Raw genomic sequence first — 72,089 nt, 5'->3', positions numbered from 1 at the left:
TAATAGGTTAATAATAGTCCTCTGAAGTTAGTGGGACTTGGTAGTTCTTCCGAAAGATCATGATAGAATTCATATCTGCCATCATAGCTTCTTCCTGAAACACAAATGGTAACTGTGTGTTTGCAGGGGTGTTGAGTGTGGTGAATTCTGATAAAACAATATCTTTTACATCACAGATGCAGAGTTTAGCCAGTGGCCTCGCTAGTGCAGCTGAATGAAGCTGTTGTGGTTTGCCGTTTTAAATTCTTAAGTATTTCTAAGAGCAAATGGCACTCTAACTTTGGCTGCAATGAAGAAAGAAACCAAGACATTTAAAAAATGGGGTTTAATTTGAATCAGGGATGAGCTCTAGAACCAATTTTTATCATGGGAATTTGAAATATAAATAATAAGAGAGAACCTTTAGTAAGTACATCAATGATTTCTCTCATTGTTAAGAAAGTATAGTACTTAACACAGCCAAGTGGTAAGGTTGAAGATTGAGCAAGGAAAAAAAGATGTTTCCTCAGATGTTATATCTTCTCCAGTTCCAGGAAACTGAACACTTCCAAGTCCATTTAGCGTTGGAAAGATTCATGTGACATTTGTGAGGAAGTCAGCTCCCCAGAGAAGGAAATATTAAAAGGGCAGAAAAATATATTTCCTAAAAAGAAATTGAAGAACCAGGAAAGCATGTTGAGTTTTCTTAATAGTTTCAGGTCCCTTTCCCCCCAAGCAGAAAACCAGTTCTATAGACATGCAAATGCGAGCCATCCAGAAGGTTGGAGCCAGGAGCTTAGGTAGACAAAGACAAAGACATAACCCAGCCCCAGGGAGGCAGGGGCTGGGACATACCCACAACCAGCAAGATTCCTAGCAAGATTCCTAGAAGGGCACATCTGGACCCAGGACAGTATATGTGACACAGGAAGCAGCCTCACAGGAACAGGAAATAACTCCAAACAATAGAGTCTAGGGGGTATAAAAACCCACTACCCACATGTGGTCAGTCCTTTTTCTGTTGGATCCATCTTTCTGTCTGGCTTTCCTCTGCAATAAAGTACAACCTTCTTCCCAAAGCAATTGCCATGTTTATTCCCCACTTGGATGAACGATGATGAAGACTTTTCTTCCAACATTTGTATGTAATAAACATGTAGTACGTTTACCTCCCCATCCCCTATGAAGATGAAAGAGGGCCCAGGAGTTCTGCTAAGGAAGCTAAACTCATAATAAAGACTACACTTATGGTCAAGACATCTTGGACTGTTATCTGGTTGAACCTGGTCCCTTGAAAGACTACCAGAAAACTGTAATTGCTACAAAATGTAGCCTTTTTCATGCTGATTGGAGCAGGAATCACAATATAGTCCAACACTTGTATTGTGAGAACTGCATTGGCTACCAGTAGGCTCGAGGGTACAATTCAAAGTGCTGCTTTATACAGCCCTGTAGGACTCGGTATCAATGTACAATGTACAATGTACAAGTTGAATCTTCCTGTCTTCTTCAGGCCACCCAGGTGGACATGCTGCAGATTCCTTCACTTTGGAAGGCTGAAGGGAGGAGCTCTGGATCAGATCTTCTGGAATAACTTCTCTCTGGAGTTTCAGTCAACCTTATGCCCATTATAGTCAAGAAGCCAGTCAAGTCATGGCTCTTCCGCCAAGCTTTCTATGACATTGTACATTTCAGTTTGCATTTCAATACTTCTGGATTTTTATGGATTTTATTCTAATTATGCTTAATTATGCTGAGAAAACAGCAGTTTCAGTGGTTTAAGATTTTATGATTTACTGTGAATGAACTATACTAGAGGGCAAAACCGGATACAAATGAAAAAAACAAACGAAAAGACAGGATTCAAACAGTAGGGAGTGAGCTTTTAGGCTGTAGTAGGAATTGAGGTTAAATGAGGGCATCTTTCTATTTGAGACATAAAAGATTGTGCAAATTGCATTGAAACTCAAAATATCTATAATCATATAAACATTTTCCCAGTCATACCTGGGATTTTTTGCATGAATTTACCAAAGGCAGGTAGATAATGAAATCTGAAAGAGAAATGACAGCAAAAGCACGTAAGAGTTCACCACTAAAATCAGTAGAACTTACTGAGAAGGCTGGATGCAGTTATGTGATTATATTTTGTTAATTTCACTGGGTGCTGCTCTTGCAATCAAGCAACATTAATTGACTGGTTATGGAATCGTTCACTAGTTACATACAGGGTACAGGTGTTGTCTTTTGTTTTGTTTCCCACACCCAACAATGGCAGAGTGTGCCGATTCCATGACATTTTGCCCATTTCTTTGTTTTCATTCCTATGTAGCTTTCTGTTAGTAAATAAATGATGAATAAAAATAACAAATCTTCTCAAAACAGTGAGAAAGTGAGAAAAAAAACCCTGACCAAAATAATTTTAAAGGCCAGTTGGATTTAAAATATTAATAGATGGTACAAGTTGAAGAATGTGCTGTTCTCTCTTTTAACAATTTACACTGGCTGATGTCACACCTCAAGCTGAACAGTAATTTATTTATTTATTTTATTTTAATTCCATTTATATCCCGCCCTTCTCCGAAGACTCAGGGCGGCTTACAAGCTTAGCAGTAGCCTTCATTCTATGTATATGCCTGCTTATTAGGGCTTTCCACCCCCCCCAAGCGGCATTATTACAAAGTCAGCTTAATTGCCCCCAACAATCTGGGTCCTCATTTTACCTACCTCGGAAGGATGGAAGGCTGAGTCAACCTTGAGCCTGGTGGGATGCGAACCTGCACTAATTGCAGGCAGCTGGTGTTACTTAAGGAGGCATTAGCCCACTGCTCCACCAAGGTTCTTTAATGCAATTTGATTTATTGTTTATTATGTATCTTTATTGTATGCAATTTCTATAGCTGTCCATCTCAAGCAAGTGACTTATATAAACTGAAACAACTTTAATGTATCCTAAAGTCTTTTTTTAAAAAAAGCTACAGGTAGCCCTGGACTTATAACAGTTCATTTAGTGACCATTTGAAGTTACAAAGGGACTGAAAAATTGACTTTTGACCATTTTTCACACTTACCACCACTGCAGCATTCCCAGGGTCATGTGATCAAAACTCAGACACTTGGCAACTGATTCATATTTATTTTTTTATAAATATTTTATTAATTTTCTAGTTTTACAATCATAAGTACTTAATAAACAATGTGTTGTCCTGGGTCCATCAGTAATTCAGTGGTACATATTAACTTCTTCAATCTAGGCCCAATATTACATCATCCAATGCTTCCTCTCTTCTTCCGGTAGTACACATTTTCCCACATTAGGCAAATACAATTCTTACTGTTGTTGATACATATACAATTGAATATCAACATCTTTGTTACATTTTCCTAATAATATCAATAATGTCGGTTTAAAATATCTTTTCCAACCAAAATATATCTTAATTGCATTTGCACTTAATATCCAATTGTTCAATTAATACCGTTTTCCCCATTTTTTAAAAAAAAATAATTTCCCATCAGTGTTCAAAATGTCTCTATCGCTTATAATTTCTCATAATAAGATATATTTGGGTAACTAAAAGCTTCCCTTATTCAAATCCTCTTAGCATTTTCATATTTTCCTTCTCATACCAAAATATAATATTCTAGTTACAAATCCTATTTTTCTAGTTATAATAATACTTCTATTTCTAACAATTATCTATTCTCAGCCATGTTCAAACATCTGATTAATAGTATAATATCCCATCTAATGGGTCAAAACCTCTTTTTTCTTAAGTCTTACTCTAGCTTTCCTCCTTTGCCAACTAACTTTCCAAGTCAATGCATTTGAATCATCAAGTAATTCTTCCTCTATTTTTTGTGTATATTATTTGGAATAAGAAAAACAATTTGATTAAAGTATTTTTGGAAGGATGCTCAGCCCATTGATATTCATTAAACAGCCTCCCTCCTCTTCAATTTCTCCCAATTCTCCTAACAGCTCTATCTTACAATCAATCAGCTCTTCTTTCTTATCCTCAAGTGTGTTCTGAGATCTTGACAGGTAAGATATCTTTTCCATTTCCGATATTATCACTACATCTTCTAATTCTTCATTTGTCTGAGTCTATCTGTTAGTTCCTTTCTTTAGATCCTCCATTTTTGGATCAGCTTCCTCTGATTTTCTTTCTATTTTCTGGGTTGCTAGTTCCTTCATTTTCTGAGTTTGTAGATTTAGATTAAAAGAATTGTTCTTTTATCTCCTTTGTGTTATTTTTAGTCTCATCATGAGCTAAGACAATTGTCCTTCTATTCATTTTAACAGAATTTCTTTCTGAAATTTATCAACATTTTTCTTGTTGGTATATCAAGCTGGGGACTTTGGGGACAGGTGTTAGGGATGGTTTTTTACCATTTGAAGCTAAATATGGAACCTCCATTTTGTTTTTGTATGTAGTCTTTATAGTCCAATCTATTTAGGGATTAAAAAAGTTTCAATCAATTGTCATTTGAACTCTAAATTATCCAGCCAGCCTATCAGTCCTTAAGTCTCCCCTCAGCAAATATAAGTAAAGTTTGAATTTTTCAAATTTTTCTGTCCAATGAGAAACATATCCTTTTTGTCCAGAGAGAAAAGAGCAATTAAAAATTGTTCATCAAAAGTTTATAATCTAAAGTATTCCATCATCTCAATCAGTAATGCATGTTTCTTCTATAGGGAAATAGCTCCATTACACAGCTCTAAAAGTCAGTTAGTATTTATATGCATAGTCCAGGCAGGCCAGTTTCAAAATAGTTCATTGTCTCTGCCACACAAATAAGCAGCCAAAGAGGTTGCTTTTTCCCCTTTTCCCAGCTGCAGTCTTCAAAAATGAGTTTCTGAAAACAACGAGTCTTAGCCAAATCTGGGCTTCCAGCCAAGTTTCCTTTAGGCATAATAAACTGTAGTGCTGTAGTTCGCCACTAGATGTCGTTGACGCCGTCTTCCAGCTTTTTACATCCAAACCTATATTACAAGCTTTTTAAGTCTCTCTTTTTTTTAACAAAAAAAATCTCAGAAGCACTTTTAGTCCCCAAATTTCAAAGTTATATGTGTGTATTGATTTCAAATTAATCTTTAATTTTCTGTTTTCCCCCAAGCAATTAATTCACCGCTTTTCTTTTCCTAAGGGAATGGGGTGGAATTTCCCCTTCCCTTCTCATTGGGGAGGATTCTTTGCATTGGGAGGTTTTTTCCCCAGGAAAAAGTCTTAAAATCATAAAGAGAGGATAGGGTCTCACCCAGTTCCATCCACATTGCTTGAAAGTTCTGGTTAATGCTTATTGTCTACAGTTGTCAGCAGCTTCTGGCTGGCCACATGAATGTAGCCAGTCTTTCCCCCAGCGGTTTGGAGAGCTTCCTCAGATCAAATGGAAGGCCCACTACCCTCCCATGATCAACAAGGGTCCCCTCCTTTTCCATCACCTCTTCAGGGTGACTTTTGGCCCTTTTTAGGGTCCCCAGCGGAGCAAAATCGAACACGGAAGACAAAACCCCATCTTCTTACGCCCATTATGCCACAACATCAAACTGGAAGTCCCACAACTGACTCATATTTATGACGGTTGCAGTTTTCTGGGATCAGCTGATCACTTTTTGCGACATTTTGACTAGCAAAGTCAATGGGGAAGCCAGATTCACTTAAACAACCATGCTACTAACTTAACAACTGCAGTAATTCACTTAACAACTATGGCAAGCAAGGTTAAAAAATGGGGCAAAACTCACTTAACAATGTCTCACTGAGCAACTGAAATGTTTTGTTCAATTCTGGTCGTTAGTCAAGGACAATATGTATAAAGTGACACAACACTTTACTATAAATTGGATACGTTAAATCATGCAAAGGAACAGGTAATGTTCTTCAATTTAAAAGAAGACATTACAGAAGAGAATGACTCATTGATCTGCTCACACATCCCTAAAAGGCAGAGGGCTTGTTCAAACACAACATTCTGCTCTCTGCCCATCATTAATGCTGAGGGTAAAGTATTAAATCAAGCTAGCATAAAAGCTGTGTACTAATATGTCAGCATAGATACTTGGGGTAAGTAGGCTGTAGAGACAAAATTGTATTAGCCAACCCTCTGTATATATGAGTAGAAACTGAACTCCTACCCCCTTGTAAATCCATATCCGAGGGATGTTATCTGAGTAGCTCATACAGCTGATCTTCTTCCTCCACCGTACTCTTCCTCATCATTTGGAATGATTCTTCTAGAATTAAAACAGCAAGTCAGTCATTGCAAAGAAGACTTTTAGCCAGACTGAAGAAGAACCAAATCTTTCCTTCAATGCAAACGAGCCTTATCTCCAAGTTAAATTCAGCCACAGACCACTACGGCTTGTGTAGCAAACTATGTTTAAAATGAGGCACAATTCATAATACGTAAGGCACGATGATAATAGGAGAGAATATCTGTAACTCAGGGTTGAACTGTAGAGTGCTTGGTGCTCTCTGAACTTGGCTGTTTGCTTGCAAATATTTCGTTACCAGACTAGGGAACATCTTCAACGTGAGGGGGAAAAAATCACTTTCTTGCATAAAATACACCTCGTTTGCCTCAGATCTCATTCAACTACTTTAGCAGGAGTCTCCCAACTCCCAGGCCACAGAGGTGAGAGACGGGCGAGCTAGTGAAACTGAAACTATTCCCTCCCCAAGTCTGTGGAAAAATGGTTTTCCACAAAACCAGTCCCTGGTGCCAAAAGGTTTTTGGGGGTGGGGTCCACTGTACAGTACTATAGCTATCACCTCTGAGCATTCGAAAGGTAGTTTCAAGTGGCTGATAGTTGCTTAATTTTTACCACCTTGCCCTTACCATATCTGAATGACAAGATGGCAGCAAAGAGCCATAGAAAACACCTTATCTTATTGCTGCCATCTATTTGCTTGGCAGTCCCAAATAGAATTCACAATTACAATCCTGAAAAAAGGAAAAGAAAAATTCCTTCACGACAGTACAAGAAACAGAAGTATTTTTCTGACCAATAGAGGGCAGAAAGAACAGACAGATGTGGGAGGTAAAGTCCAATGGAAAAGGGCGAGTGCGTGGCAAGAAGAGGAAGGGATACGTGCAATGCCAGGAATGTGCATGGATTCGCTTCCAAAGGATAGGTTGCCCAACGCTTCTCACTTGTATCAACATTGCTGATGTTTAGTTTGCACAAGTCACTTTTAAAAGTCTGACTAACAGCTGGACATTGTTATTATTTTTCCATCACACATGAAAGGTGGTAAAGACTCTTAGTATATGTTCAATATCCTTCTCTGACCAAAAAACTGTTCTGACAAGTCATAGATACAGAAGGTGTTTAGGTCAGTTTTTAGATCTCTCTTGAAAAATAAAGATAAATGTATTTTTTTCCATACTCATGTAAAGTCATGTAGAGTATCTAAAACCATAATTTCCATGTGTCTTTCAAATTCCTTGATTCTGTGTATGATAACAAATAATGACCTTTTTGAATATGCCAGATTTAGCTTCCTGGAACTGGGATAAAAGCTTGAAAAGGAATAGGGAAAGCTTAAAAGCTGCTTTCATTGTCTACATTGTACATTTGTATTAGCATAAGTTTCTGCTTGTAAAGGACAAAGGCCAACTCACAAAGGCTAAATTAGAGATAAAAGAAATAATTTGCAAACCTTATATCTCTTTGTTCCTCTGAGAAAATTTGCTTTAAAGTTTGAATCAAAACACAGAATCATTTCAACATTAAATTGTACATCCCTAGAGCTATTTCAAAGCACTAGTTTTCAAAGAGGGGCAGATGCATCTCTTAATGATGTTAATGACCCAGTTTATGCTCTCTTCTATCCTACATAAGATAGAATGACATATTCCTTATGAAGATACATGAAAAACACCATTTAAATTTTGCTGCTTACTTTCATTCATGGATTATGATAACTATACTTTCATGCCAGATTATGGACTGAGAAATTTTAGAATAAAATCAAATATTTCAGAACTAGTAAGTTGCCGATAGATGTTAAAAATTGCCTTTCCATGAAGACTTCCAATATTTCTGTCTCCCAGGGCCATCAGTCTCCATTCCCACAAGTCGCTTACTCTTTTTTTAAAAAGAAAAAAATATTTTCATCTGGGAATCAAGGCACCAAAAAGTTTGTTTCCTTCTAGACCAGGGATGGGGAACTATGGATTTAACTTGTGGATGACTTGTGAATTTAAACTCCAGAATTCCTGAGCCAGCAATGGCTCAGGGATTCTGGGAGTTGAAGTCTACAAGTCATAAAGGGGCCATAGTTTCCCACCTCTGTTCTAGACAGTATACAATTACCCCAAATTCTGAGCTGATTTTCTTAATTGCCTTCTTAATGTCCCTCTCTAAAAAGAGAGACTAAATGAAAGTAAGGGTCTAATTCTGGCTGCAGAATGCTTTTCTTAGAGATATCTATTTTACTGGGTTTTCAGCACAATAGTAGGTACAATTCTGCATTATTCCAAGCATTTAAGAATTAGGTTGTTTTTATTCTCTGTTGTATTATTCTTTGATGTTGTGTAATCTCTGCTTCTGGCTTTAGTTTAGGCTTTGTTATCATTTTACTCTGTTTTTACATTTTTTTTAATGTTGGGTCAAAATTTATCCTGATTTCCTGAAAATAAAGAGACACTTCAATATTTGAACCAATGTTCAGGTGATTTGTATTTCTGCTCATAATGGATATGAGCTTATTTTATTATTGGAGATTGGTCACTGACTGGTGTCATAGTGGTTTCTGTTATACATTTCTTTCTTGTTTGTCAACTAGACCTGTGAAAAGGCTCAAAAGGGTATACAGCTTCAACTAAGACTTCAGAGAAGTGTTCCTTTGATAATGCTGGGGTGCAGATGCAGAAGAAATTAATACAGCCAAGGGAACAGCCATGCTTGGAGAATATCACAGTAGTTTCACTTTTTCATGTATAAATAATAGGATATATCTTCAAATACCCATATTGTAGATCTTCTTAGATGGCTTACCTTCCTGGTCCAAAAGAGTTCCTAAAAATGGATCCCTTGGGATTTAATGGAAACAAGGTAAACTGAAAAAGTTGCTGATTAATGAAGAAGTGATTGCAAGGGATAATATTCGTATATCAACAAAGCATCCAGAAGCTGAGTAAGGCTGGCATGTTTTGTTTCAGGGATGAGCACCTGTGGCTCTCTAATCGTGGCTAAACTGTGTGTCATATTATTAGCCTTGAGTCTAAAGAAGCCGGAAGTTGTAAATTCAGTGTATCTGTCACGGTACTGGTTATTTAGTCTGGCTTTATGTAATCTCTGAAGACTTGACTATAGGATACATTAGATATTTTTCTTTCTTCTTTCTCTGCTTCCTTGCATTCTAGTTAAGGGGTATCAACAATAACTTGTACACAGAATATTCTATTATCATGAATTATTTCAAGGTCATACAGGTGCTGCCACCTGCAGTGAGATACACACATACAAGCACACATAGATGCACATTCTTCTCAAGATTTCAGAAGAAAAATAAGCAGCATGTGCTTCTCACACATGCAAAATCACAGATGTTGTCACCCATTCTTGGTTTTCTTGAGCATTTACAGCAGGAAGAGTTTAATGAGCACAGTAGTATTTAAAGGGGAGGGAATGCTATTATCGTGCAGTAATTAGGCCTTTGTGTAACAGCTGACATTTTACATGTTTACATCTCAGATTGTCTGGTGCTGCTAAAATCAGCCACCAGATCTGGACAATGCAATATGTGTCACTGGCTTAGGCAAAGGACAAACCAATAAAAATCTGCACAGGTCTTCAACTTGGCAGCCAATAAATCAGGAGATTTGACTACTGATTTGACAAAGCTTTATCAGAAGATCAAGCATTGTGTAAATCCTATCACTTGTTGACAAAATGTAGGGTGACAGACCTGATTTGAATCCTGGCTTATGGTAGCACCAGAGAACAGGGAAAACATTTTGGAGTAACACTTCCATCTAAGATTATTTTCTCATGAAAATCACAGGCATTCCTGAGTTATAGTCTCTGCTTGTAGATTTTGTCTTAACAAGATCCCAAATATTGAGTAAACCCTGTGCATTTCCTCCAAGAAGTGAATTTAATTAAAGCGCTAAAGAGACGTCGTTATGGGATTTTTAAGTTAGGCTACAATTTAATACATATTTACTTGAGATTAAATCAATGGAGACTGTTTCCCAGAAACACACATAGGATTGGATGTTCCAATTGCTGGTGGAAATACCCCAAAGATTCAGTAACTTACTATTTTAAACAAGTAGTGTTTGTCAATGAGATTTACCTCTGAGTAGAAATTATAATGTACATCATACCAACTATGAAATTAGACAGATGAGTTGAATAAATACAGCAAAGCTGTGATTGATTGATTAAATATATATGACTCCTCATCTTATTTAAATACCTGATATGGTGCTATAAATCCAATGACTTAAAATATAATGCAGGGGTGTCAAACTGCCGGCCCATGGGCCAGAGGTGTCACAATGAAACCGCGCTCACCCCTTTGCCGGCAATGGGGAAAAGCTCCGGTACGTTGCACGTCACGTGACATCACAAGTTTGACATGTCTAATATAGCGGTTCTTGACATCTATTCAGAAAATCATCTTAGAGGCAAGATGATTTTCTGAATAGATGTCAAGAGCCGTTATATCAGACATGTCAAACCCGTGATGTCACGTGAAGATAATTTTCTTTTCCCAATTCCCCAATCTTTTCCTTATTTTTCTTGTTGTAACATAACTTGGAACATACTCTAAATTAAAACCATGTATTCATAATCTCCATTGCACATTTTCCATAATGGATTAATATCAACCCTGTAGATAAGTTTACAAAAGTTAGGAGAAATGTAGCAAAGGTTACCATTACCATCCTAGGCAATGTTTTAAAATGAGGAAACTAGCTTTGCTTTCTTGTTGTTTCCCTGGATTGTCATGCCTTTGTGGACCAATCTCTCTCTCTCTCTCTCTCTCTCTCTCTCTCTCTCTCTCTCTCTCTCTCTCTCTCTCTCTCTCTGTGTGTGTGTGTGTGTCAGGGTCTCCAATAATGAAAGTGCCTTTGAAAATTAAAATATAAATTTTGTATTCTAAGGGGAACAACATAAAAATGATAAAATAAGAATTCTGAAACCAAAGAAACTGAAACGATAGTTTTCTACTACAGAATTCCACCTGGATGTTTTGCTTTTTCTGTTTTAATTGAAGTGGATTTTAAATGCGGAAAGAATATATGTTTGATTGTTGCCATCTGCTGGTTGATGCTGCTGCAAAAACTAAGATTGGCTGTGCCACCTGGTGGTTTCTTCGGGAGACTTCTGGTCGGTTCATCTACTGCAGAGTCAATCAGTATCATAGATCAAAACAGTCATCCAGACAAACAATCCAAAGAAGTCTCATGGCAGGATTTTTCAGCTGAAGAGCAACCAGTTGAGAGGTCAGACCAAAAAGGAAATAAAATCAGATTTATAATGTCCTGGTTTGTGAACACGGCAGCTGCACTCTCACAACCTCCTAACTAAACAGGTGTTCACAATATTACTATTCAGCTGAGGAATTCTCAGATCTTTTACCTCGAATTTATCCCTTCAGATCTAGTAAAACAGAAAAGGAAGGACATTAGCATGTCCTGTCCTAAGTTCAGCTATATGAATACACACACAAGTACATAAGGAAACTTGTGTCAATCCCGAAACACAAGAGATAGCTATGTTTAGTACATGGGAAAGATGTTAAAGAAATGTCTGTCTGTCCCCCTGTGTGTGTGTCTGTGTGAAATCAATTAAGTTAAAGCCACATTCCATACCAGCTTTCTACTAGGAAACTCAATGAAAATCAGCAGGAAGTCAGAAGTCACTTCCACTCCCACTGCTTTTTTTTGCCCAGCCTTGGTCATTCTGCTTCTCATTTTAGGTAAAGAAATATGTCCAAAATGATGACCCAATTGTGTAGTTCCAAATAAAATCTGCAGAGTCATTTCAATTAAACTTGCTGCTTATTACCTTCTTAAGAAAGATCTTGGAAGTTACAGACAGGTATTGGAGAAAGACTTTTTTGTTTTGGTATATTTATTTATTTATTTATTATTTATTTTATTAAATTTATATACCGCCCTTTCCCGAAGGACTCAGAAGGAAGGACTCTTCCTTCTCAGTTCTCTTAAGAATCTATATTCGTTTGTTCCAAAAGTAAAGGGGCAAATGAAAGCTACCCTATCTGTGGAGGCTGAGATTACATGCACATTACATCCTTAAGCTGCTCTTCTCTTTCGCTGATGCCAGCTTACCTCTAAGCCTGCTTAAAAAAAACTCCTTTCCAGACTGAGAATCTGTTGCTCTGCCCCTCCTAACTTGCCATTCCAGAAAAGCAATTGCTAATTGCTCTCATTTCTGCAGACAGCTGATATTTGAGATACATAATCTTATAGGTATGTCTGTTTATAAAACCCTTTGCAATGTATTCCAAAAATGAGGAAACAATAAATACAACACTACAGTACTTTAAAAAAAAACCCAGAGAAAAAGTAGGTAGCTATGGTCTACATAGGGACGCGGTGGCTCAGTGGGTTAGGATGCTGAGCTTGTCGATCAGAAGGTCGGCAGTTTGGCGGGTCGAATCCCGAGTGCCGCATAACAGAGTGAGCGCCTGTTACTCGTCCCAGCTTCTGCCAACCTAGCAGTTCAAAAGCACGTAAAAATGCAAGTAGAAAAATAGGGACCACTACGGTGGGAAGGTAACAGCGTTCCGTGCGCCTTTGGTGTGTAGTCATGCCGGCCACATGACCACGGAGACGTCCTCGGACAAGCGCTGGCTCTTCGGCTTTGAAACGGAGATGAGCACCGGCCCCTAGAGTCAGAAACGACTAGCACGCATGTGCGGGGGAACCTTTACCTTTATGGTCTATATAGCAAATCTGCCATGATTTCCCCAGATTTCAAACTAGTGATATTCTACATGTCAGCCAAGAATTTTAACTACTGCACTACTGAGTCTTATGTCACAACCGTTTCTGCAGCAGAACTTAGAAAGTTAAATATTTCTAATAACTAAGTTGCTGCTGTTGATTCAAGGGAAGGCATGTTCTTTCCTCTCTGCAGAAACCAATGAAAATGTAAGGAGTTGACCAGGAGAAAGTAAAGTGCAGCCAGTACAAGTTGGAAAACTCTACTTCAAATCTGCAGTGGGAGAATGCAGGTGAAATGATGGGCAGTATGCAAGTACTGAAGAAAAATAGTCATTAATTTTTACTCTCAGAAACCATTATTGGTCAGTTCGCATAAGGACAACTTGCAAGTGCAGATATATCCTAAACTGCTGCTTTACCAGACAACATTCATACAATTTGCAATTGGGTGAATGATGGTTTAAAAAGAAGTCACTGGTGTAGGGACTTCAGCTTGAATTGGTTCCATTGTAAAGAGTAAAAGGTTAAAATTTCTTCTGTCTTCCCATATCATTATTGCACAAATGGTATCTGATTATTCGGGGAAGCTTGGGCTCCTAGACTTAGAAATAGCAAATCGAAATAACCAATATAAATTGTAATGGAGAGTTTTCTATGTCTTTGTTACCATCTAGATCAGGGGTGTCAAACTCAATTTCATTGAGGGCCACATCAGCATTGCAGTTGCCCTCAGGGGGCCAGGTGGGTATGGCCTGGGTGGGCGTGGCCTACTGGGTAGGCGTGGATAGAGTGTGTATGGCCTACTGGTTGGGCGTGGCCAGCTCTACATTGTTCGCATCAAGGGTGCCTATGGGGGCCTGGGCAGGAGTGGGACAGATCTGAGGGTCTCTGGCAGAAGGAGGGTCTCTGGGCCAGGGCCAAGGCAGTGGGGGCCGTTCCCTCACTGTTTCCAGGATGGCTTCGCAGGCCACATGAAACCACTTCGCGGGCCGGATCCGGCCCCCGGGCCTTGTGTTTGACATGTCTGATCTAGATTCTAGCAACTCTAGTTAAAGCCTCATATTTATGCCATATATTTATATAATACATAACATACTGTCACATCTTTCTTGTAGAAGAAAATATTTGTAGCTCAGGGTTGAAGTGTGGAGGCTTGGTGCTCTCTAAGCTTGGTTGTAAGCTTGCAGACATTTCATTACCCTTCTAGGTAACACCATCTTCCATCTTATTACGTAACAGTATATTGTTTAACTCAGTGTGCATAGTAGCAGCATGCTATAACCAAGTACACAGCAGAGAACCCGGCTCACAGTTATTTACAGAGTTTAAAATGATTAGTTCATTTCATAAGCCACCTGTTTAAAAGTTCAGAAGAGATAAGCAATTGAAGTAAACAGAATGCAAAGACCTAAGACAATGTGGTCAAGAAAAATGGCCAGTTATCACTAACTTGGCCCAGAATTGTCCTTGAAATAGATAATTTTGTTGGCAAAATCAGGATAAATGAGGATTTCATATTGATAAAATGGAAATGACTATGTTATAAATAGAGAATGTCCAAACAAGGCTTAACATTTGCGACATATTTTATGGCAGCCTCCCCAACCTTTGTGCCTCTCTAAATGTGGTAGGATTGTGGCTTCCAGAATTCCTAGTTAATGTAGTTAATAAGACTGGGATTCTGGGAGATGCAGTCCTCATATAGCCGGAGGCCATCTAGCTAAGGATGGCTGCCTAATGGGCAAGACCTTCATTTTTATGGATCGGGACTGCAAGACCTTAACTATAAAAATCTTATTTGAAATCTTCCTGAGATTTTCATGTTCCACTTGCTCTTGGCTTTGCCTTCTTCTGGGTGTACTAATTAGTTTTGCAACTAATTTTGTGGTCACAGTCTTAATATTGAACTATCAGATCTGGGCTGCAAAAAATGTATTGCCATGTGTTTCTGGCAACATCAATCAGGTAAACTCATCTTTTAAAACCAGAGAAATCCATTATGTAAACTGTAAAAAAAGTTGGTAAAATCTATTATTTTATTTATAAATTGATAAAAGCCACATAAAACAGAAACATATCTGAGCTTTCTCTATTTCTACTGCCAATTGGATACTGCTGAGGATAAAACTGCACTGATCAAATCGGTCCACAGAACAACATCATGATTAATAAATGTGCACTGATGCTCAGTGTTTATTGAACTTAATAAACCAAAATGATACATATGGAAAGGTAAAAGTAAAAAGGAGCATTTAATCCATTAAGAAACTATTTAAAGTACTACTGGCCCAAGGGAGGAGAGATAATAAGATGATATAGATTTGAATTCTTTCCTGGAGGAATTAAAAGATTGTATAAAAGTACATAACAGTATGAAGCCAGCTGACTGGATAATCACTTTGGGTGCTGCTTTGGAACATGATCCAAGTAAAATGAGAAAGGAAAGAGATAATGGTTCGTTTTCTGCTCTATACAAAGATGCTCATGTTAGTTCTCATTATTTCTCACCTACTATTAATCCTTCTAACACTCATGAAAATACCATGCATAGCTAAGAAAATAAACAACTGGATAATAGAACAAATCAATCAGAGTTCTTATTTGAGACACTAATGACTAAACTCAAATTATCTTAAATCTGGATTCACTATGCAAAAACCTAAATCTCTTGAGAAGTCCATAATGCTCGGAAGGAAAGAAGAGGACGATCAGCAACAAGGTGGATTTACTCTGTTACAATGGCAATAGCAATCTTCAAGACCTGAAAATTATTTAAGAAAATCTTTTTTTGTGGTCACTAAGAAATGACACTGACTTGATGGCACATAATTAATTACTCAATTAAATTAAGTGCATTTAATGTTTTCTAGATATTTTCCATATGCTGAAAAACCTTTTAGTATTTATAAACAACAAATAGATAGCTGAAAACATTCAAAATCCTTATTATAGTAACATTTATCCTAAGACTATTAAAATATATTTAAAGTCTAAACTGCTAGTAAATAACTGTAATCTTTTGTCTTCTACAGAAACTGCAGAATGCATTAAACTCAATATGTTAAATCCGAAGTATGTTACTTTACTGAGATCTAGTATAGTATTGAGACTTCACTATGAATTAAGGAATTCAAGTACCTATATAACCACTGATTAACTAGACTATTTTACCTCAAAGAGTTGCCCCTGTAGAAATAAAATTAGGTGAAACTAAAGATCTCCATCTTAAAACTCCTGGAGAAGAGATAGAATATTAATGAGCGAATGAATGAATTTATACAAACGTTTGGGTGTCATGTACCACCCACCATTTATTTTAAAGAAGTTTACAATATCAATAAAGGAATAAAAGTACAAAACAATAAAACTTATCCATATGGCAGCTCTTTACTGCCCAACTGACTTACAGAATTCTTTCAAAGCTGCCTTAAAGACCAGCTAACTGGGAAATGTGCTTTTGGTCCCGTTGGTTTCTGTGAGATCCAAGCACAAGCAACTTATAACATAACTATGCTGATTCACTCAAATAATTTCTATTGAGTTCAATCAGTCAGATATAACCATAATGGAGGGTCCAAGCTTATAAGACACAAAGCACCTCTTGACTTAACACCGAGGCAGTCTTTAGCAATTAGATCCTCTATTCTTTCTAAAAAAAGTTATTATTTAATAGGTATATGCAATGCCTACTATTCAATAGTCTAGATCACAGGTCTGCAACCCGCGGCTCCGAAGCCGCATGCGGCTCTTTCAGCCGTCTCCTGCGGCTCCCAGTCCTCTGCCATGTGCAGTCCAAAAAAAAAAGTGGGATTAAAAAAGTTCAACCAATCAATTCAAATATGCAGGGTAGGTGCATATCTCGCCTTGGCTCCACTCTTCAGTCAAACCCTGTTCTGCACATGCGCGCATGTATGCGCATGTGCACACATTTTTTGCAGCTTCCAGTTTTTCCTTTTGTGAGGGAACCGGTTCCGAGTGGCTCTTTCACTGTTTCAGGTTGCTGACCCCTGGTCTAGATAAAACAACCCAGTGAACTTCCAGAAAGCTATCAGGCTACCCATACATTGTTATAGTTCAAAGGAATCTCTCAGGAATTTTCCTGAAACAGTAGATTTTATATGCTATAACGCTTTTATTCAGGATTGTGTAAAGATTGATTTAGATTCATTTTGAAGTTGATTCAATTAAATCTCCAATTCATTACATCCTTCCTAATTGAAGTGGCATTTCAAATTTAAACCTGAATCAATTTGATCAGTTACTTTTTTATACTGAATCTGTTTTCAAATTCAATTAACAGTTCACATCAGAACAGTTTGTTGACAAATCAGAACTGAATTAAATATATGAAACCGGCTGGTGCCAATGCATTGTTATTGTTATTTTGCTTAGCAAGTGGAATACTTGTCTAACCTTGCCTACAGTCAGACCTGATTAATACTTGGATAAGAGGCTATCACTGAATATCAGAACTTGGAAGTTAAACCCCCCAAGTTACATGGACATGTCATGAAATCACCAGGAGTTGAGTTTGACTCAATGGATATATTGTTATTATGGTACTCAAGAGTGTCAATGGATGTTAGAATTACCTGATGGCTTTCCCAACATTTCCCCAAATTTACAGAATTCCTATTATTTTTCAACCTCTTGGAATATTTTGGGAAATTTTTTTTTTAGAATCATTGCACAAATCTGGAATAAATTTGCTGAGTAGAATCTATAACGCTTCTCAAATTCTACTCAGTAAATTTAGTCTCACAGATTATTTTAGATCTGCAAACTGTTGGTGATCATGTGGATTGTTCTAATATGAACTGCTGGAAATTTTAACTTGTTACAACTCATGAATATAGGATTAAGCCTTTTGAGTACTGTTTCCTGGAAAGAAAAGTCACTGAAATTAGCTGAACTTATATTTCAGTAGACATGGACAAGATTGTTTTCTTAATGGACTAATAAAAATAACTGAGAAGTTAGTCACACTTGGCATGTAATCATCTACCGTACCTTTCCTGAGAATCTCAAAGAATCAGAAAATTCAGAAAGACTGCAGTTTAGTTTGGGTTCTTTCTGCATTACCTTTTCAAGCCAAAGATAGGATCCAAAGCTGCCTGGTTCTGACTGGAATTTGAAATTCAATCCAACCCAATTATACCTTTTTAATTTATGCTATTTCTGGCACTATTAGCAAATGAAAAGAACAGGATGATTTTTAAGTGAAAGTCCTTAGACTATCATATTTTAGAATCCAAATTCACTGTGGGATTGTTTCTTGTTCTCCAGATATCCCACATAATTTACCTTACTTTAGAATGAAAAAAAAACTGTTTCTCTATCTGACTGATATTAAGGGATCGTCTGTGGGCAGTTTTAGCTGAGTCCTTCCTTTAACGGCGTTTTATATTCAATTTCTTATAAGATAGCTGTTCATCACATTTAGATGTTTAAAATAAATGCCATTTAAGGGTTTTTTTAAAAAAAAATTAAATGTCTCGAAGTTATGCAGGAACAAGAGACAGAAAAACATAGCAAATGTGAAATTTGACCAAATTTCTTGGCTTTCCTTACGTTTCATGTCTAAAGTACTTGACACATTATTGAAAATGAATAGCAAGGCAAGCTTCCAAACAAGTACCATCTGGATATCCATCCGTATTTGTTTCTTAAAAGTTTCTTATGGACAGTAATCAATTGAGTCAACTCTCTCACTGGTTTCCTTGTTGGTAGGTTTTCCTTTCAGTACTTCAGCAGACAATGCAGTATAAAACTCAAGCAATTCTGTCAGGGCAAAGAACAATTGTGCCATCTTTTCAAAGGTAGTACAAGTGCTAGAGATTCCAAGTGATAGTGGATAGAATCTAAAAGAGCTTTAAAAAGAAAGACCTTAATATGAATTGTTTTTAAGAGTGCTTTGCTTCTTTCCATAGAACAAAGCTGATCATAGAACATAAAAGGTAAAGGTTCCCCCGCACATGCATGCTAGGGGCCGGTGCTCAGTTTCAAAGCCGAAGAGCCAGCGCTTGTCCGAGGACATCTCCGTGGTCATGCATGACTAGACGCCAAAGGCGCACAGAACGCTGTTGCTGTTACCTTCCCACCGTAGTGGTCCCTATTTTTCTACTTGCATTTGTACGTGCTTTCGAACTGCTAGGTTGGCAGAAGCTGGGACGAGTAACAGGCGCTCACTCTGTTACACGGCACTCGGGATTTGACCGGCCAAACTGCCGACCTTCTGATCGACAGGCTCAGCGTCCTAACCCACTGAGCCACTGTGAACATACTGTTACTCTATTTCTAAGCTGAAGCCTTTTATGTGTAAGCATTGCAGAAAAGTCCTTCTTCACAGGCTGTTTCTAGGGAGAGAAAGCCCCACAAATGGAGAACCCTCCATCCAAATAATAGTTCCTTATTCAAAGTAATTAGATAAAGCAGTTTCCATTCCAAACTCTAAATATAAACCCAATGTTTGTTTTTTATTTGATATTCTGTCCACACTATTTACTAGGCTTCTGAAAAAATTGATAGACATAGAATGCAGTGAGAATAAAAGTGCTAGTGCTCAAATTTTTACCTTCTCTTTATCCTGATCAGGTATCTCACAGTTTTAAAAATGCCATGGTCTACTAAACTGTGGCTGTTGCATTCTCAGCTTAAAAGGCTTGTGTGGAATGTAATGCAGTAGTAAATACCTTCCAACAAGCATGTGGGAGAGAGGTCTTTGTGTGTGCTTGTTAAGGCTACTAGACAGTGGCGTAGCGTGGGGGGTGCAGGGGGGGCCGGCCGCACCGGGCGCAACATCTGGGGGGGCGCATTAGATGCATTTTACTTTAATTACATCAGTATTTTCACAGGTTAGGGGGCGCAAATTACTTGCCTTGCCCCGGGTGCTGACAACCCACGCTACGCCACTGCTACTAGATCAGGGCTGCAAATTTCCAGATACTATTAATGGATAGGAGAGATACCAGAAAACTCTAGTTCTTTAGTGAAGTAGTGGTCACCCAGATTTTGCAACCCCAACCTGATAACCTTAATTAATTAATACAAACTCTATATAGCTCAGTTCATTTGAAAAAGAGTTCCACTGAAGATGCTAAGTTGTGTTAAGTGGTGTCTGGTAGTCTGCTAAAGTAGCAGATTCATTTGCCTCACCATCTGTGCCCTATGCATTGTAACAAGCATGATTGGAATTTCTCCAAAATAGTTCCCAATGCTCTCGGGCCTGGACCCCACCTCTCGTTCCATCTGGAGGTGTTTCCGGCGCATTCTTGCCAGGCCCCGCCATGCCTGCGGTGCCAGAGGGCCCATCTCTTCCGCAGCTCACTTTGTGACACTGGAGCAGGCAGCGACCACGGGTTTTTTTTATTATTTTTTTTATTTTAATTCCATTTATATCCCGCCCTTCTCCGAAGACTCGGGGCGGCTTACAAGCTTAGCAGTTTGTTTGCGCTTCGCCTTCCGTTGCAGCGGCGCCGTTCCTGGGCCTGCAGTGGCTCTGCCCCTGTCCTGACTACAGGTTGTGCGAGGCGGGCGTGGGGCTGATCCTGGCTGCCTTCAAGCTCTACCTCAGGGGTCTTCAAACTTGGCCCTTTTATGACTTGTGGACTTCAACTCCCAGAATTCCTCAGCCAGCTTTGCTGGCTGAGGAATTCTGGGAGTTGAAGTCCACAAGTCATAAAAGGGCCAAGTTTGAAGACCCCTGCTCTACCTCATCTGCGGCTCTTCCGCCCGGCCCGCCGCCAAAAGCCTCGGATCTCCGGTACCATCTCCGGAGCGCCCCCTCCCTCCCGCCGCCGGCTTGCCGCTGCCAGACGTGAGACTGGGCAGGTGGCGGGAGGTGGAGCTGCCTCCTTCCACCCGCCAGACGCCCGCCGCAGCCGCGCAGCGCAGAGGAGGGCTCCCCTGGGGTGCATGCCGCAGCTCCAGCGGGAGGTATAGCGGGGGCTGCTGGGTAACATCCGGGAAGGATCCACATTCTGCATCAAGTAAAAAAACCGGTCTCACTTAACGGGGAAGCTGCACGCTGCACCCCCACCCCACCCCGTGCCTCTGCCGGTGCGCTCGGTCTGCTAAGCCTCACTTCTAGCCGGCTGTTCGGTTGAGCGAAGTGAAGGCGGGGGGGGGGGCATGCAGAAGGCGGGCGGTGCAGATTCCCCGAGATCGGATTTCCCCCCCCCCCTCCGCTTCTGGACTTTCGCTGCCAAACTGTTTATCCTTCTTTGATGCAGAATGCAAAAGAGTGAAAAAAAAGTTCGAAGGAACTTTCCCGCCATACTGCTGCTGCTGCTGCTGCTCCCGGTTTTCCAAAGGGGCGTCTGCTGGGCATCTCCCTCCCACGACGGCCCCTCTGCCCAAAGTCGTGCTTGCTAGCAGACGCCCCGTTTGGGTTTCCTCAGCAGCGGCAGCGCCCGGCGCTCCCGCCGCCTTCCCCGCAAGTTTTCATGCCAGGCTTTGGGTCATGATTTGCAGGCCCCGCGCTTTCTGCTGTAAGAAGAACCACCGCCCAGCTGCCCCCGTTTCCCTCGAGCATTTCTTCGCTAACCTGCTTCCCAGCTCCAGCGCGTTTCTCCCGTCTCTTGCGTTTCTCTGCCGCCGCGTGCAGGGAAGCAAAAGAGGTTTGTGGGGCTACCGGTTTAAAAAATTAAAAAAAAAAGGTTCAACCAGACCTTCCAATTTCTCGAGGAGAAAAAAAAAGATCTCGCGGAGTTGGAAGATCTGATGGAACTTTTTTATTATTATTATTATTATTATTATTATTATTATTATTATTATTATTATTATTATTATTATTATTATTATTATTATTATTATTATTTATTATTATTATTATTATTAATTAGTCTCCCAAACTCCTTTCGTTTCCCTGCAACGGCAGAGAAACGCGGCAGAGCTGGAAAGTGAAGAAATGTGAAGAAGTTGCTGAAGAAATGCTTTGGAGAAGAGAGAGAGGAGCTGGGCGGGTGGTGTGCCAAGCTCTCCAGCTCCGCGGAGAGGTTTCGCGTGGAGACTTTGAGGTTTTGCGTGGAGCAGCGGATCCGCTTCCTGCAGAGCCGGCCCGGGCTGGACTCACACGTACCGGTACCCTCAGCTTCTTACAAAAATCATACCGGTAGCTACCATATCCTTAGTTCTGCTCTGGGATCGCTGCGCGGAGCAGCCTCCCTCCTTTTCTCCCTTCGCTTTGGTGGCGGCGACAGGGAGGTGGCAGAGCAGGCTTGCGCTGCCTGGCCACGGCGCAAGCCACGGAAGCAGTGGTAGGATTCAGCCAGTTCGCACCAGTTCGGCAAAACTGGTAGCTAATGTTTTGTTGCCCTGGCCCAGAATGGACTCCCGGAAGCGGCATCCACAAAGAGAACCGGTTGTTCACATATTTGAATCCCATCACTGAAAGGGAAGGTTGGTGAAGCAGCAAGGAAAGCCCCTGCAGTGGTGCCCGGCAGCGGCAGAGCCTTTTGCCTTCACTCCCTCTGGCTCCAAAATGGCGGAGGGGGACCTGGTAAGGCGACCAAGCCTCCCCTGCCCATTTTCCGTAGCGTGGCAGTCCAGCTTAGAACGGGAGTGAAAGGGAAGGTAATGGCCTGGCTGTGGGAGCCACTGAAGTAAAGGGGTGTTTCACCCCTTCCCCCACCTGCCTCGCCTCAGTGGCGGCGGTGCGTTCTGCCCCATTGCGGCAGTGAGGTGGGACAGAGTGAGCACGGTCCTAACTAGGGCTTATTTTTAGGGTAGGGCTTATATTAGGCCCAACCTAAAAAATCAGGTTACAGCTTATTTTCCGGCTAGGGCTTATTTTCGGGGGGGGGGAGAACAGGTAGTATAATAGCTATTTATTTTTAATGCAGATACATGTCGCACTTTAATTATTAGGATTAAAATAGCTGTCATAGAGGCTTGTCTATTTACAGGTGGTCTTGATGGATTTTGCTAGTCACAAAACATTGATCCATGGGAAACAAGTTGCTGAGGCCCTTCTCTCCCTCCCTTTCTCTCCAGGACAGCATCCTTCTAAATGAGCTACCTAAGAGTATCTCTAGGAAATGGGTTATCCCATTATCCAGATTGTTAGATCTCCTAGATTCTAGAACAGAGGCCCCCCCAACCTTTTGGGCACCAGGGACTGCTTCCATGGAGAGAGGTTTTTCCGCGGACTGGAGGGGGCCGTTGTTTCACTTACTGCCTGTATCCTGCAGAGGAAGCTTTGCTTGTTTGTGCGGCCTAGTTTCTGGTATGCTGCAGACCGGTGTCAGTCCATGGGCCAGGGGTTGGGGACCCCTGTCCTGGAAGCAAAGACTGGTTTGCCTGGAGGATCACAATTCTCATTTTGTGTTGATGTCTAGTGGGCCTTTGAATTTCTGTAGCCCAAATATGACAGTCGTAAAGAAATAAGAATAAAAACTGCTGCATGAGACTAAAGATTCAATACCACAAATGATGCATTACACACAATTCTTTATTAGTATTATTTAAAATCTGGACTAATATATAAGCCAATATCAATTATCAATCAAGGGAGCTACAGCATGCCCATGTGCAACATGCAGGAATAGCAAAGGTTTTTTTTCATTTTTAATGTTTTCAAACAAAATACCTTATTGCCTATGTGCCACCATCCTTATTCACATTCATCCATAGTGATTTTTAACAAACAATTAAAGGTTATACAGTACATGGATACTGTAGACTCACCTCTCTGTATCCTTCCATTTCCTATCTTCTCTTTCTGATCAAGATTATTTATTTATTTATATTCTGCCTTTATTATTTTTTATAAAAAAATCCAAGGTGGGGCACATACCTAATATTTCTCTCTCTTTAAAGGTTTCCTCTAGTAAAACATGACTTTATATATGTGTACCAAATGTCATATTCAGGCAATTATTAGAGTAAAAATTAAACTCAATCAGGAATAGAGTTTTAATAATGCAGTATCCTATCATGTTGATCTACTTCAGCAGCGATCAACTCTGAAAAGTGGAATCAAACTTCATTTTTACACAGAATTTATATTTGCTTGCCAGATTAAGGAGGGCGGGGGGAGTGAATTCCATGAGAATTCAAACGTTGACATTGTTCACAAGATATGCATTTATTACCGCTATGTTTTCTGTATCCCTGGTAAATAGGAATTTCCATTGATTTATATCTTCTTTTGGCATTTGGTTATGTAGAGGGAAAGGGGCTGCCAGAAGATGCTCTCCTTTGATAATGTTTCTGTAATACCAGCAGTGCTTCTGAGTCAACAAACAATTAACTTTAGCCTGAAGAGGGCAGGGTAACTTCATTGTCCGTAAGCTTTACAACATAATAGACTTTAATGATGATAACTTTATTGTCACTTTGAATGTACACCAATCGGCATACATCAAAATGAAATTTCGTTGCATACAGCTCTCAAAGGGTCACCACCTCCAATATATACTCCTTGTAGAATCGTGGCCCGCTCAAATTTCACATTGTCCATTTTAGTCTCTAGGGAGTAAACGATGGCAAACAGGACAGATGGAAATGGGGCTTCATGTGGATTAGCCCTCAGGTTAGCTTGTATTCTGACAACCTCGCCTTCTTTCCTTTTTCTGATCCTGACTCTTCCACCTTTTCCTTTAAGAGGCCTTGCTTCTTTTCACCCCTGGAGCATGCTGCCGCCGCCGCCACCAACTCCTCCAAAAGCCTCTCTCTCTTCCTCTGGGCCTGCCGACAGCCTCATCCAGTTCCTTCGCTCCATAAGCTCCAGGTCCTCTCCTCCTCTGCCTCCTCTGGAAACAGCCCTGATTTGCAATACAATCCATCACTAGGCCAGCAGTCAGATCTTGCTGCTGGTAGAACAAATTCAAACAGTGCCAACGACTTTTAACGGTCTCACCAACAGTTCCAAAACAACTAGAAACTCGCCATGCCAGCAAAGATTGTTTGTCATATGTTACCTTAGTTCCGCCATGTTGCTCAAACTCATTAAAATCTTCCTGATCATGTGGCCTATAAAGGTAAAGGTAAAGGTTCCCCCGCACATGCGTGCTAGTCGTTTCCGACTCTAGGGGCCGGTGCTCATCTCCGTTTCATAGCCGAAGAGCCAGCGCTTGTCCGAGGACATCTCCGTGGTCATGTGGCCAGCATGACTAGACGCCAAAGGCGCACGGAACGCTGTTACCTTCCCACCGTAGTGGTCCCTATTTTTCTACTTGCATTTTTACGTGCTTTCGAACTGCTAGGTGGGCAGAAGCTGGGACGAGTAACAGGCGCTCACTCTGCTACGCGGCACTCGGGATTTGACCCGCCAAACTGCCGACCTTCCGATCGACAAGTTCAGCGTCCTAACCCACTGAGCCACCGCGTCCCTATATGTGGCCTATACTAGCCCTTAATATCCCTCCCAAAACTATTCGCCTTCAAGAGCCAATGCACCCGCAGCCATTCTAGGCGCCGCCATCTTAGGTCTAATACACAAGTATTAGATACACAAGTAGTACATATTCATTCTCCATCATCTTGCAAGCTGCTCCTTACTGCCTCCCAATTAACCTTTCCCCCAAATATGCTCAAATATTTCTTTTTGTCTTAGATAACATTTTTCTAAAATGCCATTGGCGCCAAAGAGGCCACTACTAGTTGGTTTTTCACAAATGCTGTTTAAAGAAACATAAATAAATAAAAGGTGCAGAAAGCCTAATAAAACCAGGATGAATCCCCCAATCATTACTTGAGCCTGAAAGCAAGTTTCCCCTCTGCATGTAGTAAAATGCCTATTCAGTTATACATAATTGTAATATTCTTAGATTCAGGTACCAGGAAAGCCTTGAGGAGCTGTTGCCACAGTCAGTTGGGGCCTTAGGATGTCTTGTAAAGTGATCCTTTGGCTTTGCTGTACTTGCTACTGACTCAGTTATAAAATCCAGATTCCCCCAATTCAGATGGAGCACAAACAGAAATCCCTTTATCTCATAGTTGTGATCGTGATCCCAAAGACTATCCTTCCCTAGTTTCTTTAGTTTGTTTCCGAAGAAATTCTAGTTTAGTTGCTGGAATCTCTTCTGAAAGGTTCATGGGTTCTTTAAAGTTCGATTCAGCAGCAAGCACCTAACCTTGCTAGACGTCTTAAGACCCACATTGACTAGTGGGGGGGGGGACTTCTCTTTTTGATGGTTAATCCACTTTGTAGTGGACTTTCCAGGTTCTGATAGTCCCTGCTTGATCTGTACCTGGATCTACTATCTTCTGGAAGAAGGAAAGGATAATAAGCTTGTTCATTGTTCAAACAGTCCTGGAAAATTGACTTGGGAGCATTGCTGTGAAGTGGGAAGTAATCAAATAAGTAGAGCTACCCCAGGAGAATGCATAGACTCAAGTATGTTCATAAATGATTGCCTGAAAAGGGTTTTTATCTCAATTCCAACCTTGTCATAAGAGATGCTATGAATGGATGAAGTAATATCAAGTGGCCAAAGTACTGATAGAATAGAGGTTTTAAATTCATGCAATGCATGATTGATTGTATCTCTTTAAAGTTATAACTGAGAATTCCTCATGTTATTTTCTTAAAGTAATTGATGTATCATTACAATATTTGATAGAAAGGAGCTGGATCCCCATCAACTAAAGATGTGAAGGAGGCTTTTCTAATAGATGCTTTGAGATGCACTGTTAATAATAGAAACAGGTGCTCTATTCAGGTTTTCTTAGCATTAGTTTCCCAATTTTAGTGGCAATCACATGCATGCTTATTCAGAACAAATATGTTCAACTCAATAGGACTTACTTTCCAGCAAACCGTGTTGAACCCAATGAGTTCAGTAGATATATCCAGGTCCACATTGTTATTCTATCACTTTTATTTCCTAAAAGGGGAAAATTGTTTTCAAACCAAGTACATTTAGCTGCTCTAGTAGTTCACTTAGTTTACAGCAGATTCCCAGTGATGGTGAGGATATCTGTCCTATCCCTTGTTGATTCTCCATTGCAAAACAGGGAAGCATCCATTCCCTTTGAATTCACTGTCTATAGATCTCATTCAAGAAGTGATGTTGCATGCTTTCTTCCACCTAGAAGGATGTTCTTCATGTTGCTTTATCAGGGATATTTTTTCGACCAATGCAGAAAAGCAGCTTCTTATACAGACCAAGGATCCTGTCTTGTCCCAGTTTGAAAGCAATTATGACAATTTCCATGCCAACTATAATATAAACTGAGAGAAATAAGAAAAAGTTGGGATGTTGCAGTTTGATATCACCAAAGCCGATGGTCGTTAAGGTGATAAAGCAAAAATAGAAAGCTTCCTCAAAATTTAAAGCTCTTTCCCAATGTGGAAGAATAGCTGCAGCACAGGAGATGTATGCAAAAACAATAACAGTCATCAGTGAAAAGGGCACATCCAGCTTTTCTACTTCTTTCCCTATATTATTGATGCTGCTGATCAGATGATTCACCATTGCCCCTTTGTCCAATTCAGGACAGGAATTCCATCGTTCAAATCTGGTCAGTTTTGGAGGTGCAAGAAGAGCGTTTTCCCTGATAATAAGCCTTTCGAATATTTCAACATTTTGATTTTGCCCAGGCTTTTTTTTAAAGGAGGAACTATTTTTCAAAGCATCCTTAATATTTAAAGGCTCAAGAAGAACTATTTTGACCGGCCCAAGTGAAGCTGAGCCTTCTTTTGAATCAGTGTTTTTACAGCAAGATCTAAAAGAAAACTTGGCTAATACTTTTGATTGTAGTTTCCGGGCTCGATTGTAAGAGGTGGATAATATAGCTGCTAGGATGTCACCCATGTCGGTGAGGACCAGGAACATGAGAGGTATACCAAACAATGCATACACCATGCACAAGTATTTCCCAAGTCTCGTCACAGGATAAATATGACCATAACCTGAAACCAAATAAAACCAGAGAAAACTGTTAAAATGTTATTTGTTTTTCTATGGCATTTTGATTTGAACAAAGCTAATGAATATGCATATAACAGTTGCTTTGAGTTTATCTTTTATTAATGTTATATTGGAGCATTAATTGTATAATTTTGCTAATTTTCTTTGTCTACTTATTGATATCATTTCTGAAAATACATCTTTGTTTTAAATAAATAAAATATGCATGTAATATCCTTTTAAAAAAAGGAATCTGTTGTCTGCATTTAAAACATGAAGGCAAATAATAAAATTCTCCTGCTTCCTTGTCTTTCCATTAGAGATGTTAGACCATTTTGATACTTTTTTTTCCCAAAAAGAGCTGTGCAGATCGGAGTTTTCACTGCAAAACATTGAGATGCCATGTACTGTTAAGATCTGCAAAGCCTTCCAGTTGGTTCCTGTAACCCTAAATATTTGCATTGGATGATTTTGAAAAATATTGTTAAATATACACATTTACAGTATGAAATGTAGGTTTCAGCTACTTAAAAGCTTGCTTTTGTTAACCCTGGCTGATTTTGAAAATGCCGGTTATTTAGTTCTGTTACAATGGAATGTGGCCTTGTTGTTTTTGTTTTAGAATATTGGAATATTTCCACAGTTTACACAGAGTTTATCTCCTTTCATATTAATCTGCCCAGTCACTGGATCATCAGTAGAGGCCCTCCTATTATATCACTTCCTGGGGATTTATTTAACATCAGTCAAGAAGCAGTACTTATCTGCAGAAAATTCTTCCCTGGAGAGAAAGTATGGGCCAACGTGATTAATACTTAAAGGCATGCTAAAAGAACCCATTTATTCACCATGACATTCCATATTTCAACATGGCATTTCTCTATCTCTGTCTTCACCTGTTTAGTTACATGTTTGCGGCATGCTCTTTGAACATTCCTAAGTACATTAATTTGCTCTTTGAAAAAATATTAAGAAACAGATTTTGATTAGCCTATGGGGCTTAACTTTATAGTTCAACCTTGGATAAAATGTGTTTCCTTATCCCAAATTGCTAGGAAGCTGGATAGAACAGTTTCCCCAACTTTGTTGAAATAGTCTTCTTCACCCCATCTGGCACCCAAAACTAATGGAGAATCCTGTGTAGGGCTGTGTTACATAGAATGCAAAATCCAAGCACTGTGGTGAAATTCAGCACTCAATTTGGGAACCTTTATAAAGGTATACATGTACTTTTCACTTTCCCAGTTTTGTAGCCTAAGTGATATATATGTCCTGTTAAGCTCCAGATTCTTTTCCCTCTTAATTTCCACACCTGTAAGCACTGCTGAACAAGGCTGATTTGCAGGCTAGAGAGAACAGCTAATTGCTTTAAGTGTCTTTCTGTCTGGTGTCCTCCTAAAAATTGGAACAAAGCTCAAATACTAACAATTTGTGTCTAAGGGTATCGGCCATTGTGAGAAAGAATACTGTTCCTCTTTCCACTTTCAAAAGTTTTGGCTTCTCCCAGTTAACTCAGAACATGCAGAGTGCATCCTACTATGATCATTCGCTTTCTGTGACTGCTTGACTAATCCAGAGCTGATTGTCCCCAAACAGCTTCAGGTTCATGGATCATTGGCAAGTAGCTTTCATGGCAGTGTGACTTCCTATGAAGGCCATCAGCTGAGAGAATAATGAGTTCCTTCTGCGGTTTGGCCATTCTGAGAACAGGCTGCTGGACTAGATGGACCAGAGGTCTGTCCCAGTATCGTCACTGTGGTCAGATTTGGGCATCTTTGCAAGGTCAAAGTTTTTTCAAGCATCTCTTGAGATCCAGAGGCAGAATTCTGATCTGAACACCCAACAGACACGTAGACTAATTCCCATTGCATCCTATGTCAGTGTAAGTCTTTTCTCTATTACTTTTAATCATTTAGTCAGGGTTCTTCAAACTTGGCCCTTTTGTGACTTGTGGACTTCAACTCCCAGAATTCCTCAGCCAGGCACAGTCATAAAAGGGTCAAGTTTGAAGATCCCTGATTTAGGTCAATGGATAGATAAGCAGCAGTGCATAGGGAAACCTAAAATAGTGCTATAAGGGTGAAAGTCATAGTTAGCTAACCAGATTTATTGTACTGAACAAAAGTCTTGAAATATGTGATTATTTCCAAACAGACTTTCATTAAATGAAATCCTAAAGAAGTGTTGCTGGACAAAGTATGCAACTGAACTAGATAGCCAGCTAGTTTGCCTGGATAAAAAGGCAGCTTCTTCCCTTCTTCCAAATGCACTTAATATTTAATATTCTATACAGGTTTAGTCCCCTTCATGGATTACTGCCTTGTCGTGGCGAAGGGGCTTGCGTAATTCAATGAAGCTATGAGCTATGCCGTGCAGGGCCACCCAAGACGGAAAGGTCATAGCAGAGAGTTCTGACAAAATGTGATCCACTGGAGAAGGAAATGGCAACCCACTCCAGTTATCTTTGCCATGAAAACCCTATGGACAGTACCAAAAGGCAAAATGATATGACGCTGGAAGATGAGCCCCTCAGGTCGGAAGGCGTCCAATATGCTACTGGGGAAGAGCAGAGGGCTAGTACTAGTAGCGCCAGAAAGAATGAAGCGACTGGCCAAAGCCGAAAGGATGCTCAGCTGTGGATGTGTCTGGTGGTGAAAGGAAAGTCCGATGCTGTAAAGATTTTCTCTCCATAGGAACCTGGAATGTAAGATCCATGAATCAAGGAAAGCTGGATGTGGTCAAACAAGAGATGACAAGAGTGAACATCAACATCTTAGGTATCAGCGAACTAAAATGGACAGGAATGGGTGAATTTAATTCAGATGACCATCAGGTATACTACTGTGGGCAAGAATCCCTCAGAAGAAATGGAGTAGCCTTCATAGTGAATAAAAGTGTAGGAAAAGCAATACTGGGATACAATCCTCAAAATGACAGAATGATCTCAGTTCGAATCCAAGGCAAACCATTCAATATCACAGTAGTCCAAGTCTATGCCCCAACCACCGGTGCTGAAGAGGATGAAATTGACCGGTTCTATGAAGCCCTACAGCACCTTATAGAACTAACACCTAAAAATGATGTCCTTATCATCATGGGGGATTGGAATGCTAAAGTAGGAAGCCAAAAGATAACTGGAATAACAGGCAAGTTTGGCCTTGGAGTACAAAATGAAGCAGGGCACAGGCTGATAGAATTTTGTCAAGAGAATACGATGGTCATAGCAAACACTTTTTTTAATGAAAAGTTTTACAATACATTTTTTAAATAGAAAAAACTCCCTCCCCCAACCCTCCCCTCCCCCTCCCCCTCCCCAACTTCCCAGAGCTGAATACAGGGTATAAACTCATAAACCTAAGCTAAAATATGCTAACAACAAAAATAAAACATTAAATTCTATCGCACTTTAACTCTCCATAGTCATAACTATATTACTAACAAATAACAAATAACTAATAATACGTCATATAAAACAACTACTTATTCAAATGCTAAATGAAACTTTTTAGTCCCATATTTATTCTGAATATATTCAATCCATCTTCTCCATTCCACAATATATCTCTGTTGCGATTGTTCTTTCAAATATGCTGAAATCTTTGCCATTTCCGCCAAATTAGAAACTTTCAAAGTCCACTCTTCTATAGTCGGCAGTTCCTTCTTCTTCCAATATTGCGCTACTAAAAGTCTTGCTGCCGTAATTAAATTCAACATCAATTTAGTATCTATAACAGTAAAGTCTGTAATAATACCCAGCAAAAACAACTGCGGAGAAAACCTTATTTTTTTCTTAAATATCTTTTGCATATTCCACCAGATTTTAATCCAAAAAGCTTTGACTTTTTTACAAGTCCACCATATGTGAAAATACATTGCATCCTCACAACCACACCTCCAACATTTAGGCTGGCAGTTCAGATACATACTTGCTAGTTTTTTAGGGTCTAAGTACAACCTATAAAACATTTTATAAAAGTTCTCTTAAATTTTGGGCCTGAGTAAATTTTACGCTTCTAACCCAAATCTTTTCCCAAGTATCCTTTGTTATAACCTCCTGAAAATTCTGGGCCCACTTTATCATACAATCTTTAACAAGTTCCGTTTCTGAATCAATTTCTATCAATGCATTATATATCCTTCTTATATGTGCTTGACCTTGATCTCTAATTTTTTTTACCAAGTTTCCATCAGTTATCGAAAAGCCAACTTTCTGATCTTCTTTCCATCTTGCTTGTAACTGCCCATACTGAATCCAGGTTTGCACAATTTTTTCTTCTTTTAAAATATTATATGGCTTTAATTGCCATACATACCTTTCTATCCTTAAAATTTCTTTATATGTGGTCTCATCATGTTTAAATCCAACATTTATATTTTCTATTGCATGTTTAGGTATTGCCCAAATTGGTATCTTGTAATTTAACTTATGTCTATATTTTTTCCATACTCGCAACAGAGCATACCTTAATATATGTATCTTAAACACATTATCCACCTTCTTATCATACAATAAATATGCATGCCAACCAAATAACCCTCGAGATCAAACACTCTTTTCCAACAACCCAAGAGACGGCTCTACACGTGGACATCACCAGACAGTCAACACAGAAATCAGATTGACTATATGCTCTGCAGCCAAAGATGGAGAAGCTCTATACAGTCAGTAAAAACAAGACCAGGAGCTGACTGTGGCTCAGACCATGAGCTTCTCATTGCAAAGTTTAGGCTTAAACTGAAGAAAGTAGGAAAAAGCACTAGGCCACTCAGGTATGAATTAAATCATATCCCTGTTGAATATACAGTAGAGGTGACAAATAGATTTAAGGAATTAGATCTGATAGACAGAGTGCCTGAAGAACTATGGACAGAGGTTCGCAACATTGTACAACAGGTAGCGACCAAAACCATCCCAAAGAAAAAGAAATGCAAGAAAGCAAAATGGCTGTCTGAGGAAGCTTTGCAAATAGCTGAGGAAAGGAGGGAAGCGAAAGGCAAGGGAGAAAAAGAAAGATACACCCAATTGAATGCAGAATTCCAGAGAATAGCTAGAAGAGATAAGAATGTCTTCTTAAATGAACAGTGCAAAGAAATAGAAGAAACAATAGAATAGGGAGGACCAGAGATCTTTTCAAGAAAATTGGAGAGATGAAGGGAATGTTTCATGCAAAAATGGGCATGATAAAGGACCAAAATGGCAGGGACCTAACAGAGGCAGAAGAGATTAAGAATAGGTGGCAAAATTACACAGAAGAACTATACAAGAATGAGCTTAACGTCCCTGATAATCACAATGAGGTGGTCACTGACCTCGAGCCAGACATCCTAGAATGTGAAGTGAAGTGGGCCTTAGAAAAGCTGAGCAACAACAAAGCTAGTGGAGGTGACAGTATTCCAGCTGAGCTATTCAAAATCTTAAAAGACGATGCAGTAAAAGTGCTACACTCAATTTGCCAGCAAATTTGGAAAACTCAACAGTGGCCACAGGATTGGAAAAGATCAGTTTACATTCCAATTCCAAAGAAAGGCAGTGCCAAAGAATGTTCAAACTACTGCACCATTGCACTCATTTCTCATGCTAGTAAAGTTATGCTTAAAATCCTACAAGCTAGACTTCAGCAGTATGTGGATCGAGAACTACCAGAAGTACAGGCAGGATTTCGAAGAGGCAGAGGAACTAGAGATCAAATTGCCAACATACGCTGGATCATGGAGAAAGCTAGAGAGTTCCAGAAAAACATCTACTTCTGCTTCATTGACTATGCTAAAGCCTTTGATTGTGTGGATCATAACAAACTGTGGCAAGTTCTTAAAAGATGGGCGTACCAGACCATCTTATTTGTCTCTTGAGAAACCTATATGTGGGCCAAGAAACAACAGTGAGAACTGGACACGGAACCACTGATTGGTTCAAAATTGGGAAAGGAGTCCGGCAAGGCTGTATACTGTCGCCCTGCCTATTTAACTTATATGCAGAGCACATCATGAGAAAGGCAGGGCTAGATGAATCAAAAGTTGGAATTAAGATTGCTGGAAGAAATATCAACAACCTAAGATATGCAGGGAAGAAGAACTAAAGAGCCTCTTGTTGCGGGTGAAGAAGGAGAGTGCAAAACTTGGGTTGAAACTTAACATTAAGAAAACCAAGATCATGGCATCCAGCCCTCTCAATTCCTGGCAAATAGATGGGGAAGAAATGGAGGTAGTGACAGATTTTAATTTCCTGGGCTCCAAGATCACTGCAGATGGGGACTGTAGCCAAGAAATTAAAAGATGCTTGCTCCTCGGGAGGAAAGCTATGGCAAATCTAGACAGCACACTAAAAAGCAGAGACATCACCCTGTCAACAAAAGTACGTATAGTCAAGGCTATGGTCTTCCCAGTTGCAATGTATGGCAGTGAAAGCTGGACCATAAAAAAGGCTGAGCGCCAAAGAATTGAGGCCTTTGAAATATGGTGCTGGAGAAGACTCCTGCGAGTCCCTTGGACTGCAAGGCGATCAAACCGGTCAGTCCTAGAGGAGATCAACCCTGACTGCTCTTTAGAAGGCCAGATCCTGAAGCTAAAACTCAAATATTTTGGCCACCTAATGAGAAGGAAGTGCTCACGGGAGAAGAGCCTAATGCTGGGAAAGATTGAGGGCAATAAAAGAAGGGGACGACAGAGAATGAGGTGGCTGGATGGAGTCACTTAAGCAGTAGGCGTGAGCTTAAATGGACTCCAGAAGATGGTAGAGGACAGGAAGGCCTGGAGGAACGTTGTCCATAGGGTCGTGATGAGTCGGACACAACTTCGCAGCTAACAACAACAACAGGTTTAGTGGACGTGATGAAAAAGATTCACCAAGCAGCCTCCTAATTTAGGAAAGCAACATCAGTATAAAAACATTTTCTATAGTAAAAGATGGCTTTATTGAAAAAGTAGTTTGATTATTACTTAGTGTGTGTATGTTTTTTATTTTTATTTATCATATATATAATGATAGAGAGGGGAATGAAAATAAGAGAATACATGAAAGAATACTAACAATAGTCCTAACTATGTCCATTAAAATGCCTCTTTGGCATGGAATGCAGCAGATCAAGTAGTCTCAACCCTGAGTGATAATTGTTAAAATTTCATGCTGTTGTTATTTGGCTTCTAATGTTGAATATAATATATAATAAGGGCAATTTTAACAGTTGGATGTTGCAGCCTAAAGATTATTTTCAGTGCAAGAACCGCATCCTGTTGTTTGTATATTTTGGAAGAGAATTGTAAGAAAAATCAATACCAAGAAAAGATGTAATTTACCATTAACTCCAAATGCTTTATTGCATGGATTTCTGTGTGATTATGTATCAACATTTAATGATTTTTTTTGTATTGCTGTAAACAATAATTACAAAATATTGACATAATCTCAAGCAAGAGATCACTGAAGTATGTAAACAGCAGAAGTATTCAAATCCAGTAACATATTGAATTCACAATGAAAAGCAAATGGGAAAAAGATGTCAAAAGGCTGTTCATATTGCATGCAAATCCCTTAATACCAATATGACACTGTCAGCCACAAACTATTGGAGAAATCCCTATTACTATATATGTATAAGCATACATGTACAGTTTGTAAATTTGATTCTTAAATCAACTTAATGTTATTAATTTATAGCTAAAACCTAAAAAATTGATCTCTCTATATATGTGCAGAAGAAGAAATTGTTAGTGATAATATTCTAACAGTTCCTTATGAAAATATAATAAAATAGAATATATACAAGATAGAATATATAGAAAGTGAGAAAGAAAATATAGGGAGAAAATAGAAGATTTGTCTGTCTGTCTGTCTGTCTGTCTATCATCTATCTATCTATCTATCTATCTATCTATCTATCTATCTATCTATCTATCTACCTATCTACCTATCTATCTAATCATCTATGGTGCTCTTAACCATCCTACACAAAGCCTTCTCATAACAGTAACAATTGAGCAAAATTTTACTGCTCAATTATGGAAATTTTAATGGAAAAGCCAATCAATAAAAAGCAAAATAACTTTAGTTTTGGATCAGCATGGTCAATGAGTAAAAAGTAAGGTTATGAGCACTGCATAGAGGGAGAAGTGAAGTTAAAATTGGCCTGTTGTTTCAATTATAGAATCAGAACAAAAATGTGCTACACTGATTTGTTATTACATCTCTTCATACATTTTAAAGATAAATATTACTAATGTGACCGTTTTATTCCTACATGAGGCAAAAATAATTCTGTAGAAATACTTAGGAAATATGATTTCGGATCTGCAATTCTATACATCTAGATAGAAGAAGAACTTTCTATTTCTTTACTTGCATGGCTTGTCTATTCCAAATGACATTAGGAATGAAGCTAAAAAGCCACAGGAAAACATATCATTAGCTATTCTTTTCCTCCAGGGGAAGGAAGCATATCAGCCAAAGTAAGCTGAGTCAACCATGCACCTTAGATGATTCTCCTACAAACTGCTCTGAAAGGCTGCCCATATTCTGGCCAAAGAAGTACATTTGGAGTTGGACTGCTGTATTTGGGCTGAATGGTTTAAAATGTGAATTATCAGAACAGGCATAGAATTGGGAAACAAACAACAGTAGGCTTAACATCCGAATACAAAACTTTATCGTGGATGCAGAATGGTATATGTTCCTATTTGAACTGAGAGATGTAATGGCTGCGCTGATAACTTTGTGAATTTAGCTTGTAAGAGTTTCCTGTATCCAAGAAGTAGATTGGCGAAAATAGCTACCTAAATATTTAAACATCTTTATTTGCTTGATGGGACTGCTACAGATATTTCCATGAATGCTGGCAATATTGTTTGCTGAAGATGCTTATACATCTTTGCCTTCATTGGTGAGTAAGATTTTTGCTTATGAGTAATTTATTTCTATAATCCTCATCTTTGACACTGGTAGAAATATAATAACAAAATTATGCCTAGCTCCTTGATTGTCCACAGAGCATATGCTAGGAATATAATGACATTAGCAGACTGAATGAAACTGAAATCTTCATCCTGTTCTTTGTATTTTATTTTTCAGAATTTAAGAACAAGACACCCATTTTCTCTGTTTGCCTTCCAAATTGGAAAATCAGCTTTATTTCTTTGAGTTTTCAGGGATGTAGTTGGTGATCTAAGCATTTCTAAGCCTTAGGGCATCTATTTTAAAATCAGCACCACCAGATGGAAATGAAAAATGGCTCTAAAAATGTGTTGCAGAGGGTCTACAAATGGGGAGCTTCGGCCTGTCTCAAATGGGGAGCTTATGTCTGTCTCAAGCAGGCTAGAATTGCTCATTTCTACATGTTGTTGGAGGGGCACAGTGGCTCAATGGTTAAGTCACTGGGCTTCTCATTGAAAAACTGACAGGTGGGGTTCAAGACCCTAGTGCTATGCAATGGGGTGAGCTCCCATTACCTGCCCCAGCTCCTGTGACTTAGTAGTTTGAAAGCATGCAAGGGCAAGTAGATAAATAGGTACCACTTCAGTGGGAAGTTAACAGCATTTCATGTGCCTTCGGCGTATAGTCATGCTGGTCAAATGACCATGGAAGGGTCTTCAGACAACACTGGCTCCCTTGGCTAAGAAAAAGAGATGTCTAGTCATATCCTAAAGTCAGATACAACTAGACAGAGGAAATCTTCACCTTTGTATGTTGTTGAGCTGCAGCTCTTAGTAACTTCAATAAGCATGGCTGAGTGAAGTGATGATATATAGTTGTAATTTGGCAACATCTAACTGGATATGCATTCTAATTGAAGGATAGTACAACAAGGAGTCAATTCTATTAAATCTAAAAGGACTTACTTGCAGAGTTTCACATTATAGACTTAGACTGCATTAACTCTCACCACAAACCACCATAAATTATTGGGTTTTAAAATTATTATTGCAATTAAAAATAAAGAAGGCAGAAAAGAAGGCTTGGTGTTGCCCAACAATTGTTAAGCACTTGGATGGCAAACTGAGTAGCAATACTGGTGCCAACTATGGGAAGGAATACCATATTTTTATTTAATTATAGCAGTTGATTCCAATTTTAATGAGGGATTTAAAAATATATTTCCAATTTTTATTCATCAGTTTGTGAGATGAACTTTCTTTTTGGGGTAGTTAGCAATGGCCACTTTTAAGAATTGCTTATCAGCAAATATGATAGTACTATGGCTGTTCACATCTTTGAAGGGGCACTTTGAGGGAAGAGCTCCTTCAAAGCAAATTTCATTTCATTTCTAACCAGTAAAAGCAGAGCAGCTGCAGGTCTTCACTTGATAAAAGTGCCTTATGTGCAGGCAAGGAAGTCATTGTTGATGAGGCAAGCACCCAATTGAATCAGCTCTGCTTCAAAGATTTGCTGAGATGTTGCTGCCAGCCTTCATGAGTTGTCATAAAAAGGTAAGACAATCCGCTTTCACTAGGAAAAGCATATTATGAACAAGTCCTTTGGCAGGATAATAAACATCTGGAGAATTATCAAACATATATATATAATATCCGTATTGGTCTGTCCTAATTTTATCTTTCATGACTTGTTTTAATACAATAAGTACATAATAAGAAATATAGGTAGTCCTCAACTTACGACCACAATTGAACCCAAAATTTCCATTGCTAAGCAAGGCAATAGTTCAATGAATTTTGTACCATTTTTCAACCTTTCTTGCAACAGTTGCTAAGTGAATCGCTGCAGTTGTTAAGTGAGTAACTTGGTTATTAAGTGAATCTGCCTTCCTTATTGACATTGCTTGTCAGAAGGTCACAAAAGGTGTTCACATGACCTTGGAATGCAGCAACGGTCACAAATGTGACACCAGGACACTGCAACAGTCATAAATACACGCCAGTTGCTAAGTGTCTCAATTTTGATCACACGAAACTGGGACACTACAACCATCATAAATATATGCCAGTTGCCAATTATCTGAATTTTGACCACACCACCGGGATGCTGCAACAGTCATAAGTGTGAAAAGCAGTCCTAAGTCACTTTTTTTCTGCCGTTGTAACTTCAGTCACTAAACAAGTGGTTGTAGTTTGAGGACTACTAGTGTGGACAGACCTAACCAAAATTGGTGGTGGTGGGGGAAATAATGCATTCTGAATCACAAGGGCGGAGGGGTGATGGTAGTGGAACAAGTCTACAGTATCTCTTTATCTCTTGTACCAGGAAACGGTCATCTGTGTTAGTTGTTACTGTTTGTAACCCAACAGTGCAATTCTATTATGACTGTTGTCAAGATCCTCAAGACATAACAGTATTTGAAGTTAGAGTACAAAAATGCAATGCAAAACAGGAAAGCCCATTTATGCCAACCAATATGAGTGAAAGAGTTTATCTCCTTGATTGAGCTGTATTGAAAAGTTACGGTAGGTCTTCAGAAGGAGCACGCCTCTGTTTACTCAAATGGGGGAACCTTGTTTCATTGAAGCTCCCAATCATAAATGCAATTCTTTACATCTTCAAGGAAATGGCAAGTGGATGTTCACTGCAACCATCCCCATTCTGCATAGAGAAGTTGAACACACTGATGATGGGTCTGCCAATGGATCTAGCTGCACATACTGTACGTTCTTGTCCTTTTATTCATATTGTACACTATTGGGGCAAAATAGTTGCACATGATTTAGGATACAGGCATCATCAGGTAAAAATCCTGATAACTTTATCCCATCTTTGAATGGGATATTTAGCTAGTGAAGCTTCATGTACATTGATGACATTTTATAGAAAGTCTCCATTATTGCAGCAATTACAGTACACACTTATTCAAAAATAAATGCCACCATGTTTAACAGGAGTTACCGTATATACTTGAGTATAAGCCGACTCGAGTATAAGCCGAGACCCCCAATTTCACCCCCAAAAACTGGAAAAAGTTATTGACTCGAGTATAAGCCGATCCGCCGTTCTGCAAGCCTCTGCCGCCAGCAGAGGCTCGATCCGCCATTTTGCAAGCCTGAATACACAGGAATACCCTGTGTGGCCGCGGCTCGTCGGCAGGTCTCCGTTCCTCCTGCCGACCTTTGGGGAGGTTTGGGCGCCTCCCCAAACCTCCCCAAACGTCGGCAGGTCTCCGTTCCTCCTGCCGACCTTTGGGGAGGTTTGGGCGCCTCCCCAAACCTCTGCAGGTCTCCGTTCCTCCGCGCAGACCTGCCGACCTTTGGGGAGGTTTGGGCGCCTCCCCAAACCTCGGCAGGTCTCCGTTCCTCCTGCCGACCTTTGGGGAGGTTTGGGCGCCTCCCCAAACCTCCCCAAACCTCGGCAGGTCTCCGTTCCTCCTGCCGACCTTTGGGGAGGTTTGGGCGCCTCCCCAAACCTCGGCAGGTCTCCGTTCCTCCTGCCGACCTTTGGGGAGGTTTGGGCGCCTCCCCAAACCTCGGCAGGTCTCCGTTCCTCCTGCCGACCTTTGGGGAGGTTTGGGCGCCTCCCCAAACCTCCCCAAACCTCGGCAGGTCTCCGTTCCTCCTGCCGACCTTTGGGGAGGTTTGGGCGCCTCCCCAAACCTCCCCAAACCTCGGCAGGTCTCCGTTCCTCCTGCCGACCTTTGGGGAGGTTTGGGCGCCTCCCCAAACCTCGGCAGGTCTCCGTTCCTCCTGCCGACCTTTGGGGAGGTTTGGGCGCCTCCCCAAACCTCGGCAGGTCTCCGTTCCTCCTGCCGACCTTTGGGGAGGTTTGGGCGCCTCCCCAAACCTCCCCAAACCTCGGCAGGTCTCCGTTCCTCCTGCCGACCTTTGGGGAGGTTTGGGCGCCTCCCCAAACCTCCCCAAACCTCGGCAGGTCTCCGTTCCTGTTTGGGGAGGTTTGGGCGCCTCCCCAAACCTCCCCAAACCTCGGCAGGTCTCCGTTCCTCCGCGCAGACCTGCCGACCTTTGGGGAGGTTTGGGCGCCTCCCCAAACGTCCCCAAACCTCGGCAGGTCTCCGTTCCTGTTTGGGGAGGTTTGGGCGCCTCCCCAAACCTCCCCAAACCTCGGCAGGTCTCCGTTCCTCCGCGCAGACCTGCCGACCTTTGGGGAGGTTTGGGCGCCTCCCCAAACGTCCCCAAACCTCGGCAGGTCTCCGTTCCTGTTTGGGGAGGTTTGGGCGCCTCCCCAAACCTCCCCAAACCTCGGCAGGTCTCCGTTCCTCCGCGCAGACCTGCCGACCTTTGGGGAGGTTTGGGCGCCTCCCCAAACCTCCCCAAACCTCGGCAGGTCTCCGTTCCTGTTTGGGGAGGTTTGGGCGCCTCCCCAAACCTCCCCAAACCTCGGCAGGTCTCCGTTCCTCCGCGCAGACCTGCCGACCTTTGGGGAGGTTTGGGCGCCTCCCCAAACGTCCCCAAACCTCGGCAGGTCTCCGTTCCTGTTTGGGGAGGTTTGGGCGCCTCCCCAAACCTCCCCAAACCTCGGCAGGTCTCCGTTCCTCCGCGCAGACCTGCCGACCTTTGGGGAGGTTTGGGCGCCTCCCCAAACGTCCCCAAACCTCGGCAGGTCTCCGTTCCTGTTTGGGGAGGTTTGGGCGCCTCCCCAAACGTCCCCAAACCTCGGCAGGTCTCCGTTCCTCCGCGCAGACCTGCCGACGTTTGGGGAGGTTTGGGGAGGCGCCCAAACCTCCCCAAAGGTCGGCAGGAAGAACGGAGACCTGCCGAGGTTTGGGGAGGTTTGGGGAGGCGCCCAAACCTCCCCAAAGGTCGGCAGGTCTGCGCGGAGGAACGGAGACCTGCCGAGGTTTGGGGAGGTTTGGGGAGGCGCCCAAACCTCCCCAAACAGGAACGGAGACCTGCCGAGGTTTGGGGAGGTTTGGGGAGGCGCCCAAACCTCCCCAAAGGTCGGCAGGTCTGCGCGGAAGAACGGAGACCTGCCGAGGTTTGGGGAGGTTTGGGGAGGCGCCCAAACCTCCCCAAACAGGAACGGAGACCTGCCGAGGTTTGGGGACGTTTGGGGAGGCGCCCAAACCTCCCCAAAGGTCGGCAGGTCTGCGCGGAGGAACGGAGACCTGCCGAGGTTTGGGGACGTTTGGGGAGGCGCCCAAACCTCCCCAAACAGGAACGGAGACCTGCCGAGGTTTGGGGACGTTTGGGGAGGCGCCCAAACCTCCCCAAAGGTCGGCAGGTCTGCGCGGAGGAACGGAGACCTGCCGAGGTTTGGGGAGGTTTGGGGAGGCGCCCAAACCTCCCCAAACAGGAACGGAGACCTGCCGAGGTTTGGGGACGTTTGGGGAGGCGCCCAAACCTCCCCAAACAGGAACGGAGACCTGCCGAGGTTTGGGGACGTTTGGGGAGGCGCCCAAACCTCCCCAAAGGTCGGCAGGTCTGCGCGGAGGAACGGAGACCTGCCGAGGTTTGGGGAGGTTTGGGGAGGCGCCCAAACCTCCCCAAACAGGAACGGAGACCTGCCGAGGTTTGGGGAGGTTTGGGGAGGCGCCCAAACCTCCCCAAACGTCGGCAGGTCTGCGCGGAGGAACGGAGACCTGCCGAGGTTTGGGGAGGTTTGGGGAGGCGCCCAAACCTCCCCAAACAGGAACGGAGACCTGCCGAGGTTTGGGGACGTTTGGGGAGGCGCCCAAACCTCCCCAAAGGTCGGCAGGTCTGCGCGGAGGAACGGAGACCTGCCGAGGTTTGGGGAGGTTTGGGGAGGCGCCCAAACCTCCCCAAAGGTCGGCAGGAGGAACGGAGACCTGCCGAGGTTTGGGGAGGTTTGGGGAGGCGCCCAAACCTCCCCAAACGTCGGCAGGTCTGCGCGGAGGAACGGAGACCTGCCGAGGTTTGGGGAGGCGCCCAAACCTCCCCAAACGTCGGCAAGTCTCCGTTCCTCCGCGCCCTGCCTGCCTGCTTCTTTCCGCTGCGGAAAGAAGCAGGCAGGCAAGGCGCGGAGTTTGGGGAGGTGCGCGCGCACCTCCCCAAACCTCCCCAAACTTCGGCAGGTCTCGGACGGCGGTGGCTTGGGAGAGGTGCGGGCGATCCCGGAAGCACCAAAGCCTCGGCCGCGCACAAGTCCTCGGTAAGTTTTTTTGTTGACTGGAGTATAAGCCGAAGTGGAATTTTTCAGCCCAAAAAGTGGGCTGAAAAATTCGGCTTATACTCAAGTATATACGGTACTTTTACATATCTGTGAAGTGAAAGACAGTTGTAGAGGTCTAAATTAGTGGTGTTATTTAAATAACTTGGGGCGTTGGGTCCCATGTGCTGACTCTGAATTTCACTGAGGTCTTTTTTTTTTACTTTACCTTTGATTAGACCAAGTACATTTATTGCAAAATACTTCATACAAATCATACTGACCTACTGTGGTGAAGACAGTGCAGCAGAAAAAGAGAGAGCCAAGAAAGGACCATTTCTGTGAAGGGTCAGTAAACCATGAAAAGTCAATTTTGTTGATCAAATCACGTGTTCTGTTTGTAAATACCTCATTGTTGGTCTCGTTATCTGTTAATAAGTAAGCGAGATGCTGTGATTAGTCAAATGTAATGGAAAATTAAAAGACTGCTGTGTTACGTCCATAGACCTATGACATGTTGTGGCAATGAAACATGGGAAACAGCTTATTTAAACAGACATACATCTCCCATTGACTGGAAACAATTCCCTCTGAATTTGCCGCTTTCCTCTCTAGTTCTTGAATGTAGCTACTCTGTACTCAACGTTAAGAGAAGTGCACAGCTCATTTGGTCATATATGCTCCAGAATTAGCCTCTGGTATTAAAAAGAACACTTTAATCTGCTTTACAGATTAACTTCTTTCTCGGAGTAATAGCTGGTGACATTGAGAAAATGCTGAAGGAATGTTAAGAGTAAAAAAACCAACAGATACCTTTAACACTACTAAGAAAAAGCCTAGAAAAATATTGTTACTGAACGTTTAAAAAGTAGATCAATCTTAAAAACATTCTTGGCACGTTCATTTTTCTTAGAGTCCCTCTTTCAACAGTGATTACACTTATGCTAGGTTCAATCTCCTCACAAATGTGCATGCTGAAATGGTTCCGTTATCCTCAGAGACTAGTGGAGGTTTAAGGAATGCTTTAGGATTAAAACATTTAGGATCTACTTTTCGTAAATGCTAAGCACAATCTATGTTAGAGGAAATTTCTAAGTCATGCTTTGTTTTATAGCTATTTTTCACATTCCCATTTCTATTCCTAACAATGTTCCAGAAGTCACGTAAAGCATGAGAATTATATTGGGGAAGCAGGGGAGAGAAGCAGGGAGTCAATCTGCCTGCAGAACTAAGAAATCCTTTCAGTTTAAGCAAGGAGAATATAATGCTGCACAAACGCAGATTCTCAATTTTTTTTACATATTCAAAATAAGAAGAGAATGAGCATATATTTGGCGCAATTAGCTTGGTTGCCTCCTCTGCTAACATCGCAAGCTCTTACCTGATAAATCTTTTGAAAGATTCCAAAGCTTCAGCATGAAGCTCCTGTAGGCTTCACCTTTCTGACTCTCCTGGCAGCCTTCCACGTGAGAAAACATGAGCGCTCCCACAAGGGCATAGACCACTAAAGAGCAAATGAAGCAAGCGTGGGGAAAGATAGCCCAGAATACCTGACAGCAAGTCCTTTCCTTGAGCGGCGGCGATGTTTTTGACTTCATCTTCACAAAACTTCGCATCAACAAGACCAAAACGGAAGCCTTCATGAGCAAAGAGAAAACATCTCTGGAACTCAAGTAGAGCGTCTTCTTGACCAACGCCAACCTGTACCCTACTTCTGTTTCATAGCTAAAGAGCTCCTCATTTTATAGCTGGAGTTATTCTTACCATATCCAAAGGACCCCGGATAGAGATTGCAACCAACTGTGATTTTAAACGTCTGGTCTGTCAGATGCTAATACATCGTGCAGAAGAAATATTGATTTTTCTCAAGTGCTGTAATGCGTGTATGCGATGAGCGACTATACGCATCAACTATCACCATCTGATAGTTGAAGGAAGAGCCTATTTGTTTATGTCTTTTGCAATGCCCTGCCCTTTGGCAACAGCCAAAGCAAAATTTCCAGTAAGAGAAGGCAAATAGCAAAGAATAGATAATGAATCCATATAAGCAGGTAATGGATCTTAGTACAATTGGGTATATTCCCCTAGGGGTGAAGATGCAACATCTAATTTTTCCCCCCAAGAAAGCTACTAGACTTCTACTACTATATGCAGGCTTAATAAAATACTACTTACTACTCTATCTTCCTATTCTCCTCTGCTACTAGTCCACTTTTGAGGCTGTGTGCATAATATCTGTATCTTGAACATGAGCTAGAATGTGTTCTTTGTATAAAATTATCCCCAAATATAATGTTGGGTGAAAGAGAAAAAAAACATATCCTGTCTTTTCCCAACTTTATATCAGTTTGGAGCAGATATACTGTAAGAGATGTCCTTTATTTTTGTAACTTATTTACTGATGTATCCCAGCCTAGTCCTAAAGCACAATTCAGTTTAGCCAGAATTCTTATTACATACTGGGAAACATGCAAGAACATGGCTAGCACAATTTTATTCTCATATTTTGCAGATACTGTCCATCCCTTGGCTCATGAAATGGGTGAAAAATCATTGTTATCCTTAAGCTAGGTAAACCTAGCAACAAATCTTAGAGCCACTGTTCTTTTGAGTATGGTATATAAATTACTGGAAAGACTACAATAGAATTAGTCCAGTCATGCTTGAAAATGTGGTCTGTTTAGCAAGCAACCTTCAGCCCTAACCGTGGTTGTACAGATCAGGTGCTCTCATTAACTACATGCATAGAAGAAGGATTTCAAAAACAACTTAAAATCTCTTTGCTTTTGTGAATCTAACTTACCTTAAAAGGTTAAATTATGACAACTAGACCAAAGTTTATTAAAACTGACGTGTTTCGTTACTCATCCAAGTAATTTTGTCAGTTAAAGTGAAAATTTGGTAGGCAGAGAGTCAGATGGTTATTGGAAAGATCCAACTATTGCCAAACAGACTGCAGAGGGACTCTCTTGAGTACCCAGATTTTCATTTTGACTAAAGAAATTACTTGGGTGAGTAACAAAACGTCTTAAGTTTTAATAAACTTTGGTCCAATTCCTATGATTTAATATTTTAAGATATTTTTGGCTTGGGTGATTGAAACTTCATTTACAAAAGTATTACCATACCATGTTATCAGAGAACCAGAATAAAATTAGTTTCAAGAACCAGCAGGAAACAATCATAATCAATTGTATTTCATAAAACAGAATATTCCATAACTTGAGTGCTATTGACAATCCTCGTTTATCCCATTATATTCAAATATTCTTAAATGACAGCCATACATATCTTCATTCAGCATTCCAAGATCAAAAAATTAGTCTGACAAGACCATAGGTTTTTGAGATGGTGAAGCAAATCCTTATTGGTAGAGGTGTGGTGGCCATGTCCAAACCTTTAGTCATACGGAGGACTTGGTGTTCTCTGAACTTGTTTGTTGGTTCACAGATGTTGTTGTTGGATTCTTTATTGTCACCTGCCATATTAATAAAGTCTAGATTTATTTAAAAAGTTTGTTTTGTTTTATTGTATAAAATGTGCTATTCTGAAAGCATTCTAAGTAGGAAGAACAATGTTTTGTGGATAAATGTAATTCAATTAATTCTACAGTTAAGTGCAGAATTATAATGTGTGCAGTTTCTTGGATCACCAAAGTTAGGAAGCTCTTTCTCTGAATGTTGAAAAGCTTTTAGATAATCAATAACAACTCTCCTCGCATTATTTTATCAATGAGCCGCTTAGATGCTTATTATATTTGGCAACTGTGTTTCAAGCATTAAGTGCTTATGTTTCTATATTCATTGTTTATACATATGCATTAGGGTATTTTTCCCCCTCTAAAAGAATTTATGAAACAAGGAGCAACCATTCCAACATGGCTCAGAATGGTCTTTAGAAAGGAAAACAGGGAAAGCCTAGTTAGGGGATTAAAGTAGCGGTTGTGGCAAGGAGCATATCTGTACCATTGCAACTAATGTTCCTATTGTAATCACTCCTGAGCCTCGGCTATATCCGGACTTAAAAAAATATCCCATTGGAACAAAATAAGACATCAAAACAGAAACTACAAAAATACAGAATAAGAATGATTGCAATAGTGTATCTACATGCGTCTTTCGGTCCTTGAATTGGTACAGAATGCAGAAAGTAGGCTGTTAAATGGTGAGGCACTAGGAGATATCATGGCTTCTGAGGATGACTTGTAGTAGTTGCTGATTGCTTTCTATTGCTTTCAAACAATATGGTGTTGATATTGATCCCATAAAACTAAGGTGCTGGCTATAAGGGAACTCTTTTCCCATTTCTCTCCTGCTTAGGCATTACATTCTGTAGGAGAACCTTCTAAAAAATTACCCAGCATGTGGGAGGCCCGTCTATGGAAAGCCTAACAATTGCATTTGATCTCCATGCTTTCTGCCTCGCAACTAACTGCAGAGATGCAGCTCTTTAGCCAAGGTATTTTTATTATTGTATTTTAATTTATTACTACCTTGAATTATTTAAATTTTGGATATTATTTTAATAGTTGTGTCAGCTTTGATGTTCAAGCGGTGCAAAAGATGACACAGAAATGGGTAAACAAAATGTTAAAACAACTAGGCAGTGTAAACTGTTATGACGTTGACCCATTTGAAATTTCTCACATCATCGTTTTTCTGTTGTGTGTGGCAAAGGTGATGGAGAATGAGTTGTGGACTATGTACATTATTTTAAATGCGTCTTCCAAACGTAATACGTCCTAGATTATCATTTTTGATCATTAGCTTTCCATGCTGAAGGCATATGCACAAGGGGCTTTTTGCTTTTCCCTTGTTTTTCCTGGGATCCAATAATATAAGAAATGAAAATCTACAGGAGAAGCAGAACTTGTCCGACAGTACACTGGTATAGTTTCCTTTCTCTCTTTTTGTACTTTTTCCCATCTCTGAAAATTAAAGCATAACATTTAAAAAATTTAATTGTGCTTGGAAGTGAACTAGATGCCAATGGCTCAACATTCAGGTCATTGTTGTGATTCAGGGTCAGCCTGTGGGTTCGGCAGTTGGGTCGGACGACTTGGAGGAGGAGGGGGGTGTTGAAGAGCTTGCTGAGAATAATATTGAGGCTCCACAGAGCCCTCAGCCAGGCCCCTCCCACCTGGTCACGACGCAGACCCAGCTGTGTGAGCCTGACAGCATGGATGAAGATGACCCACAGCTGGCCCTGTTCAAGGACGCCCGACGCAGGAGGCAGTCAATCAGGAGTAAACAGAGGAAGGCAATGGGGCACCTCGGAAGGAGGCAGAGAGAAGCCACGCCCTGAACTGTATAAAAGGGGAATGTGTGGGAGAGCTGGTTTGCTGAAGGCAACCGCTTGAATAGCTCCTGTTTCATGGTTCGTGTCTTGTTCTGTTTGCTTTTGTATCCATAAATTTGGCAGGCTTAGTTCCAGCCTCTTGCCTTCTTGTAAAAGGGGTTGTCCCTGCCTTTTCTGCAGGGCCGGTAGCAGGCTGGTACAGAATAGTCATATAATCTGTAACAATATAATCGTTTGCAACAATTTGTATATTCTGCGATTTTTGGTCACTTTTCATGGGTAATGTCACAGAAAACATAGTACAATAATCCACAAAAATCTCAGTGATTTATGGTAAGAATCACTGTTCAGATTATTTATTCTGATCCTTGTTGGCAATCTTTCTGACATTTTTCAGAGGCAGATTCTTACTATAGCCATAAAGTAACCAGATTTGTGATTTCAGGTTTAAGAACGAAACCAGAGCAAAAATACTTTTGGGAGTGCTCCAAATCCTGGATTAATTGTCAGAACAAGGATTGTCAACCCATTTTTTATGATTATTTAATACTGTTCCTTTTATGACTTTTGCTCATAATTGGGTAATATTGTAAGCTAAACAAGGGGAACCCTTATGCACAGTTAAACGTTTACTAACCCAAAGTGTACTTGGAGTCATACTTTGCACTTCACTTTGTTAGATTCAACATGCCACTGTAATCTAGTTCACCCAATGCTAAACGCTAAATTATGTGAGTTCACACCCGATGCTAAGCTAAACCCAAACAAATCAAAGCTCAGTGTGATACAGAAACCCATTTCTCATACGAATCTATTTCTTTTATCTGAATTATTGTTTTGATTTCTCTGCACTGATTTCAAGCAACGGCTGGGGAGAGAGATATATTCTCTGGTCCTAGATAGAAAGGAAGGATGGAGCAGACTATTATACCATGACTTGCCATGTGAGTTTTTCTTAAACATTGCACAGAGATATTAAAACAGTGAAGTGAAAGGAAGCAAAAGGCCATTGGGAAGAATATCAGTATGTGAAAACCTATCATCATCAAGAATGCAAGAAGCCCCTTAAAATATGTCTCCATGATATATTCCTTTTAAGTATTCTGGAAAAGCAGTTGATGATGATTCTCCAAGATCCTGATGGCCAAACGATTGGAGAGAGGACCTGCCTAGCCAACCCCAGCTACATTTAAACCAGCTGACCGCAAATGCTCTGTCAATGGCAAGGACAAGCCAGAAACCAGACAGTTGAGGATATGAATGGTTAATCTCTTTAGAGATGTAAGGTTACTCAGCACCATCCCATTAGGCAAAATAAGGCAGTAACCTGAGGCATGTCACCTAATGAAAAGGCAGAAAGTGGTTGGTTATGTAATTATATTGTCAGTTTTTGAGTCAATTGTTGCTGCCTGAGAAGGTAAGAAATGCTTGTGGCATGTTTGGCTTCAGACACCAAAACAATTTGATGGTTCTTTAGTCCTGCGCTCCTGGGCTGAGGGGTAGAAAAGGAGACATTCACTGCACCAAAACGACTTCAATCAGCCCTGTGGATACCATACACTTCAGTCTGGGTTTTTTTTTTAGGAATCATAGTTTTGATGTTGGCTAATGACTATTAACATGGTGACCGGGGGAGAAAAATAAAAGTTAAAAAAAAATCACCAGTGAAACAAAACAAAAACCATTGATAATAAAAACAATAATGATAAAACAGAAAGTGCAACCTTGAACTGTATGATCGTTCAGCCCATTTGTGCAGGCTAAAAGGATTAATTAACAGAGGAACTATTTGGCCCTGGAGCAGTTCTTGCCCTGCAAAAATTCATATGAGCAACCATTTTGTAAGACTTAGCAGTATGGAGTCCTCTGGATGGAATTCTGTGAGGGGTTATGGTACATACTGGATGTGGCCTGGACTTCGTGTTATGTTTCGGGGCTTCAGTTCCTTCCACACACAAAAGGAGTTGACATAGTGGGGAGCGGCCGCAAGTCTAAATGCTTCCTAGGTGTGGCATTTTCGCCCTGAAGTTTGCCGTCCAAAGCCATTACTGCAGAATACATCCCCAAATGAAAAGTACATGAAGCACCTTCATACAGTGATAAGAAATCTTCCTATAATTCTGCAACACTTTAATACAGGAGATGAATGAATATGGCAGATGATAATTGCACAGCTGTTAGCTTCATGTAACATTTTGTTTGGAAAAGAAAATACAGTTGGGGAACAGTTTCCCAGGAGGAAAATCAGCTTTACCTGCAGTTGTCTTAAAGCTCATTTGCTGCAATTGATCCTTCTAGAATCCATATCATCAAATGTTTGTACAAATAAAAATAGTTAGCTCAGCAGCCAGTCCATTAGACTCAAATGCTTAAAGAGCTATTTCATCTATCCACATCATTGTTATTTTGGTTAATATAATAATTTGTGCTGGATAGCTGCCCTGAAGCATGCCGCAAATAGTGAGTGTTTTGAATTATATATTTTGTTTTTCTCGTAGAAGCCAAATGCTAGTTGCTTGTAGCCAACTTGTGGTCTCATTTACTTGTGGTTCATCTAATGCAGAGAACTGTAGAAGAAAAAAGGAAGAAATTTATTAACAGTTATCAGTCAGATTATATTTCAGGTTGTAGTTAATTTTTCCACTTGCTTTTTAACTTCATGATTTTCCCCAAACTATTATACATAAATCAAAAGATGGGCAGACAAAAACTCATTGATGATGTATGGGTTTAAGCCAGGGCTCCTTAAGCTTTTAAACATTCTTTTTAAAAGGCCAAAAGTTTACTAATAACTATAATGAAGCCTTGTAGTAGTTACTTTAAGCTATAATAAGATTGGTTGCTTGCATGCGTGTTTCTGCCTGTTAAAATAATACAAATGGTCACAAGGGGGCACTGCAGGAACACATGATTTACTTAAAGCAGCTGTTTAGGGGAACTAAACATTGAGGTTTCAATTCTATCTACTGTATTCAAAAATGTTCCAGTGTGAATGGGAAAATTGTGTGCTAGTTATCAGAAGTTGGGCAATCTCCATTCCAGCTACTCTTGACTGTGAAGCTGAACTGACTGACTAGAAGCCAGATTGCCACACCATCAGTATTCCATCTGGATCAATGCACAAATATAGTGCCTAAAACAAAACAAAAAAAAAAATGGTGCCATTTACATGTTAACAGGCATGTCTGCATTGGAGCAGGGGAAGTAAAAAAAAAGTCACAATTGTCAGATTAAAACCCTGCCCCTTTCTTACATATGTTACATGCTGTGGATGTCCCTAAATGTAAAAATATATGTGATAGCTTTTTTCTTCCGTTTACTTAATTAAAACAAGATTCAGTAGAATACACCTTTTCCAGAAATGTGAGACCAGAAGCAAAACCTTCTGCCTACCTAAATTCTGCCTTTGAAGTATAGGTTCGTTGTTCTGTTATCACTGTACAGATCAATAACTCAATTAACCTTTTCTAGAATTAATAATATTCATTATTATTCCTGATCTGTCGAAATATTCCTTGCTTCCATATGATCACCAGTCCATCTGTTCAGTAATTGGCTAGATAGAAGACCTTTCTAGAACATCAAACAGGACTTTTCAGTTATATCAATCTTGCCTGATTAAACAGAGTCATAGCTAATTCGTTTTTGGAAAAGGAGACGCTGTGGAATACCAAGAGAGCAAGCAAGATTGAAAAATTGAAGCAATGTCCCAGAAGCAGACAATGACGGAACACTTCTGTACTGTTGCAACCTGGAAGTATTATGACACTAGATTCAAAACTGAGGGTCACCAGGAATTGAGGTTAACATCTAGAAGTCTTTACCATCTTTTTAAAAAACCTGGAAATGCTGCATGCTCCCTCCCCCCCCAAATGCTAAAAACTAATACAGGTAGTTTCCGACTTACAATTCATTTAGTGACTGTTCAAAGTAACAGCAGCACTGCTAAAAATGACTTATGACCATTTTCACACATGACCATTGCAGCATCCCCATCATCACATGATCAAAATAAGACACTGTGCAATTGATTCATCTTTACTGTATGACCATTGCAGTGTCCCGCAGTCACGTGATCACCTTCTACATCCTCCTAACAAGCAAAGTCAATGGGGAAGCAATTCACTTAACAACCAACTAACTTAACAATTGCAATGATTCACTTAACAACTACGGCAAGAAAAGTTATAAATTGGGGCAAAATTCACTTAACAAATGTCTCACTTAGCAATGGAAATTTTAGGCTCAATCGTGGTCGTAAGTCAAGGATTACTTGTATTCCACATCAGCAGTCTGTATGTGGGCCTAGCCATGTACAGATCACAATGTAACATACAGACAGTGAAACCTTCAGAATGGGAGAGGAATTCCATTAATAGCTAAAATCTGAAAGTGCAAAGATTAGGTCACTGCACAATTTTATATTGAGCATGATGACATTTGGGCATCATGAAGCAAATAACGCTACTTGCACACTTTTTGTCACTTGCATGACAATATCATTAAGCAAACAACAGAAATGTTATTAATCATGTAGTGATGTCATTGTGGAAATGACAGCATTTCCATCATGTTCTTTGCATAATAATGACATCATCCATAAGCAATGCAAATTCTATCATTAGCATGATGACATTACATACATGACATAAATCACAGCCAAACTAGTCCATTGAATGAGAAGTTTATTACATGGAGGTGTTGTAAATCAAGTTTTCATTATACTTGGATACCAACACTTCTCTCTATTCAGGAATAAATTCTACCAGGGCTAATCTTTCAGGCATAGCTAAAGTAACCCTGAGTGGAACATAGTCTCTCTTTCTTTCTTTCTTTCTCTCTCTCTCTCTCTCTTTCTTTCCTTCCTTCCTTCCTTCCTTCCATCTTTCCTTCCTTCCTTCCTTTCTTCTTGGTACTACTTCCCCTCTTCTGGTTCTGATTCCTTTTCCCACTTCCCACAAATAGTTTTGGAGCTAATGCTAAGCAGCCTGCTCTGTTCCATTAGCAAGGAAGTCAGTCAGTCAGTCAGTCAGTCAGTCAGTCAGTCAGTCAGTCAGTCAGTCAGTCAGTCAGTCTAGACTGTAAATAATTTAACATCATTATGTATTTTACTGCTTCAAACTCTCATTTTGTCATTTTTTTCTTAAGTGGGTATTATTATAAATAAATTATTAAACTGCATCCGCTGTTCATCCCTGTGGCAAGGGCTATCACACAGTCACAAGGAAAAAGGCCCTTTGGCAAAGTCTGAGAAACCCGTTCTCTTTTCTGCTTCCCCAGCCTAACCAGTGGTGCGGACTGCATTGGGGCTCGATGTACACCAATTAGCCCCTTTGTTTGTGGTGTTTAAAGAGAGATTGTTGCTGATCTCATTGTTCTTATTTGTATCACGTTTGTCTCAGTTGGAAGACATTGTGTGGAGCAAGTTGGAGTCCAATCGAGGATGCAGAAGGTTCAGAAGTGTTGAAAAAGGCTCCAATTTTTCAAGCAGCATGCAGATCACTCGTCTACACATAATATTAAATTGTAATTATAGCTTGTTGGTGCCCAAGACTTGGAATTGCCGTTAAATCTATATATACCATTTCCCCAGGCTTGCAAATTTTGTTTTTTAACCTGTTGAAGCTTAGTTAAAAGGGACAAAGGAAAAAGAAATATTGATTTTGTCCGAATAACATCTGAATTTATTTTTATGTGTGAGAAGAAAGCACATCTTCCAGGAAATTCTAGTAAAAGAATCTCACACACACACACACACACATGCTCCTTTATTGGACAAGAAATTATTTTAGTATCTAGGAATGAAAAAAATGTGTCTGTTCCTGTTTCCTTTCCATGGTAACCCCATGCCTTTCTATACAGTAGTGATGTTTTTTCCATTATATTGACCACTAGGAGGCATTGTACAACCAGTCTCATCTTTAATTGGGGCTCTTCAGATGCTATTCCATAGGGTTCAGAAACCCTACTAGGAATTGAACTCATGGACCTTCATACCTTAAAAGTGCTATATAAGAATTAAATAACTTTACAAGTCATGTCAAAAGCCATACATGGGGGAAGAACATAATCAGAACTTTAGTACCTCTCTGTTCTGAGAGTTTAAGGGAATATGGAATATGCAGTATATATACCATTTGGAGAACTTACAATCAAGTGTATTAGAGGAGGGCAAGATACTTTTACCTGTCCTTTGGATCTGGCTGGATAAATGATGCAGACTTTATCATGGACATAAGGTGAGGTATTTTTAATGAGCTTTGTTAACATGGTTACTGTTCACACAATAGCTGTGTGTGTGTGTGCATTTCAGAATCAGAAATAATATGCGCCTAGTGCAAGTCATTAGAAGTTGAATGGAAAGTGAGGTGGCTCCACCTCTTGCTGGCAGATCTCCTAGTGGCATCTAATTGGCCACTACAATTAGGCTCCTGGACTAAACGGCTCATTTGCCTGTTCCCAATCTTGACTCCTCTATTTTCAATCAAGGAAAACGCAGTGGCCCAAGGGAACTGCTAGAGGAAATATCTGTGCATAGAACCAATTTTCCAGAAGAGGGTGCCTGATCTCTTCCAAGATAGCGTGAAACTCCCTGATCAATATGTTTACTAATCTATAGTCAGGGGAAACATAATTCTGTCCTATCCAGCGAAAACCCTATAATATTCAGCCATTTGCTAGAATCCTAATCCAACATTTCTTGTGCCTGTATTACCAGAAGTAAGAATACTTCTGATGTGGATGAGATGGAAGGATATTTATTTATTTATTTATTTGAGACTTGTATGCCGCCCTATCTCCCGAAGGACTCAGGGCGGCTAACAACAATAAAATACAAATGAATACAAATATTAAAAAAGAATTAAATTGTGTCAAAGTCCCACTAAAACCAATAAAACATTTAAAATCATAATTAAAAACCCCATTATCATCAGTCCAGGTTGGCCTGTTGGAAAAGAAATGTCTTAAGGTCACAGCGAAAGGACCGAAGGTCTGGGGCCATCCGGAGCTCCCGGGGGAGTTGATTCCACCAAGCAGGTGCCCCAACAGAGAAGGCCCTCCCCCTGGGGGTCGCCAGCCGACATTGTCTGGCCGACAGCACCCTGAGGAGGCCCTCTCTGTGTGAGCGCACAGGGCGATGGGAAAACGTTACTGGCAGCAGACGGTCCTGCAAATATCCCGGGCCTAAGCCATGTAGGGCTTTATAGGTAAGAACCAGCACCTTAAATCTCACCCGGAGGGCAACCGGTAGCCAATGCAGCTCACGCAGGAGGGGTATAATATGGGAGTATCAGGATGCTCCCATCACAACCCACGCGGCCGCATTCTGCACCAGCTGAAACCTCCGGGTGGTCTTCAAGGGCAGCCCCATGTAGAGAGCATTGCAGTAACCTACCCAGGAGGTGGCAAGCACATGAGTGACCGTACGTAAAGCATCTCGGTCCAGATAGGGTCGCAACTGGCGCACCAGGCGAACCTGTGCAAATGCCCCCCTGGCCACGACTCCAACATGATATAAATAAATGACTTTGAATTAATATATAGAATCTTAACATTAACATTAAAGAATTACCATTATTGCTCTTTCAATTTTTGATTTCAGAATTTTAAAGTCTGGTACTTAATAGAATGACAGAATTGGAATGGACTTTGGAGGTCTCCTACTCCAACCTCTTGCTCAGGCAGGAAACCCTATACCACGTCAGATAAATGGTTGTCCAATCTCTTCTTTAAAACCTCCAGTGTTGGAGCACCCACAACTTCTGGAGGTAAGTCATTCCACTTATTAATTGTTCTATCTGTCAGGAAAGTTTTCTTTAGTTCTGGCAACTAGGTTTATCTAACAAAGATGTTATCAGGCATTATATATAAAAAAACATTAAGCATTTAAAAATAATAGGGCTAGAACAGTGAGGCAAAGAAACACTTTGAAATATCAAAATGGCCACGCAAACACATGGGTTGTACTTTTGTGTTAAGGTAATAGGGAAGAATCTGGTTCTTTGATCCTATTGTACTTTGAAATAGACAAAAGATGGCCGCCCTTCCAGGTCTTTTTGCTTTCTAAAAAGATCCCCATATTGTACATACTTATCTGGAATAAATAGCACTGACCTTAGCATCGATATGACTTCCATTTCCAACAAGCCTGTTGAGCTGAAAACACACGAAGAGAGAAGTTGGCTACAGCGCAGAAGGTTTTTCTCAGAGAGTGGGGACAAAGGGAAAATGAGCCTTGGAGGATCTGTTCATTGCAGAAGAACTGATTTGAGAGGGCTTCTGGTGAGAAATTGGTCTGCGTGGATCTTGAAAATATGGGGAGAACAGAAAATAAAATTGAGGACTTAGGAATCCACCTCTCCCAGGGACTGAGTTTTGTCAAACTCCCCGGGAAAGCTTTTTCACTGGAGTAGGAACGACATTCCAGATTCCCCTCAGCTCTAGGTGTTCCGTCTCTGAATAAAGCAGAATGCCCTCATGGCAACAAGAATGGCTTCCATAGCAGAGGTGAGCATGAAGAAAATTGGGATAGCTGAGACTGGTGATGGATGATGACATGCTGGAGATATGGTGAGCAAATGCAAAAAAAAGGAAAGAAGAAAGAAGAAGAAGAAGAAGAAGAAGAAGAAGAAGAAGAAGAAGAAGAAGAAGAAGAAGAAGAAGACGACTCCCATGACAAGCAAACTAAACCTGACAAAAATCTTCTTTTTAGTGAACAATTAAACATGTAGAATGTAGAAGCAATGTTTTCTTATGTATATGCCAATATAGCTGCAGTTTTATACCTTGAGAATTAGATATGAATATGAGAACTAGGCTCACTGAAATTAAGGAAACGTTTGAGATAGACATAGGATTGTAATGCAGCACATGCCTATTAAAAAAAAAATCCTGAGATGATTATTCTATAGAATAGAAAGTCTGTGTTATTACAAATACCAGCTTCCAAATTTAGGGATGGGAAATTCATTGTACTAAAGACGGTAAGATCTGTTTAAAGCTACACTGTAGAGACTACAAATATTTGTGTGCATATGTTTGTGTGTATCTTAATTGCATCAGTTTGCCTCTGCTTTTCTTCCTTATTCTTGCTTGGTAAAATGCAGTGTAGCAGAAGTTCAACAAGTACTGATTTTTTTCTTGACAGGAATATGATACCAGGATCAAAAAAGGTTATGTTAAATTGCTGCCCACCATTCAGTTGTTAAATGCATTATGTCCTTTGAGCAAAAATATGTGGATAAATATTTACAATGCATCTTCAAAGCTATTACAGGGGAAAGCATTGTGAAGTGAGTAAAAAGCAGACAAGCAGCATACCTATACCAAAATGTTTCATATGTAGGTTAATACACAAAGCTAGTGCAACAAAAAAGTTACACAATGATGAGTTGTGTATGTGTATGAGTTGTGTCTATGTCGGCAGACATGTTTATCTGGGGACAAATATAACAAGTCCCTCAAAAATGGCATCATTGCCAATATTAGCCAAAGAAACAATTGAATTGGCATCTCCTAGTATTTTTATGTTTCAAACTGGGACTTTTAGAATTTCTGCTCTCATTAATTTGGCCAAATCTAATATATGTTGCAAATCGGATGCAAGTTGATTTAGTTTCTTCCTCAAGGGGGAAAGTTAGTTAATTCAGAGAAGCATTACAGGCAGTCCTTAACTTATGACCATTTGTTCAACGACTGTTCAAAGTTACAGAGGCATCGAACAAAGGGACTTGACAACCAGTGCCTGAAGTTATGGCTGTTGCATTGGCTTGAAGTCAAAATTCAGAGCATTGGCAGAGTATTAACAACCACAGGGCTGCTCCAGATCCCTTACCCACCATCTATGCCTTTTTGGTCCGTCCCCTGCTACCCTGCGCTCTGCCACCCCAGCTGACCTTCACTGTCTTGTTCCCACTGCCAATGAAGCATGCCCTAGTTGCTGGAATGGGCTACAAAAAAAAAGCAGCCCCTGAGCATCAGCACTTCAAAAAAAAAACACCAAAACCACGCCTTTGCACCTCATGGGTTGGCTTGGTTTGACTTGGCTTGGCTTCACTCTGGAAAAATAAAAGCTTAAAGCTTTTTTTTCCCCTCTTTTTTGGGGGGGAGGGGGGAGACATCTAAACCAAGCCACGAAGAGCCAAGAAGCATGGCACAAAGGGGCACAAAGGGGCACTTTGGTGCACCGCTGCTTTGGGGCTGCAACAGCTGGGACTGGCTTGGGAATTGTGGTTTCCCAGGATGTGGCAAGCAGCCCCAGACCTACGCAATGCTAGGGTTGCTTGCTGCCCAACAAGGCAGCAGAGATGGGGGGGGGGAAATGGGCAGATGGGGGGAGTTGGAAGCAGTCCTTTACCTTACTGAGGATTGGGATTGGGAGGGACCAAGTTCAGAATGGCTTGGATTGGGACAGGTCCTTGGCTAATAAAATTCACTTAATGATGGCCAAGGGGATTGCCAGGATTGCTAGCATTAAGCAATGCAATCACTCCATGTCTTGCTTTACAACTGCATCACTTAGTACCTGAAATTCCTATCCCAAATGTGGCTGCAAGTCAAGGACTACCTGTAGTTTTTGCAGGTAAAAAGCTTCAGTTTTAATTGATGATTGCTCCAGGCACAACTGGAAAAAGATGAGATACAAACATAGTACTTTAGGGTCTGGCTGGGCACAAGGCAGCTTCGTGTACCTAATTTGGCCACCATTGGCCCTCACTGTTTAGCTGCATTTTATCTTTTCTTTCTTCTTCCTATGAGTAGGCAGATCAAGTTATGTTAATCGGCATCTATAGATATATAATGACTTGATAAAACGATGGGGCCAGTTTTGCCCTGGTTGGCAGAAATGCTGGATGTTTTTGGTGAACATTGAAAAAGATGATAATGCATTCAATAAACTCTGCTCCAGTTTGACCACTAGGAAGAAGACTACTTAGGACTGATTTTTATGCACAGCTGTACATATGATTTGGGGTTTAATGTATAAATCATGGTGGTTTAGCTAGATCATTTTAAACTCTAGATTTAATAACCCTTTCTTTTATGATAACATTTCTATTTCACATCCTTCAAAATGAAGGAAGCCAATTTTGTCCTGTTTGAGGAGAGAAAATTCTGCTGAATAAGAATTTGAACATTTGTCCATGGTTTTGCTTCACTGAGCTTAGACCCTCAAGTTAAGGTATGATTTGACATTTGATCCTGAATAAAATTAATTCTCTCCCCCCATTTTTCAAACAACTTTATCAGAATTGTGTGTGTGTGTGTGTGTGTGTGTGTGTATACATACATTCATCATGTGGGGAAAAAGCTGAAAACTAGAATCAAAATTTCCAACTCAAAATCTGAACAGGAATCCCATTCATTCTTTTGGTATTTCCATCACCCTACTCCAAAAGCAAAACAATATTAAATAATATTGATACATGATGATGATAACAACGGTTAGGGTGATTATTATTATTTTTTTGGCATCCTCCACAAACAACCTGGATAAGAGGAAAGTTGCTGTTCAATGCATCTGGAGGGATCCAGCCAGGGGGGAAGATAATGATAATAATGATAACTTTATTGTCACTTTGAATGTACACCAATCGGCATACATCAAAATGAAATTTCGTTGCATACAGCTCTCAAAGGGTCACCATGTCGAAATACTACTAGAACTGCTGCCCAAGGGAGAGAAGAGAAATGGGATCGGAGGGAGCCATCAGAACCCGAGAAGGCCCCGCAAAAGCTTCTCAAGACAAATGAGGAGAAAAGGGCGCTTGGCGAGGCGGCCCAGCGCTGTAAGCAGCGGGACTTCCAGAGCGACGCGGAGCTGTGATTTCTACGAAGGGAGGCTAAAATTAGTCTCAGGTGAGGGGAAATCTGTGGCGCGTTTACTGGCTTAACTAGGTTGGTTGGTTAAGCTCTGGGGACTCTTATTTCTACAGTAGGGCTGAGCCATAAACCGTGTTTCACGGTTCAGAAGGAATGGCTATTTCAGAAACGGGCTACCCGAACTCGTCGAATGGCTTCAGGCCCAGAGAAGGAGATTTGGCAAAAAAAAAAAAAAAGGTGCGCGGAAAATCGGGAGAGGACCGGCCTGCCTGCCTGCTTGCTCCCCGACTTCGCTTTTTCCTTTTCTTCCCGTTCCTCACCGTTGTTTTTCCCAGCGAAAGCGCGACGTCGCCGGCCATCGCTCCGAGATGGCGCCGCGGATCTCCGCCATCCGCCTCCCTCCCTCCCTCAGGCCGGCCGGCGAGCGGCTATTTAGCAATCCGTCTCTTTCCCGCCCCGTCCCCTGCGCGCGTTGTGAAGCGCTCTAGGTCGCGCCCTGGTCCCGCCACTGTTCAAAAATTTCTCCCGCCGCGAACACGCGTGTCGGGGGCCGATGGAGAAACTAATCCTTGCGGGAGTCGAGGCGCCCAGCGGAGTGGGAGCTGCGGTCGGTTAACAACAGAGAGGCCGTGCAGCCCAGCCACCCGTCTCCCGCAACCAAGTAGGCAATCTCGCTGAGAAACCGGGCGACTGGGACGCTGGGAAGCCCGGAGGAATGAGAGTCTCGGCGGAACAAGCAGCTGATGGGGCTACCAAAGAGAAAAGGAACGCGGCGGGGCACGTGTCATAAAAACACGCTAAGCCAGAAGTTTCTTGAGCAGACCGCGGTTGGCTGACTTGCGTAACACTAGGCCGAATCCAAAGCCATCCACATCAGGATTCGGGCCACATGGAAACCCAGCTCAACATTTCCAAATCCAAGGAAAGGGGAACAATAGCTGAATAGTCGCAATACAGTATGACAGAGAAGGGGGTGAATGTATTGTTAAAAGTATTCTTTCAAGGGGCTTTCTGAGAGGAAGGAAGGAAGTTTCCTACTTTGCAGTTTGCATGCAAAGGATATCACCCTGCCAACCCCATTTCTCATCAAAAGATGTTTCATCCTGGTTCCTGACTAATGCTTCTTTTTCCAATTTCTGAAAGCTAGTTTTGCCTCCCACCTCATTCCTAAGATGCAGACCATGTTTGAAATAATCTTAAACTTCTACTTCGAATTTTGGCAAAAAAACAAACAAAAAAAAAACCGTTTTCCTTGCTTAATTGTCAGACTGTACAGGTGTTTTCCACTTCCCTGTTTCCTGAGATGTGATCATATGACCAACACAGGTTTTATTGGTCACTGATCAATTCCCAGCAAAGTTCTGCAGCTTAGGAATGAGGTGGGAGGCAAAAACATGCCATTCAAATATTTATCATCTTAAGTAACTTTGAAGCACTGAACTAATGAAGGCAGTGGACTAGTGAAGGCAGTGCATTTCTTTAGCTAGTCAAGATAGTGACAGCAATAAAACAGGCTAGCCTTTGTCACCTTCATTGGTGCAAACTTCAAGCCATTCATAAGGCACTGTAAATCTAATCAACTTTCCATACTTTCATTTACGTGCAGCTTTGATTATCTGCTATTTAGTTGGTGTTGAAACTTAGTGATCACATAGGTACACCTTTTCCACTATTATCTGTCCCCATCCTGGCCCTTCATTTGATCAATGGAGCACCTGTCACTACTATAATTAAGATTATTTTCCTTATTACTGACTATTTTGTTTTCTTCTTTTTCAGTGCCTTCATTGCTAAATCTAAGGTTGGACCTCTCTCCCTGAGTTTGGTCTTTTTAATATTTCAATTAGTAGATCCCAACCCACTCCTGGAGAGGATCTGTTGGAACAACTGTGTTAGCCAGTAAATAATCTTTGCAATATGGTTATTGTTCTATTGGTTCTCAGAATAATTACCTTTGAACATATCTCAGAAGTATTTACATCCAAGTGTTTGGTAATAGTAGAATGCTATATTAATTTAAGGTATGTTTATTAACTTCCCTCACACTGAATGAGTTGTTATAGTGAAAAAGAAGAAATAAACAATATGTCCCACTTTGTTCAACTTTTGAGCCACATATGCTTTCCTACTTTGAGTTGCAGTTGTGTATTTGCAATGCAGCATCTAACTCAGTACAGAATGTCTTATAAATAATATTATATCCATTGCTGAAGGAAGACTACTATTTAAAAAAAACACCCACCTCACTGGAATAATGTATCCATCAGTAAAGAACATTTCCCAACCATCTGACAGGAAGGGAGTTCCAATGAATGCTTTATCAATCTCTAGTAGCAAGAAACAACCTGGGCTTTTGATGACACTGTTCCCTAGTAATCAATTGTTGCTAGTGATCCTGGACCATCCTTTGAGAAGCTCTGGGACATGAACCAGCTGATGGAATGATTGGAGCTAGTACAAAAAGACTGAAAGCAAACTTTTATGAAGAACAGGTATATCTACTCCATGGCAATAAGGAATGCAAAGTATTGGTACTTGTCTTCATGGCAGCAACCTACAAGGGACTAAATCCACAATTAGCATAGGTTATTTGTAAAAACAACTTTGCTCTGGCTTCAAATAACAGACAAACAAACATTTGAGATTAGTCTAGTTTAGACCAGATTCTAAAAAAACTTCCCAAAAAATATATGGATACTGTTGCAGCTTCTACAAGCCCTATGTCAAAGCAAACTGTCCCTCATACTAAAGATAAAGATATATAATTCTGGGGTTCTGTTATTGATGGAATAAGAGCAGTACCTGGCAGGGGAAGAATTATTAGCTATATTATTAACTGGTTCCAAGACATGGTAATCCCGTTTTCCAAAAGCAAGTGATCTTCACTATGGGACTATGTAGGACAGATGTGGAGGATGCTAACCACCAGACTGCAAGAACACAAGCGAGTGGTCAGACGAGGAGACCCGAAATTATTGCAATGAACAAGGACACTCATTCAATTTTGCTGCTACAAAGATTGTCGGACGACCAGGCACAAAAACAGCCAGGGACATGATTGAAGCCTGGGAAACAGAAGAGCCTGAACAGACTGAAGAGAACTCTTCAGTCAACAGGAGTGCTGATTTACCACCAGCCTATCAAGTACTTAGAAGGTGAGGGCTGGGCAGCACATGCAAATGACAGCTAACTACTTAAAAGCCAGCCATCAACACACCCCAATCAACATCTATAAAGCCACATACAACAGGCACTATAAATACCACAGAACAGCACACACTCTGCTAGAGAGAAATTCCCTGAGGATGGGCTCCAGCACGAGTCTGAAAGCTTGCAAGACAAAAACGTCTGGTCCCGGTGACCGACCCAGATTGGATCCTGCAACATTATCCAGGGACACATATATTTGCCTTCATTCGTGTTCATTGGACCCAGAATATTGGGCTACTTGTTTGGTCCCAATGAATGAGCCTATGTTAGGAGTGCAGAGAGTGTGCTATTTTGTTTATTCCCCAGATTTTTGGGAGATTTTGTTACCATCTGATTGCCCTAATTCTGATTTGATTCCATCAGTTGTGGTTATAATGATGCTTGGGTTTTTTCAAAGAAATTCCTGTGGTAATGTTATATTAGAAGCCACACTTCCAAAAAATAGGACCAGGAAAAAGAAGTGGGTCAGATCAGCAATTAAATTGAAATGAAAATCAATGGACAATATTATTTTTCCAGTATTAATATTTATAACTAATAAAGTCCTACAATTAAAAACATTTTGGAAGGGCTTTAAGTTACTGGTAAGTTAAAAATTTCTTCTGTGATTTATTCCATTCTCATATAAGTTGATGGTGAAAGTGCTTTCAACATTTTTGTCAAAAGAGAACATTCACTATAATCCTCTTGGACTTTCCACAGTTATGAGGTGGCCAAGTATGTCCCAAATTCCCAGTCACTTACAGCAAATGGGCAGTTTCAGAACCAGGACAAAGAAGCTGTAGAGACAATGTCGTTGAATTGGTTACTAGGCTATAATTTGATCTCTCTCTCTCTCTCTCTCTCTCTCTCTCTCTCTCTCTCTCTCTCTCTCTCTCTCTCTCTCTCTCTGTTTCATTTTGTTCTAGCAATTTTGATTCAATATGAAAGCAAGATGTCAAGTTTTGTAAAGAAAGAAATGAAGCTTTATAACTAGATAAAACTGCTTCAGATAATCTATTTCAAATGTGTGTGGTGCTGGTTCCTGACTGGAGACAGTTAAACAGGGCCTTCGAATTAACTCACCATAATGCACAGCTTCAAATACCAGATTTTTTGAAAGGTAGAATAGATAAAAGTTTGTGTTTATGTGGGGGTTTTTTTTCCATTTATTTTGCAAAGTTGGCTGCAAGGTCATCCCAATAGATTGATTCAATTCCCAGGCAAAGAGAACTCAGCAGGCCATTCATTGAACAGAACAATTCCACCAGATGGCAGCTGGACATGGCATTATTGTATGAAGTGTTGTTTCTGGAAAAAATATCCCTCCCCCAATGAATTATGCTTTATATAGTGTGCTTGTTCTGTCTCTTCCCATAATTCAGACCTAGATAAAAACATAATCACATGCTGCACCATGATATGTCAGACCCACAGACAATCATGTACTCTACTTTCCAGTCCACATACAGAGGGGAAAAAATAAATAGCTCTTATTGTTATTTATTGAGTTCAGGAAGGTTTCCTTCCCATACCCTGGACAGCAGTTTCCTTCTTGTTTATAATGATTAGCAGACACTATTTCATTGCTCAAGGTAAACAGATAACAGTCTGTGGCTTTGCCCACAATTGCTCAATCCCCTTTACAAGTCCCTTTGAGAATATTCAGAAACTATATGTATAGATGGGAGCCAGGGACAAGTATTCTGTTCCTTCTACCATCTATCTCCCTTACCCCTTGTTCTTCACAACATTTCTAAAGAGATGCTGTAAGCTCATTCAGTTGAACATGATTACAGTTCCTCTTCACTTTTTCCTATTTATACTCAGCTCCTATCCACTTTTACAATTAGTGAATGCCCAAAATAAGGATGAAGTATTTGACCCAATAATTAAAGCAATATCAGAATATAAACGACTACAACTACACAGCCACAGAATGTAGTAAGTGAAGTGACTGTCCCAGATAATATGCCAGTCAGGTTCAAGGATAGTGACCTCCAGATATTGTTGAACTACTAGTTTTAGCAACTCTCATTTTGGATCATGTTGATTAAGGATGAAGAAATTTTAATAGGCAATATCTTAAGGGGACACAAGGTTTCTCACTGCCAGTAACAAAAAAATTGGAAGGAAACATAGAAAACAGCTATAAAAATGAAATAGTACATCAAGATTGCCTTTGGACTGAGCAACAAAGTCATTTCAAGTAGTTATTATTCTTTCTTTCTTTGGCCTTTTTCAATGTAGCTCGGATTGTATGTGAAGGGTGGGATACTCACATTGAAGAAGTTGATTTTTTAATATGTTGATTTATATAAAAAGCCTTTTCTTTGTCGAGGTGCACAATCTCACTGATTTTTTAATGCTACAAGACGGGAACACCATTCCCCTTCAAACCATGCCAACCTTGACATTTCTGAAGGGATGCAGAAGTTTTCTTTCAATTGGAAGTGATTTGGGTTGTCCAAATACTGGATAAAAATTACCATTCTCCTTAGCCTTGTGAGGAACATCATACAGAAACAGATTCACTTTACCAAATAAACTACTTGTTTACAAAATAACAATTGGCCAGTAATTTCTGTTTCGTGTTGATATACCTTTGTTCTCTATAACAGATGGGAAGAGTACATCTAGAATTGCAAGATAAATAGTACAATAATATCTATAGCATATTGACTTTTGTACTATGGTGTTTTGCTTTTCCCAACGTGGAGCCTACCAAGGTGTTGAAGTAGAACTCCTGATCCCAGCCACTTCAATCATTAGTTACATTAATAGATAAGAAGGAAAAAGTAAAAGAACTAGCTCAGGTTTTGCTAAAAAGAAGATATGTCTTCCCTTAGGCACTTGAAAGAAATGGTTGAATAAGCAGGTTTCTTGTTTGCTGTGTCAGGAATGCAGTCTGCTAACTTTGAATGAGTTCAGATCTCTAGAATTAGATGAATGATGTGAATGATCCTGAAGAAACTTGCTCATGATCAAGTCAAACCCATCTGTTTTCTCTGAGAAGTCCTGGACAAGGGGTGAAATACTTAGATGACTGGAGAAAGACAAACATTGGCCCTTTCATCAGGAAGGGCAAAATGCAAGCCCAAGAAAACAGAGGTTTGACATGTGATGATAAAACAATCTTGAAAAAATGCAGATCATCAGATATTAGCATATTCTTCATTAAGTAGGATTAATTTCAATTAAGTAGTTGAATGAAAAGAGAGAAAATGCTCCTATTTACAGACAACATGAAACACGGCGGACAAATATAATGTTAGAAGACAGAAAAACAAAATGATTTTGATAGAGAAGTGAGCAGAATTTAAGAAATGTAAGAAAAAGAATTTAACTGCACAGGCCTAGGATAAGGAATATATATGATCAGAGTAATGAGATGTGTGAAAAATTAATTTGGAATTGTAATTGATTAAAAACTGAATATTAATCAGAAGTATGATTTGGTGGCAAAGGAAGCAAATGAAAGTTTTAACTAGCTAAAGAGAAATATCATTTCTAAATTATTTCCTTGTATTTTAGAAAATTAGGGAAGGTGATACTGCATCTGTTCTTTATATTCTGCATTGCACTGTGCACTGAGTGGACTCAGTCTTAAGAGTGTGTCCAGTTCTGGGAACCACTTTGAGGGAAAATGCTGAGAAACTGAATAGAAGTCACAAAGTATTTGTTAAACTGCCATAACTTTGAAAGGTCATTAAATGAGGACTACCTATAGATCAGGGGTGTCAAACTCAATTTCATTGAGGGCTGCATCAGCATTGCAGTTGCCCTCAGGTGGCCAGGTGGGTGTGGCCAGGGTGGGTGTGACCTACTGGGTGGGCGTGTCTAGAGTGTGTATGGCCTACTGGATGGGCATGGCCAGCTCTACATCATTCACATCAAGGGTGCCTATGGGGGCCTGGGCAGGAGTGGGACAGATCTGAGGGTCTCTGGCAGAAGGAGATGGGACCGGGGCAAGTGCCAAGGCAATGGGGGCCGTTCCCTCACTGTTTCCAGGATGGCTTTGCGGGCCACATGAAACCACTTTGCGGGCCGGATCCGGCCCCCGGGCCTTGTGTTTGACATGTCTGCTATAGATAGTGAGTGAGGACTTGAGAAGAGAAGATTGAAAAATATGATATCATTCTTGAATACTAGAAGAGTTATTCAAATTCATAATATATTCTGTTTGTCTCACAAGCAGAACATGGAATAACGAACTTAAATTTTAAGATTCTAGTTGAATATCAGGGGGGGGGAGTCCTAACAAAGCAGTGGAAAAAAATACCAAATGAAAGGTCAACCATCTTTCTGGGAAGCTTTAATATGGATTCTTGTAGTTGTATTCAGGGGACCAAATGGCCCTTTTGACTTTATGGTTCTATTATTTGTGATAATTTTATTATTTTTATAGAGAGAGAATTACTGCCCCGTTTCCTTTACTATTTGTATAAGATTTGATCATAGTTTTAAATGGATTTCTTCACTGTGCTACATCTGATACACTTTATTTTTTAATTTGTTCAGTTAAATAAAATGATTTCTCCAAAGTCATGAAGACCTTAGTATAGCCTTTTCTTATTTGAAATAATTGACTCATTCTTTATAGGCACATGTCAAGTGTATTGGGCAAACATAAGCTGCCTCTCAAAGGGGTATTAGATGTAATCAGACATTTCTTTATTTGCTCAATAAAGTAATGCAAAATGATTAAGGGGCCAAAATTCATCACAGCATTTAAATATGAGCTAGTGGAATAATTTCCATCTTCAGTAGATTGTACAATTTTCATTTTAATTATAAAATAATTGCAAAGTGTGAAGTTTTATATAATCCACTTAAACTACTAATGCCAAAAATGAAAGGCATTTCCCAGGAAAATTTATCCATCTCTTTATTTATCTTTTATATAGATAGCATATGAATATAGAATTAGAATGTGTTCCACTTTGCACAGATATATATTCAGCCTGGCTCTTGTAAAATAGTTTTAAGTTTCAAAAACAACATAAATCCTTAGAAATATGAAATATGACTATTAAAAATGAAATTTTCATATTCTGCTTCTGCTTCTGAACTGCAGCCAGTATGAGAAAGACAGAAGGAACATACGCCCATTCTATTCATTTTGCAGTTAGATGAACTTGGATTCTGTGCAAGTGGTTCCCATTCTTACATGGATGACTTTTGGCTAGTCACTTTTGGCAAGCCATTCCTCCCCACCCCTAGATAGATAGATAGATAGATAGATAGATAGATAGATAGATAGATAGATACCCCATAGGGCAAAAACAGAAGAGCGGTATTGTCCTTGTGGTTTATATTGCCTTCATCTTGACCAAGTGTTCTGGGGTTAGGCAGTACAGTTGTCTTCTGATCAGCTGTTAGACATCTCTTCAAGGGTTTTGTTTAAAGAGCATGCTATGAAAAGATATCAAACCTATCTTCCTTATGTTATAGCAGCATAAGATTGACCCTACAGGCAATCCTTGAGATACAACTGTAACGGAGTCTGCCCATGACAGTCATTAGTGAAATGTGTCACCTAATGATGCCTCCATCCCTCAATGAAACATTAAACAAACATGCAGGTTGTTAAGCAGAGCCGAGGGTGCCTCCTGAGTGAGGGAGGCCACTGGAGGTCTACCACAGGCTGAGTGTTATGTATGCAGGCATCTGCATAGCAACAGCCCTCAGGGGGCGTTGGCCTGGACAGTTTCGGCGGGAAACCTAGGGCCAACCCCATTGGCTGTTAGCTTGCCTGGCCAGGTATATAAGGAGGCCAGGTAGCCCTCATTCCCCAGTTCACTTCCCCTTCCAATAAAGAGCTGAACTCACACACCGGCTGGCGTCTCTCTTGCGTCGGACCCACTACACAATAGTGGCGACGAGGATGGGATTGCTGCCGACCAAGAGCTGAAGTCACTGGGGAAACGCTCCGCGAGCTGAAGGGAAAGGCATTTTTCCTTCTTCCCCCCACGACCGCCAGCCGAACCGGCAACGCCAAGCGCCACATCCACGACCAACTGCCGCCATGGCTAGAGCCGGACAACCCCGCGAATTCGAGACCCGCCGCCCCGAAACCTGGACCCGTTACCTGGCTCACGTTGAACTGTACATGCGGTTCAATCAGATATCCGAGGACGGTGCAAAGGCGGCCGCCCTGCTCTGCCTTGGGGGACCAGCGCTGCTGGAAGTCGCCGCGAACCTGTTCCCCCAGGAGGCCATCAACAACGTCGCATACCGAGACCTCGTGGCCAGGCTCAACGCACATTTCAAGCCTCGGCGCTCCAAGGTGGCCGCACGGTCACAATTCGAGAAAAGGGACCAGCGCCCCGACGAGACCGGTGCCGACTTCCTCGCCGCCCTGCGGGAAGCTGCCATCGCTTGCAGGTTCACAAATTTGGAGGAGCGACTACGGGACCGGCTGATTTGCGGCCTACGCGACAGGCGGTTGCAGGAGCGCCTGTTCGAAAGAGAGGAGGTCTCTCTCCAGGAAGCCGAGGACGCCATACTAGCCCACGAAGCGGCCTGCGGGGCCGTCCAAGCCTGCCAGGAAACCCAGCCCGGCAACCAGGCAACCAGCGTCCACCGGCAAGGGGCCACAGAGGAGGACGACCTGAGCATCGACCTCCTCCAGCGGAAGTCGACCCCCGACCAGCGAGCCAGACGCCCAGACAGGACCAGGCCTCCCAGCAACACCGCCGTTCCCCAGAGGTGCGCAGGGTGTGGTGGGAACCACGTGCTCAGCCTCTGCAAGTTCCGGTCCGCCACGTGCCGGGCCTGCAAGAAAACAGGCCACATAGCCGCCGTCTGCTGTAGCCGCCACCCCCGAGAGGAGATCCACGAGCTGCAGCCGGAGGAACCGCCGTTCGAAGGTACTGGGGCCCCCACCAAAACAAAAATTGGCTATGTCGAGAGCCGGCTGGCCATTAACCATACGGGTAGCCGCCGGCTGCTCAAACCCAAAATTAGATTAACAATCCGTTTGCAAGGTGTCCCTTGCAGCATGGAGCTTGACTCCGGATCAGCGGTCTCGATTATTTCGGACGAGACCCTTAACCACATAATTAGCCGGAGCAAGCAACGGATTAAATTACGGCCTACTAAATTAACCCTGACCGATTTTCAGAATTCGCCGGTCAAGGTGAAGGGGGAGGCCACCATTTCAGTGGGTTTTAAGGGTCGCGAAGGGCACCTGGATGTTGTAGTGGTAGAGGGCCGCAGAGCCAGCCTGGTCGGGCTGGACTGGTTTGAGGCCCTGGGAATCTCAGTATCCGGGATCCATCGGATCCAGGGGGACTCCGTTGAGGCCGTTTGCCGGGAGTTCGCCGACGTCTTCGACGGGTCATTAGGCAAGTACACCGGGGCCCCCATATCGTTCAAGCTTAACTCGAATGTCTCCCCCGTTAGGGTCCGGCCGCGGCGAGTCCCGTTTGCGCTCAAACACAAAATCGAGCGCGAACTAGACAAGTTGGTGGCCCAGGGAATCTTAGAGCCTGTAGATGGAGGGGAGTGGGAAACCCCCATTGTGACCCCCCTCAAGCCCAACGGGGAAATAAGGATCTGCGCCGACTATAAGTGCTCGGTGAACCGCGCCCTAAACCCGCACGCTTACCCGGTTCCCGCGGTCAGCCACGTTCTCGCTTCCCTCCAAGGCGGCGCCATTTTTGCAAGGCTCGATCTTGCACAGGCGTACCAGCAACTCACGGTCACTGGGGAAACAGCTGACATCCAAACCATAGTAACCCATAGGGGGCGTTCCGGGTGAACAGGCTGCAGTTTGGAGTCAGCGTTGCTCCCGGCATTTTCCAGGAGGTTATGGAAAAGACACTCAAGGGCATTCCAGGAGTCTGCCCCTATTTTGATGACATCCTGATCGCAGGAGCATCAGCAGAGGAACTGGCAGGGAGGCTTAGGGAAGTGCTGGCAAGGCTGCGCACAGCTGGCCTCAAACTCAAAAAGGAAAAATGCAGCATAGGCGTTCCTTCCACAGAATTTTTGGGGTTCAGAGTAGACGCCAGGGGAATCCACCCCACAGAATCCAAGGTGAGGGCCATCAAACTAGCACCCACACCCAAGAACAAAGTAGAGCTTCAGGCATTCCTGGGTCTGCTGAATTTCTACCATACATTCCTCCCACACAAGGCAGCCATCGCTGAACCGCTCCACAGGCTGCTAGACAAACAGGCAACATGGGCCTGGACGGCCACCCATGATCAGAGATTCAAGGCCCTGAAGGCATTGCTGTCGGACAAGTCCACAGTAACCCATTTCATCGAGTCCAAGCCCATTTGTATCGCCTGCGATGCATCCCCTTATGGTGTGGGCGCTGTCCTAAGCCACCTTGAGCCCAACGGGGCACAAGTTCCCATAGCATACTATTCTAGGACACTGTCTGGAGCAGAAAGAAACTATGCCCAAATAGACAAAGAAGCCCTGGCAATCGTGGCAGGAATCAAGAAATTCCACGATTACTTATATGGCAGGGAGTTCACTGTCTTCACGGACCACAAACCACTCCTGGGCCTGTTCACCACAGACAGGCAAACCCCCCAGATTCTGTCCCCCAGGATGCTCCGGTGGTCCATCTTCCTTGCAGCATACAATTGCAAGCTGGTACACAAGCCAGGGAAGGAGATGGGCCACGCAGACGGTCTAAGTAGGCTCCCCCTAGACACACACGACCCAGACCCAGCACCAGCCACACAGATCCTAGCCCTGCAGGAACTACCCGAGTGCCCAGTTCTTGCCAAGGACATTGCCAGCCACACAGCCACAGACAACATCATGGGCAGGGTGCACTCATGGGTTTGCACAGGGTGGCAGGACAAATCCCCGGGACCAGAGTTTCAGGCCTATTTCATTAGACGCGATGAAATCTCCACACACAAAGGGTGCCTCCTTTGGGGTAGCAGGGTCATCATTCCACCCGCACTACGCGCCAGGGTATTGGACTCCTTACACGAAGGGCACCCGGGGGTGGTCAGGATGAAGGCACTGGCTAGGAGCTACCTCTGGTG

The 72,089-nt window shown here is 41.3% G+C and overlaps 1 protein-coding gene across 1 annotated transcript; it reads right to left on the bottom strand.

Annotated features, from left to right (window-relative positions):
- Positions 1-26,960: 26,960 nt before the first annotated feature.
- Positions 26,961-46,247, bottom strand: KCNK18 (potassium two pore domain channel subfamily K member 18; the record flags this gene model as incomplete). Its single annotated transcript, XM_081328568.1, has 5 exons — positions 26,961-27,769; positions 43,047-43,190; positions 44,144-44,266; positions 44,313-44,399; positions 46,160-46,247. The coding sequence occupies 5 exons, from the start codon at positions 46,245-46,247 to the stop codon at positions 26,961-26,963; spliced, it is 1,251 nt and encodes a 416-aa protein (XP_081184694.1).
- Positions 46,248-72,089: the final 25,842 nt, after the last annotated feature.

This window comes from Vipera berus (assembly GCF_964194415.1).
Source record: "Vipera berus genome assembly, chromosome: 5".
NCBI classification, from domain to species: Eukaryota; Metazoa; Chordata; class Lepidosauria; order Squamata; family Viperidae; genus Vipera; species Vipera berus.
This window is presented reverse-complemented; position numbering and strand designations above follow the sequence as displayed.